The sequence below is a fragment of the Magnolia sinica genome, chromosome 6, assembly GCF_029962835.1.
Source record: "Magnolia sinica isolate HGM2019 chromosome 6, MsV1, whole genome shotgun sequence".
Classification (NCBI taxonomy): domain Eukaryota; kingdom Viridiplantae; phylum Streptophyta; class Magnoliopsida; order Magnoliales; family Magnoliaceae; genus Magnolia; species Magnolia sinica.
In genome coordinates, this window is record NC_080578.1 from 41,884,804 (window position 1) to 41,956,892 (window position 72,089).

Here is a 72,089-nt window from a genome sequence, read left to right on the forward strand (position 1 = left end):
ATCCATTGTATGTGTCCCACCATGATGTGTGGATTTGATCCACACCGTCCATCAGTGTGGACTCCACCGTGATGCATTTATTATCTACATCGTCCATATGGACGGTGGGACCCACCATTGATGTATTTATTCTATATCCACGCTATCTACCAGGTAGACCACTGCAGAAAACAGTGGAGGTTTGAACGTCTACCATTGAAACCCTTTTTGGGTGCAGAGAAGTTTGGATCAATATGATATTTGTTTTCCCTCTTAATCCAGGTCTTTGTGACCTTATGATCAGATTAGATGGAGAATATCCATTATGGTGGGCCCTACCCTAATGTATTTATGGCCCATTCATGGGACCCACTCGGATGTATATTGGTCCATTGATACGGCCCACTTGTAGATGGTTGGGCCCATTGGTGCAGTCCATAAATGCGGCCCACCTTGACGTATTGGTGGCCCATCCGTTAAGGCCCACCTGGAAGCAATTGCGACCCATTTGATGAGGCTCGATGTGACATATTAGGCCCATGCCATGCTGCCCATTGTGATGTATATTAGGCCTTTGTGTGAGGCCATGAGCCCACTATATGTTTGGCCCTATGTAGGTCACTCCTTGGGAGCAATGTTGGTTAGATGTCCACATTGATGGGCAATGATGATTGGATGTCCACATTGTGACCTTCCCTTAGGCCTTGTTAGGCTCATTCTCATTATTCTCTTGTAGGTTAACCAAAATAAGTGGGCCTTATTCACCATAGACGGATGACTCCGTGCTATCGAATTTGATATAACCATTATCGAGTGCCGATCTTTATATTATGGATGATCGGCTGATCATCTATGGACCCTACCTTGTTTATATGCTGATTATCGGTGTCGATTATCGATCGATTCTGATTATCGTGGCCGATTGACTGATTAGTGTCGAGACGGAGTATCTGGGCCAATTCCGATTATCGAGGCCAAGTATCGAGGCCGATTCCGAATTGTCGAGACCAATCGTATAGGCCGATTTCGATTGTCGAGGCCGAGTATTGAGGCCGATTCCGATTATCTAGCCCGATTGTATAGGCCAATTCTAATTGTCGAGGCCGAGTATCGAAGCCGATTCTGAATTGGTGAGGCCGATCGTATAGGGCGATTCCGATTGTCGAGCTCGATTGTCAAGGCCGATTGTCGAGGCCGATTTCAATTGTCGAGCTCGATTGTATAGGTCGATTTTAATTGTTGAGGTCAAGTATTGAGGCCCATTCCGATTATCATGGCTGATTCTGATTGTCGAGGCCGATCGTATAGGCCGATTTCGATTATCGAGGCCGAGTATTGAGGCCGATTCCGATTGTCGAGTCAATTGTATAGGCCGATTTCGATTGTCGAGGCCGATTCCATGTGTCGATTTCGATTGTTGAGGCCGATTCTGATTGTCGAGGCTGATTCCGATTGTCGAGGCCAAGTATCGAGACCGATTTCGTGTGTCAATTCCGATTGTTGAGGCCGATTTCAATTGCCAAGGCCGATTTTGATTGCCAAGGCTGATTGTCGAGACCTATATGATGTATATGCGACCCATAGTTGAGGCCCATTGTGATGTGTATTCAGCCTGTGTGATGTATATGCGGCCCGTGTTTGAGGCCCAATGTGATGTATATACGGCCCATATTTGAGGCCCATTGTGATGTACATTCAGCCCATGTTTAAGGCCTAATGTGATGAATATGAGGTCATGTGATGAGGCCCATTGTGATGCATTTGAGGGGCGGGCGATGGAGTCCATTGTGATGTATATTAGACCCATGTGAGAGGCACACCGTGATGTATATTAAGCTCTTGAGTGAGGCCCATGGTGTTATATATTAGGTCCTTGTGTGAGGCCATGGGTCCACTATATGTTAGGCCCTATGTGGGCCATCCCTTGGGGGCAATGTTGGTTAAATGTCCACATTGTTGAGGCCGATTGTTGATGCCGGTTATTGATACCGATTATGAGTATGTAACAGCATAGCAGCATAATACATACCCATACGCATCATCTGCATGTTTGTTATGAGATGTGATTGACCATTGCATATGTCATTAGGCAGGTTGCTATGAGACTCTTTGATAGGCGGAGATTATCTCACATAAGCACACGGTATGCGTAGGATGGATGCATGACTGAATTGTATGACTCATGATCTTGTATTGCATGTTGTGAGCATTGTATGCCCTAGCAACATCAAGGTCTTGGCCTCCACAGGCATATCGTGAATGGCCAAATGAGACACCGAAAATGTTTGGTTCTAACATACGGGCACTATAGATGTCTCTGGGTGAAAATTCTTAAACCTCCGTGGCTAGGAGATACTCCAACTAGAGGCCGAGTGGATATATATGAGCGTATGAGGGCCGTATACCAGTAGGCCGCATCTCCTACTGTGTCGTGGTCGGTTGGGAGGGGGTATGACCTTACCCGCTTGAGTGAGGGGACAATATCTAGGTTAAGTCTGACCAACTTGAGGAATGGGTCCGCTATCAACGAGCTGGGTGCGATATTGGCAGGTGGATAGTGAGGTCTCTTCCACTTACCCAGTTGTGCGCTCGGATAGGGGCGATAAGCTGGCGTAGAGTGTAATAGACCCCGGTGATGATCCCATAGAGGAACTGTACTGATATATGGACTTATTGAGGAGTTGCATACTCATTCATTTATTCATTCACTATCCACTTGAGCTGGTAGTGCGTAACTATTTGTTACATGTACCTTTGCAATAGCCAGGATTTTGGTTAGGGCACGCAACTAACCTGAGATCAGGAGTTTATCACATTGTGTCTGACTATCCAAATTTAGATATGAGACTGGTTTGGATAGAAGTCCCTTGTGGTGGACCCCGTAGCCTGCGATGCTACATACTATCATCCCGACTTTACACTCCAGCTTAGTCATTTCATTCGCATCACATATTGCATTACATCCGCAGGCATATGACATTTGGGTTACTATGTTTCTGCACTTATATGTCCTAGACGGACTTGACAGGATTTACATATTGCATTGTATCCTCAACATCTGATATTCGGCTCTCTATGACTCCTCATTTGCATAGCTGATTTGTATTGCGTACTCTGATATTGTATGATTTATAGACTTGCAGTATTTTCGCTTACTCTGATATCGTATGATTCATGATCTTGCCAGAATTCCGATATTGTATGATTATGGCATTGTATTGAATACTTGACACTTACTTTGCGCACACACTTACACCACCCTCTAAGCTTTCTATAAGTTTATGCACGATAGATGCGTGCAGGTGGCTTAGGGTTGCAGTAGCGTTGAGCTTGGAGCGTGCAGCCGTCTTCTGGAGCTTTGATTTTTGATATATGTATTTCCCTTTCAGCACTGTATTCAAATGTTTATATTAGTGGATATGTAATGATGATGTTGCCTTTATGATTTGGGTATACTTGTGGTTATGCTTCTTACGAGAAAAATGTATGTTGGAAAATCCTCCTTATAGGGTCTCAAGATCGGAATCTGGCATATAGACGCTGGGAGCTGAGAATGGGGTACTACGGAGGCTGTCGGCACCGGATTCAGCGATCGAGATTCCTGTAAATCCGATCTTCGGGTTTGGGGCGTGACATTAATCTATATTTTTAAGCATGTATTCATCTTTAAATCCAAAATCTCCTTGCATGTAGAAAACTTATATTATTAGATCGATTAAGTACTTAAGTAATAGGAAAGCTAAAGTGATTGAAAGGATAGATATGCAATATTTAGAGTTATCACAAATACTCATGTATGAATGACGGGAGGTAATCATACTCGTTCTAGAAAGAAGCCACAAGATCTTAGCGATTAATGACACGTAGCCTGCTAAAAGCAAACTACTCAGAGTCGTGCGCATGTCTATGACCAAAAAGGTAGATATCATTCTAAGGCATTGACCGACACATGCATGAAATGCATAACCTTGGCATGTGCAAGAAGTTTCCAAATACCTACTGATGGTGGATTACTCGCAATCCATTTTTCGCACGATAAGGCCATCCCAAATAAAAAAATGGATCCATAGAAAGGGAAACTTTCTAGAACGATTGGTACTTTTCAGAGGTAGCTAAAGATTAGAGCAATTAACAAAAAGTACATCTACAATTATAATCAAATTGAATCCCATTGGCATCCTACAACAAAGAGTCCAAATCCTGTCAGGACATGGCCGATGCACAATCAGAAATTCAAAAGAAATTTACTCATGGCCACCACCTCTCAAAAGCCTATAACAGTAGCACTTAAAAAAGAGCTTTGGGCCTTTGTTACACATAATCACTCTCTATAGCGCAATGCTGCTTCTCCTTAGTTTAACTTTTTAACTTATATATTCTACTTATGTATAGCCTTGTTATAGTAAGTCTGAAAACCTTAGGTTAGATTCACTATTGTCTAGTACTATCGTTCTAGTATGCCCTATGAGTAGGTTAAATATTCATAACTATCGTAACTGAGTCCTTGATCCCAAAGTCCTTATTTGACAAATCACCAATCACATCCTTCGGCATTATACTGTGTTATCGTAGGGGCTCTTTCGATAATGATGGCCATCAGTCAGTGCATGGCCTCAGTTTGGTTAGCCATCTATCGGTTCTTAGTCTCAGTTTGAATACGGAATTGCTTAGCTTAAACATATACCAACTCTGCCTGAGTTCTCCCATATTCCCGAACATGCTAAATTCTCATTTGCTCATCTTAGAGTCTGATTGTTATCTCTTCAGGAGATGCAGTCCGAAAGGTTGATACCCCCCTCTTAGTTCGCGAGACAAAGTGTTTGGCTATTGTTTATATTCAATTATTCGAGGGCCGCTTGAACCAATACTTCTGTAAGACCCAACTCGAGTGTATATGTGTGTGTGTGTGCATTTCGTTTCTCTTGGTCCCGCGGTCCTACCAGTCGAATCCCGGCCACGCAACCCTCGGATAGTGTTTGCAGTCATCCTTAAGTCCGGTCACGTTGACCCGACCCGGATCGACCAGAAACCTATGCCATCTTGTCCGTATCGTCGTTGCGGTTCCGATGACCCATCCCGTGCGTCCATTCGATATGTAGATCATAAGATGTAGGCATTTTATTTTTAGCCCTTTGATCATGATCATGTGGCCCCACCTAGAGAGATATGCACATTTTCCCAAGATGGCTTACCCATTTGCTTAATTTCCAACACACACTACACACACTACCTAGAGTTCCATCTCCCACACTACCTACATCCTTAACACTACCCATCCCTAGTCTATAGCCACCATTTAGACCTCCTTTTTGCTAGCCCATGATTTGTTTCTCTACCCCATACACCTCTTTCCTAGAGAAAAATCATGGCTTTCCTCTTCCCAAGCCACCTAGCAATGATGGTTTTCCTACACCTCTCCCCTCTCTCTTCTCTCCCTCTTATTTCTCCCTTCTCACTTCCATTTCTCCCTAGCAAGAGAGGGTGGGACGTCCCCACTAGCCCCTTCCATTCCAGCCCCCTTCTCCCATATTTCCTCCCCATCCATCCATTGAAAACCCATCTCAACCATTACTCTTGCCTGCTTGGATCCTTAGAAGCTTAAAATTGGAGTTTTGGTAGAGATCCAAGGTGGGTGCTCCTCTAGATGTGTAATTTCATTTCTCTAGTATAGATATTCTTATTCTTTTCATTTGGAAAGTGTAGGACCCACCAATCAATGGTAAAGATCCTACACAATCCCTTGGATGTGGCCAAATGGCCTATCTTATGCATGCATGTCCCATGCATGGGGTCCTCCCTTTATGGGCCCCATCATGGAGGTTTTCTTTGGATTTCATAGCATAAAAGGTCATCTAGACCTTAGAATCATGGTTGGGATGGCATCCCAATCAATCATCTTGATTATAGGACATGCATAATGTAGATCTATGTTGTAATCCTATATCAATGAAGATGTGTGGTGTGATTGTTCTTGGGAGGGCTCATTAGTGGCAGAGCCCTTTCCCTATCGCCGGAATGTTCTTCTTCTCTCTCTTTTTCTCTTATTTTTTATAATGATATGTGTGGCCCACTTGGTGGGCCTGGGACGTCCAGAAAATCCAGCAATGGTGGGATGCCCCTATCACCCATTTCTTGATTTGGGGTGTCCTACTTGCTGCATATTTGATGCATGCAAAGTGTTTTGGCTTGAGGCCTTGATCTGGACATTAGTAGGGCCCACTAAGGAAGGCCACACCACCCTTGATTTGATGCATATGTCCAGATATGGGCTGATATGTCCAGCCATATATGGCTGCCCAGAATTTTGGACAGTTTTATTGGACTATTATAGCTGATTTTTGGGATGGAGTTTGCTCATGTTTGTGGGTTCTTTTCTCCCTGATGTGTGGTATCCTTTGGAGCAGTGGACCCCACTTTGAAGTACCCTAAACCCCTCCTCCATTTGTCCATCCAAAGGCACCCAAAAATGTAGGCCCATAAGGGTGGACGGTCCACCGTGTGGGACCGTCCAACCCTATAGAATGAAGGGAAAACACATATTTCAATTTGGATTTTGAGGGGTGGGCCACCTTTTGTGGACCCCACCTTACTATACCTTCCAGCAAAAATATTAACCACTCATCCCTCCCCTTTTGGACAAGATTGAGCCCACCTTATTGGGTGTACATTGTATAGACAACAACATTTTTTTTTATGCAGCAGATTTTCTGTTTAGACCTTGCTGTCCATGTGGTTGCTTCATGTTTTGCTTGGGCTTAAGGCTTCCTAATTGGCCCATCTTGTGGCCCAGCATGTTAGGATCCATCTTGGGGGTGTGGGCCACCATTTTTCTACCCAACATAGGAGGTTTTGCTACTGAACTAGCAGCCATAGCTTGACGTTCCAGTTGGGCTGGCGTCCAGCCATGGCTGGCCATCCACCCTCCAAACGGCCCACCTTGATGTGGTGTGTTATCCACATCGTCCCTCCATTATTTGGTCCACATGGGATGTGGCCCACCTCCCTTGTGGGACATCCACATATGGGGCCCACCTTGATGCCCATTGGGCAGCCACCCTAGGTCCCCCATGACCGTCCACCAAGGACGCCCAACCTATGGGCTGCTGCTGGACTTGTAGTCCAGCAGTTGGCCCGCTTGATGTTTGTGTTGTATCCACTCCTCTTATTTGGTGGGACCCACAATGATATGTGTGGGTTACCAGGGAACAAAATATTTATATAAGTTGATTATTTCTGGACTCCAGCAGGCCCAGAGAATGGGTGGGCTAGAATTTCAGCAATAGGCCCAAAGTTGCTTCCCATAATTGTATGTTTTGGGACAGCGTGGCCCACCAAATCTGGGGATGTTTGTACACACATCTTGCCCCTTTTTCCTATCATACTTTGGGCTTAATTAATGCATATTTGAGGCTCACCCCAGTTGGGTTTTATTGGGTCCATGTATATAGCTAGTTGGTGGATTCTTTAGGTCCAGTTGGGCTGGAACTTTCTAGATAGGTCCATTGGACCCTTTGGCTTATATTTTAGTACATATTGTGATGGGTTTATGGGCCAAAATTTCACAACTAGTTGGGCCTTTAGATTGCCCACCAAAATAACCTTATACTTGGGCCAAATTGTAAGGCCCAATTCACTTGAATTAAACATAAGAATTGCCCATATAGTTGAAATAACGAGCTCCCATTAGGCCCACCGCAATATGTGGGTTTATGACCCTTATGTTTAGGCCCAAACCTTACTTATGGGCTCACAATATTGCTTATAAGTTGGGCTTTGTATAATTGCCCACTAGGCCCATGTATTGGTATAGGCCTTATGCCTTAATTCGCATTTGATTTTAGGTGGGCTACCTCTTGGGAATCAGTTAAGGTTAGATGTCCTCCTTGGTGATCCTAAGGTAGGCCCATGGGTTTTCTATAGGTAGTTAAAAGCCCACCATAGACCCTTTTTAGGACCGCTTACCTTTCTCAGCTTATATATTGTATTCGTTAGCCTTATGGGTTACTATTGGCCCCCCACTAGAGGATTGCTCCTTAAAGTATCTATCTAAGTGCCTAGACTTGATCCCTCATTGGGAAGAAGGAGTATATTCCATGTCATCATCGTCGTATGGCGCACCTATTTTACCCTCATGACCTATGTGCATCAATGCGTGGTTGGATTGCATTAGTGTGGAGTCATTAGTTGGTATGATAGAGGGATGGAGTTTTCCCCTCTTGTGCACATTGAGCGCTTAGAGCTGGTGCATGATTGGTATGCGTGATTCATGCATCTGGCATTGCATCGAATGGATATTATCGCCCTTGCTTCACCAGGGCCTTGCCTCTACAGGTATATTAGTGGATGGCTGTATGTGGACATCGGAAATATATTATTTGAGCATTTGGGTTGCATAGGATATCCTTGGTGAAAGCCCCTAAACCTTCAAGGTACCTACAAGATACCTCAACACCGTGACCGAGTGAAAATTATGAGCGCCCGAGTGCCTTACACCATTAGGCCGCGTCTCCCACTATCGTGTAGTCGGTTGAGATGGGATGTGGCCTTATCCGCCTGAGTAAGTGGGCGTTACTAGGTTGAGTCTGACCAGCTCGTGAGTGGGTCCGCTACCGTCAAGCCTCGCTGGTGATTGGCTATCCACAGGCGGGTAATGAGGTCTCCTACGCTCATTTGACTATGCGGGTCTGTCAGTCGTCCTACAGTGTATTTGACCCCGGTGGATTTCTTATGATGGAACTGTACTTGATATGTGGATTAGATATGAGAACTGACATCACTTCGCATTGCATTTGCATCGACTGTGTAGGCCTTATATTACATCGCCTTGGCATGACACCTAGTATTTATTGCATTGAATAACATTGGTATGGCTTCTTGCATTCATGACAGCCTTAGTAAGGCCTGTGATACTGGCATTGATCATAATTCCCATCTGCATCCTCATTATTCTTTTGAGCATCATTGCCACACACTTTCATCGCCCTCTAAGCTTTCTATAAGCTTATGCATGATTGATGCGTGTAGGAGATCCTAGGCCAGCGTAGTAGCAGAGGAGCTGTGGATTTGGATTGACACGAGCTGAGGACCTGTTGCATACCTTTCCTTCCCTCTTTCTACATTATGTATTTTCTTTTGAACCTTGTACCTGTAAAGTTTAAATTCTTAGTGGATTTTGTAGTGTGTTCCTTAGTTTATTTCTGAGATTTACTTGGTATGATCTTGGGTATACTCTATTGGATTGGAATTGTGATATGGAAATCCTCCTTGTAGGATCCCTGGATCAGAATCCTGTCTCAGGAGCCGAGAATGGGATGCTATGGAGGCTATTGCGGCCGGAACCGGTTATTGGGTTCCTTGTGAGTCCGATCACCGAGTCTGTGGCGTGACAACTTCCCTGGTCAGAGGTGGTGTGGTTGGTCTTGAGGGTTCAATCCTGACAATTCAATTGCTTCTTCTGCTCATATTTTCGATTGGTTGATTAGCAATGTCGCACCGATAATTAAACTAAAGCGAGGGTCCCACCGGGTGTGCCAAACTTGTGTTGTGGTTCAATTTTAAAATTGGTCATATGATTAATTTGGGCATGCCAGAATTGAATGTGTGGCTCAATTCCAATCGAACAACTGTGACCAAAAGCACCAAGATGACAGATATGTCAGAAATTGACCATATATAAGCGAGTCCTAATAAGATTAGTCACCTATTCAGCCACTTACATGGTGTTACTTTAGATGATAAAGTGATAGTCAAAGGGTGGGGTTCATCATCTGAAAATGGGTTAAACCTATGCTTTCCGTACAAAAGGACTTTTTCTCTTTAATACAAATAAAACAAAAAAAAAATTCTTACAGTTGGTCACAGCTACAAAATGCCTCTTTGGATTGAGAACTTTGCTTGATATTCGAACTAAATCCAGCATATCAGCGTATACTCGAATTACAACTAAAGTTAAAGTATGTTTAATTACTTCTACAAATTATACTAAGAAATGTAAATAGCATGTAAGTGTAAAGATTACACTAAGGAATGTAAATTACTGATGAAGATAAAAAGATTACATTAAAGAATGTAAATGAATGATAATTGAAAGACAGATTTGGTTTGGTTGGTATGAGACGGTGTCTTCTGCTGAATTCATTTGCTATTTACAGCCTTAACCTGACCATGTGAATGCTTTCCACATTCTGACGAATGCTATAACCATTTTAGCACTACTTGCTTCCCTTGCTTTTAAACCTACAATCTGTTCCGATAACTACTTCAGCGCAACCACATTCTAGCGTGGTGCTGCTCGATAAACACCAATTGTATTGCTGCAAAATTCTCTTTGCACACCACTAAAGATCTTCAAATACACCACGCAACTCACTAATGGTTAAATGCAACATTCCTTGTTTGGTAGTTATATGAATCGTCAGAAATAGGGACGAACAATAAGAATTCAATCACCACTTTTTCCTATAGTGTGGTTCACATGAGATTTGGATATGCCTCATTCAGTTTTTGTCTGGTGCCCTAAAATGGGTTGGCAAAGTGGACGGACGACTTGGTTAAAACACATACGCTATAGTAGCTCATAGAGCTTTGACACCAGTTAGCTGGCTGGTGCTAGTTCACTGGACAAATTGCCATCGGGGAAAACATCAACCGCCTAGCTAGTGTCAAAGCTATGTGGCCCACCATGATGTATTTGTTTTATCCACCTCATCCATCCATTTTCTAGCTTATTTTTGGGCACGAGACAAAAACTGAGGCAAAGTTATATCTCAGGTGGACCACACCACCATAAATAATGGTGATTGAACTCCCACTGTTCAATGCTTTCTAGGGCTTACTAATATTTATTTTCTATCAACTTGTGGATTTGGTCAATTAATCCTTGATTAAAGAAAATAAATAAATATCAACTTGATTCAAACTTTTGTAGTTTTAATAAGTTTTCAAGAGTAGGAGTTCAAGCAGCAGTCCACATTAGATTTGAATTTGGTTTATTATTATTATTTACTCCAATGCTCTAAAATGAGCTGGCAAAATGGATGAATGGTGTGGATAAAACACATACATTGCCACCTAGCTTTGGCACCAACTAGTAAGTTGGACGTGAATTTCTTGTGTTGGAAACCAAGGTGGGGCCCACCATAATGTTTGTGAGAAATTCACCCCGTCCATCTGTTTTGTAAGCTCATTTTAGTACATGGGACAAAAAATGAACCAGATTCAATACTGAAGTGAGTCGAAAATGTGAGGATTGAATGTCCATAGTTAAAATATTTGTGGGGCTACATAAGTTTTGAATCAGGGTAATACTTGTGCTCCCAGTTCATCTGAGTAGTAATGTCGCGCTATGGATAGCATTTTAGGGCCTGTTTGGCTGAACGGATCCCTTGGGATTAGGAGGGATGGGATGGATTTTAAGGTAATAATGGTGGTGTCAGTGGATTGGTTTAAGATCCCTGGGATTGCTATATCCCGGGACAAGTTCGCCAAGTCTGTTTGGCACGCCCGGCATATCACGGGATCTTACCTTCCAATCCCTTCCAATCCGTCCAACCAAACATGCCCCAGGCACGATTGAACGGGATTAGGAGGGATGTGATCAATTTTAAGGTAATGATGGTGATGTTAGTGGATTAGTTTAAGATCCATAGGTTTGCTATATCCAGGGACAAGTTCATCGGATCTGTTTGGCTCGTTTAGCATATCCTAGGATTTTACCATCCCATCCCTCCCAATCCCATGGGATCCATCCCACCAAACACACCCTAAGCATCACCGCCAACCCATGGAGGTTTCCATGATAGAGATTTCTCTACCTGCCTTTTCCTTTAGCTCGGCTCACTTAGTTTTGCCTCACGCTCACTTTTGGTATCAAGCCATAAAATGATGGAAAAAACGGATCGACAGGGTAGATTTCTCACAAACATCACCCTGCCCCACTTAGGTTTGGAGCGCATGAACTTGAAATCACGTGTCCTAACTAGCTGGCTGCTTCATCGGCCAAGGAAGTGGATTAGCTGGCTGGTGTTGGCGTCATCGGCCGATCAAATGGATTGGCTGTTGTAACACACACCACCGACCACGAGTGCTGACGTTCCTTTGTACAAATGGTTCAAAGGATATCAAAATTACATTGGGTTACAATGATGTATTATTATACCAACACCGTTCATCCATTTTACGAAATTATTTTAGACCCCATCTAAAAAATAAGTCATGTACAAAACTCAAGTAAGACACGCCACAAATAGCATGGGACAATGATCTTCACCGATTAAAATATTTATAAGGCCCACCGTGACGTTTACTTTCTATCCAATCTATTAATAAGATCACATAAACCTGAATGGATAAAGAGAAATACCATTTATCATATTAATCCACTTAAAACTTATATGACCCCAAAAGGGTTTCAATGGTAGACGTCAAATCCCATGCTGCTTTTTGCAGTGTAGTCCTCTTAATTTTTGGATATGTCTTGTTTATTTGCTAGCCTTACAACGAGCTCGCAGAATCGATGGGCGGTTTGGATATAACACATACCTCATGATGGGACCTACAGAACATGGTGACGACAGCACACCAGCTAGTTGTGTGGTACACCAGTCAATCCGCGTCCGCCAGCGAAACTGCTTCCGCACCACATACGCCACGTGGCAACATCCCCATGTGGGTCCGCGGAGACAGCGGAAGACGCTTTTGCGCGTTCGTGTCCTGAGACATCTCCTGCCCCTCTTGTGGATGAGAAAAGCCCTCTCTCTCTCCTCTCGTGCAAAAAGCGCACGGTCAGATTACCAGCCCCCAAAATCCACCACTACGGTGCTGACACTTGTCACTATCCCGTGCTTTCTTTTCCATCGATGCTCCTTTTTCTTCCCGTCCGCACCTTTCTTCTAGCCTCCCATTTTCTAGAAAATCCACTAGGAAAAAAAAAAAAAAAACTAGTGGCTGAGATTTCATTTCCTCTCCCTGAGAGAACGGCTCTGGTTTTAGGTAATCGAAGAGCGCACAACTCGTCTTCTCTCTGCTTCTTTCATCTGCTTCTTTTTCAAGAACTAGGGCAGAATCAAACCGTTATTGCTGGAATATCAACGGTCAAGATCTCCTATGGCGATCAATGAAGGTAGGTTCTAGTTTCTAGGGTCTATGGATTGGTAGTTCTGATGGATTGCTTTTGATTACTGATTCGTGTTCTTTTACGTTCTATAAAGGTGTTGGCATCCGGTTCGTTTTGGTGAGGATTCTGAAAAAATGGATTTTCGTCGTAGCCGATTTTTCTTTCTTTCGTTGCTGTTGTTTCGGATTTCTGGACACGGAGAAAGGCTACACTGTTGTGGTTTTTTTGCTGTTGTTGTTTTCGTTGCAGTGGATTTAAGTGATGCGGTTTTGTTTCGGGTAGCAAGATCAGATCAAAATTTCGAGCAGGGAGATGGATGGAGGAGGATGCATTGTGAGCGCCGGCGGACTGTGATTTTCGGGATTCGGCGATGGGAACGTGTGCTTCTGGAGAAGACTTGATTGTAAAGGTGAATGGTAGATGGATTTCAACTCTGTTGTGGGGCCCAGAGTGAATTTTTATGGGACGCACATCTGGCATGTGAGGATGTAGTTGTCCATGTGAGATCTGAGCCTTTCATCCAGTGGGGCCGACTGTGTTGATGACTAGGCCCAAAAATCAGGACTGTTTAGCTCATCAGGTGGGGCAGATGTGTACAGAAGAAATGGACGGTTGGAATGAATTGACTGTTGGTCACCATTCAATGCACATTTGTAGCCCACTAGATGATCTGATCGCCTGATTGGGTCAGGGCATCTGTGTGGATGGTCCTGCATGATGAGCAGCTTGGGATTTTGTGTGCATATGCCAGGTTGACACATGCTGGCCATGAATCTAAAAAAATTGTATTTGCATGTTTCTTTTGTATTTCTCACTGGAATTTGTCATGTTATCATGCAGTCTTTGGTGGCTGTTTGATAAAACTTATTTTCAGCACTTATCATTGAAATTTGATATTTTTGGTGATTTTCACTAATTCAAATTGTTTGGGAAATCCAACTTATTAAGCGCTTAAATTAATTTTGACTGAAAATATGGGTCTTTTTTTTTTTTTTTTTTCAGCTTCCTTCCATTCACTTAATGCTGAATGCTGAAAATGGTGGTGCATTAAAATTTCTTTTCACTTTTGACTAAAATATCCCTAAAATTATTTCAAAATTACAATTCAGCACTTAAATTAATTTTCAGTTTATCAAATAGCACCTTAGTCTTAAGCATGAAATAGAGTGTTTATCAAATACTTGTTGATATGTTTTTGGCAGGCAAGGAAGCCATACACGATCACAAAGCCACGAGAAAGGTGGACAGAGGACGAGCACAACAGGTTTCTAGAAGCTTTGAAACTGTATGGGCGAACTTGGCAGCGCATAGAAGGTGATATTTTGATTGTGATTTTTGTGGTGTTTGAGACACAATTGGTCCTTTGTTTTATGGATGAATTGGGATTTGATGTTTATGTATGTCTTTTCTTACGAGATAGTCCCTTTTTGCTCCTCTCACTTTTTGGTGCACAGAGCATATTGGTACAAAGACCGCGGTGCAGATTAGAAGTCATGCACAGAAGTTCTTCTCAAAGGTCTCTCACTACCATCTTACCATTTGCTTATATCAGAATTATTTCTTCTTTTCTAGTTGATTGTCTTGCACTAAAAATGCGAAAAGAAAAGGTTTGAATTTACGGTGAGGATTTCCTTCGTCATTTTACAGAGTTGTCATATTGCTCAGGCAATGGCAGCAGCCCTATCCATGCGCGTAAGTGCCAATACAATTGATTGAGACACAAAACTAGGTGAAAAATGTTTTGTAATTGTGTTTGTTTGTATATGCATAGATATAATATTCATGGAGAAAGAAAGAGCCAGTTCATATACACATGTATATTGCATGCTTGCTGATTTCAGCGCTTGAGGGCATGTAATTGCATGGATGCTATTAAAGAAAAATCTAACGTAAACATGACAAAGCAAAGGAATATATATTGTCAGGAATTGTTAGGCTACAATTGCCCAGGGATGAAGAGCATGCAAAATGTTTTATATATCTCTGTGTTCTATACATAAATAAACATACATGTACATATAATTTGGGGTATTTGGAAGGAATGTAAAAGAAGAATTTTTGAAGGTGATATTATCCGAGAGAGCGGCTTTCTGAGACAATAAAATCCTTTCATTGGCACTGTGGCTAAAGAAGGTGTTTCGCCTGTGGAGTTATCAGGAAGTGGCTGGAGACTATCAATGGTGCTAATGAGAGGCCTAAGGTTAGGACCATGCGGCACCACTGCCAATCTGTTGGAAGCTAAATACTGATGGGTCAGTAGCCCTGGGCAGTCTGGTGTAGGCGGGGATGCTCAGGATGAATTTGACTAGATCAAAGTGGCTTGCTCAGGCCCAATTTGCTTTGGAGACTTGAACCGTGCCAAACTGTTGCAATCTTGGTGTGTATTGAGCTGGTTGGGATCTGTTTTTGGTGCATCTTCTTGTCGAAGGGGACTCTAGCTCTCTCCTGGGCCTCCACTTCATGCAAGGCCTCTTGGAATAGGCACTTTACCTTTACAGAGACTATTTCAAAGGTAGGTGTTGGTCCCTCCTGTTCCAGGTTATCCCGAGAGCAGCAAAAGGCATCGCTGACAGCTTTGCCATAGGTGTATACAGATCCTCTCTTGTGATCACTAGTTGTTAGCCACTGCCTTATTGGATTTCTAGTCTCTCAGTTGTTCCTTTTTCTCTAATAAAATTCAACATTCTATAAAGGAAAAAACATGTACAAATATAAGACGGACAGAATATGTGTGTGTGTGTGTGTGTGTAGGTATGTGTGTGTGTGTGTGTGTGTGTGTGTGTGTGTGTGTGTGTGTGTGTCTATATATATATATATATATATATATATATATATATAGTCATGCTCACCTACGCACGTGCACACCTTTGCACATGTGTCATGGGTGTCTAATTTGAACGGTCCATGTGATGCGGAATCCCATGAAACCACAAGGGACAAATTTTCACTCTGATCTAAAATTCTGGTGGGCCATAGCAAAGAGAAATGCAAATCAAGGGAGGAAACTGTTTTCATTTTTCATGGCCCAACAAAGTTTTGGATCAAAGTAAAACTTGGGCCCGGGAGGTTTCATGAGGTGCTGCTTCACATGGACGGTTCAGATTTTGGATCCACATCACGTATGATGGGTTCTCAAAAAAGTTCGCACCAGTTCCGTGCGAACTGGTGCGCAGGTGAGCATTTCCCTATATATACACACACATACAAAGAGAGAGAGAGAGAGAGAGAGAGAGAGAGAGAGAGAGAGAGAGAGAGAGAGAGAGAGAGGTCAAAGAAATAATTTTAACCTCACTGATATTGGGAAGTGTTTGGATGTAGTGCGGCATGCAAGGAATGACGCAATTGCTTCACTCTGATTATGTTTATATGAGAGGGAGATGAGTCCAACTCTTGATTTTGTAGGTAGCATCATTGGATGGGTCATGGAAGTTGGAACCAAATGTTACGTACCACTCATGATGTAATCCATTGATAGATTGACATCCCATGACCAATCATTCTACCCCTATAGGCATTGTGGTGCCCATCGATGCATGATCCATAACTTGGTATGGCTTGGTGGGGGAAGATAATGTAGGCCCATTTGTTGAAACGGACAGTTGCAGCAAGTACGTAGTGGAAACGTCAATCAAAATCAATGTAAAAATATATAGGCTTTGACATCTCGTAAGCAAATCAGCCATGGGTTGACGAAAACCCTATTACTAGAGATCCACAAGTGGCTCAGTAGGATTAGGCAGCAAAGCTGGCAAACCCTTGTCAGAAGTTTAGGAAGAAAACTAAGTCTTTCCTTTATGAAATCAAAATAAGTAATTTTTAAAACTAAAATTCAGATATTACATGCATATAGGTAGATTTTTAGTTGCTTGGTTCTCAAGGTAACGAAGCACGACTCTTGCTCATTAGATGAGCTGGAGGAGACAACGTAGTGTGTGTGAGTGATCAAGGGTTCAATCCTTGGTAGTGTTGTCTTCACACACACACGCAAAAAGAAGAAGAAGGTAATGAAGCCTAAACTAACTCTTAGCTCTGTAAGTTGGAATCTTGATACAACTACACATATCCTTAAATAATCATCCATAACTTACTCAAATGGTATCAAAATTGTATGATCTCCACCTTGTTGGAAAGCTAACTCAATAAGCTTTTAAAGGAGACCAATTTCACACCATTTTGACATCGTTTTCTATGCTAAACGTGGGCTGCATGATAAGTGACAAAAATTGTTTTTGACCTTAACTCTATCTAGATAACTAAGAAGTATGAGAAAATCTCTCTAAAAGAAAGTAGGCCAAGTTAGATGTCAATCAACTAGAGGACTTTTCATGTGGGGCTCATAACGTTGGCTCACTTTCATGAAGTGACCATGATCACGATCCTCCAGGGTCAAATGTGACAATCCACACACAATGTGCTGAAAGTCTGGGCCTTTGAGTGTCATTATCATGAGCTATTAGTAGAAAGTTTGGGGAATGGAGAAAGTGAGGAGGAAGAAAGGGAGATAGAGAAAGGAAGAAAGAGAAGGAAAAAATAGGAGAGGGAAAAGTTAGGGGAATCTTTCTCTTGTGTGTTTGGTGCTAGGGCTAACCTACCTCTTATAAATTAAATAAAAATGGGATTATGATGCTCCACATCATTATGAGGGAATGTACACATGAAAAAAGAAAACCTAAAGAAGACATTCCTCACATATCTCACTACACTACTCAATGATCAATAGTGGAGAACAATCTGCCTTCTATGCGAGTTGTGCATCAAACTCCCCTGGTAAAAAATACTCATTGTTGTGTTTTGTTCCGAGGAAAGCCTCGAAATGAAATATACAACAAACGATCTTAGCGGTGCATAGTTGCAATCATGTTGGATATTTCTTTTCATGACTTGAACTTCTCTGATCGCCATTAGGGCAACATTTATATCCTCTGATGGATGAAGTGTGACGTTCATCGCTAGGACCCTCTTGGACATGACTAGGGTTATACATCGAGCCAAGTCGAGTCGAGGTGGGCCAAGCTTGGCTTGACTTGTCCGTGCTCTCCTTGAGCTTGCCATTGGAGCTTGGCTTGACTCGTTCGTGCTCCCCTTGGGCTCGAGCTCGCCCTCGAGCTTACCACTCGAGCTCCCAACCCCAACCGCAACCCCAACCCTCAAACCTTTCAATTTGCAAATCGTAGATTCAAAACCTTAAATCTCAATTTTGGGATTTGGGGTTTTCCTATTTTCAAACAATTATATAAAAAAACATCACAAATTAGATTTAGAGGTACCTTGCTGTTGAGAGAGAGAGAGAGAGAGAGAGAGAGAGAGAGAGAGAGAGAGGGGAGCTCGGGCAGGCGCGACAGGTTGAGTTTGTAAAGGGAAATGTAAAGTAAGGGACGAGTAAGGTAGGCAGGGCCTTTAGGATTCTCTCTCTCTCTCTCTCTATATATATATATATATATATATATATATATATATAAAATATTCGAGCTGAGCCAAGCTCGAGCTAACCAAGCTTGGAATCGAGCTTTGAGCCGAGTCAAGCTTCACTTTGCTCGACCTCGGCTCATTTTCAAACGAGTTGGGTCATATGAAGCTTGGCTCGCCTTGAGTCGTCGTTCAAGCCGATTCAAACCGAGCTAGATCGAGCCAAGCCGAGCGAGCTTTTTGAGCTAGCTTGGCTCGTGTACAACACTGGACATGACCTTGTGATATCTTCAAGCACAAATCTAGGTGTAAGGAAGTGACTACTTCATGACAAACTCGAATGTGTTGATGTTGATTTCTCATCAACACTGTTGTCGATGGTTGCACCAATTTCTTCAGGTTCTTTAACAAAAGTTAGGCCCTTGTTGATTTTGTTCTCCTCAAGGATATGGCCTTTGTTGAGATCAAGAATTTTAACATACTCAAGAGATTCTTCTTTGTTGTATATTAGATCTCCATTGAGGTCAATTCTTAACGGGTTGTCTTTATTGAAGATTGGCTCATTGTCAATGTTTTGGTGTTTAAAATAGGTTGGTCCTCTATCAGGTTGTGGTCATTATCTTCTAGTGACGAAATCACATATTGTGCATTGTGTCTTTTAAAGTCTCAACTCACTTTCATAGGACTCAAATGTCTATGCTTTGAGTCAAAGACGCAACTTGCTTTCTTTGATTTTGTATCCATCGCATCCTTTTTCGTCCACGGTTAATTCAGTGAACACATCGTTGTCAACACCTAGTCCATGTCCTCGAACATGCAAAGTCATGTAAGTATGTAATTGGGTGGTGATGGGCTAATGTTCATAAGAAGAAGAAAAGCTGAAATAGAAGAGATGAGGAATGGTACCTAGATGGTCATGTTGGGCATGATTGTCATGCCTCAAACTCGGGGACCGGGCTCACTAAATTCCCGACTGTCGAATTCAGTGCCGAAAGCCTCCGTAGCACCCCATTCTCGGCTCCTGGCTCCCAACTCCCACACGTTAGGTTCCGATCTTGGGATCCCACGAGGAGGGTTTTCAGGTTTTTTTTTTTTTAATTATTATTATTATTATTATTTATTTACAGGAGCATAACTACAAGTGTACTCAAGTGACAAAACATCATCACCATATATCCACTAATATAATCTTTAAGTACAGTGTTGAAAAAGGAAATGCAAGATATAATAAAAAACTCAAAAGAACATGGTTATGCTCTGGCCTTAATGTTGCTGATACGCCCTAGCATCACTTGTAGCGTAAACAAATGCGCATAAGCCTCATACGAAGCTCAGTAGAGTGCGTGTGTGCATGCACAATGCATATGACAATAATACATATATTAGAGTATGTGGAAGATGATAGAGGGCTAAGCTGCCAAGTCTATGAATGCTAGGGATGCAACGCAAACATGCTAATCCTCAACTAGTCCATATATCAGAACAATTTGTCACTGGAAACATCACTGGGGTCTAGTACACTCCAACACTGGTTGCTGCCCCACTTGGGCGCTTATGTTATCCACTCGGTCTCGACGTTGAAGTATCCTATTGGTACCACAAGGGTTTAGGGACTTTCACCCATGGACATCTATAGTGCCCAAGTGCCAGAACAGATATTTCCGATATCCAATCCGGCCATCCACGGTATGCCTGTGGAGGCCACAACCCCGATGTCGCTAAGGTGTAAGAGTGCTCGTGACATACATGATGCAAAATGCATTAGTCATACTATCCAAGTCATGCACTAAACCTGTACGTACTGCGCGATCATGTGGGGCGACCCTATCTCATATAGAGTCCCCCAAGTGTCTCAAGTCGAAGGTCATATGCTATGAACAATCATCATTCACAACATGCATACAAATGATGTGTATGGGCATATAACTGGGCATGATATCCATTACACTAAGTATGTTATCAGTGTGTCCTATTAGGCCAAGCACACTAGCTTATCATCAGACATATAATGATATAATTGGCTCTAATTGACACATCATACATTGAGAGTAGGAACCGAATGATAGGCCCCACTAGAAATATAGAGGTCTATGTGGTGTGGCTCACGTTAGACTAACATTGGCTCCTCATGTAGCTTGTACATAAAAATCTAGTAACTGGGTCCAAGGCATGGATAAGGTACATATGCCAAGGTGTGGTCTACTGGGAATGATCCGGATGGAAACCCACATGTGCAACATGTGTGCCACTAAGCTATCAATCTATTGGGCGCATGGCCCATTGATGATATCCCAAAACGATCATATTTTCATTGGCATTACTATAATTACCCCAATAGGATGATCTGCACCATTTGAACATTGCCGATGTAATCGTTGGTTAGTCACTAGGATGTGATCCTGTGCTTGTGGCCCATCTGAGTCTTGAGATTTCATCATTTCAGGCAAAGTACATGCCTCAACGGATTTATTACAACCATAGTGTCAACATTACATATGTACACTAATTAGGGATTTTAAAATTAATTTAATAATTAATATCAAATCCTTGCAAATACACCTTGCATTTTAAATTAGGATTATAGGGATTTTGAATCCATGGTGCCAAACATAGCCAAGGGATTCCAGAAATCCAGGAATCCCAAGTCCAAGAGAGCCCCAAATCCAAGGGATCCTATATTTAGGGATTCCCAAGTCCATGGGATTCCAAATCCAGGAATTCCAATTCCAAGGGGTTTCCAACCCCCATACTTCCCTTCGGTGTGGCCCACCTAAGATCTGGATCGGCCTGAACCTTGGGCCCATGGCCTAACACAGCTTGAAGAAAAGGATGAATGGTGTGGATGGCACATAAACATCAAGGTGGGTCCCACGAGTGGGCCCCATTTGCTGTAAAAAAGGGGTAGCGCTCCCTGCCTACTTTTCCCTTCAGTGCGGCGCCCTTAAGAATCAGATCGGCCTGATCTTTGGGCCCCTGGCCCAAAACTATCTGGCAAAATGAATGAGCGGAGTGGATAAGGCACATACATCATGAATTGTCCCACGAGTGGGCCCCACTCCATGCCCCAAGCTGGGTGACTGCCCGCCCATGGGTGCTGGCAGCAGGGCTAGCTGCTGGCGCCTATTTTATTTATTTATTTATTATTATTATTGGATACAATATCAAAGCGGGTAACACGTGGGCCCTGACATGGACTAGTTTGGATGAACATGGACCTCACAGCGGGCCTTGGAAGGTTTCAACAGCAGAAACTTGTTTCTATCGGTGACGCCCACTCAAAACCTGAATCTGCCTCATTTTTTGGCCAATGGCTTGAAATGATTTGGAGAAACAGGTGGACAAAATGGATTTAACATATTCATCATGGTGGGGTCCATGAGTGGGGACACCCCCACCCCACGTTTGCATGGTTGACGTGAGGGGGTGCTCCCAACCCCATCGTTGCCTGTGGTGTGGTCCATTTGATGGTTGGATTAGCTTGGTTTTTGGGCTCTAAGGCTAATATGAGTCAGGAAATAGATGTACGGTGTGGATCTAAGAAAGACATCAAGGTGGGTCCCATGAATGGTAACCCACTCCATAGCTTCCCCATGCAAAGCGTCTTTGAAGCTGGGGCTTCCAGCCCATTGCAGTTCATTGTGTGGCCCACCAGAGATATGAATTGGCTTCATTTTTAGGCTCAACGACCAAAATGAGGTGGAAAAATGGATGGACAACATGGATGAAACATATACATCGTGGTCGGATCCACGAGTGGAGGCCCCATCCTTCCCCTATGCGTTGGTGGCATCTGGACGCTGGACAGTTCTAGTGTTTGACGTTGACAACGTCCAGCGTCTGGACGTCATTCTATTATCATTTTTTGAAAATGGCCAATAGGTGGGGTCGACGTGAGTGATCTACACCGTCCCTCAAGTGAGCCAACTCATGGCGTGCCCAAAGGTCCTCGAACCAAGTCGAAATTCGTGTTTTTCCTTCATCAATATGAGATGTGGATCTAGAGTCGATTACCTTGCAGGGAGAGGACACATGGAGTGTAGTACTTGACTGGGCTAAGCTAGCACTGGAAAAAGAGATCGGGTCACGAGAATGGTGGCACATCAATGCATCACATGCTTCTCGAGAGATGGTAACCAAGTCATCCGGAGCAATCATCCCATGGGTTAATGTTGAAAGTCCTTGATGATTCTTCTCAGAATCAAATGATCTGACACTGGCCTTATAAACTCCAGCCTACGAAGGACGCCCAACGATGTCACAACATCGATCAACCGTATGATTAGTGCCATTGCGATGAGTACGAGTATGAGGAGATCCATCATGACTACGTCCACGTCCACTGAAAACATGGTCACCACGACTGCCTCTATCAAGAGCTTGACTCCTGGCTCGACTGCCATAACTAGGAGCATGACCAGTACTTGGGGCACTCCAACTTAAAGCCCGAGAACTAAAACCAGAAGAAGGATGATCATCAGCTATGAATGCAGATCTATTAGCAGCAGCAGGCATAACCAAAGATGGGACAACAACTTTTTAAACAAGAGCATATAGAATTGGTAGAGAAGGAAAGGGCTCTATAACTATGATCTGATCACTAGTACTTTGATATTCAAAATTGAGTCCAGAAAGAAATTGCATGATTTGAGTCTTGTCACGTTGTTGGCGGTTGAGTTCATGATCTTGAGTACAATGAGATGGGAGAGGATGATATATATCCAGTTCATCCCACATACCACGAAGGATAATGAGATACTTCTTCAAGCTTCTATATTCTTGTTGAAACTTACATTTGGTCGAAATCAACTTGTATACCTTGGATATTTTGTGATCTTTAGAATACATGTCTCAGACAGTATCGCATATCTTCTTAGCAGACGTTAAAAACCTAACATAATTGCTAATGGTACCCTCCATACTATTTAGAAGCCAAGCCATAACTTGGTAAATTTCTTTTAGTTCAGGTTTTATATCATTCATTTGTCAAATTTGGAGGATCATCCAAGATATAAGAAAGTCGCTCCCTCCCAAAAAGAGCTTGACGGATTGGGCTCATTGCAAGTAATTGTTCCCATTCAACATGACAATTGTAATTAACAAGGTGTGAGAATCGGAAGGTCCCATAAGATCTTTAGTAGTGAGCTTGTCTTCCATAATATGTTGCAAGAGAAGGTAGAGAATGACTATATATATATATATATATATATATATATATATATATATATATATATATATATATATATAAACACAACAATTATCCAAACCACACCAAAATGACAGATAAACCCAACTTTCAGTGTATAGCCGAAGGCCCACACAATTCAAAAATCAGAAACTCCACATAACAAACCCAAAAAGCCTCAGGGGAAGTGTTAGAAATGTGCCGAAAAGGGTTCTGGACAACAACCCTCCATGAAAGCAGCTATGTTAAAAAAAAAAAAAAAAAAAAAGGAAAAATGATTGAACCACACCACTAATCTCAAAAATAAAAAATTCCAATTTTTATGTAAAAAACTCCTAGGGGTAGTCTAATGCAGGGACATTTTCACACTGGGCCCGAGTGGGGTTGCCTGTGGGATGCAGGGGCACACTTGGGGTGGGTGACCCATGTGATTTGGGGCCCACGGGGGAGGTCTCGTGTTCGAGACTCCTTACTAGGGGTGAGTAATGCGCATTTCACACCGGGCTCGAGTGGGGTAGCTCGTGGGATGCGGGGACACACTCGGGGTGGGCAACCCATGTGATTTGGGGCCCACGAAGGGGGTTCGGCCGAGGTCTTAACCCATGAGATGTGGGGCCTGAGTTATGAGATAAATGGATCAATTCGCCATACTCTAACAGTTCGAGCTTTTAGAGCAAGTGGTTAATTGTCCTGCATCAAATTGGTATCAGAGCGGGAGGTCTCGTGTTTGAGACTCCTCACCGGGGGTGATTAATGCAGGGGCATTTTCACACTGGGCTCGAGTGGGGTCGCCTGTGGGATGCAGGGGCACACTCGGGGTGGGTGACCCATGCGATTTGGGGCCCACGTGGGAGGTCTCGTGTTCAAGACTCCTTACCAGGGTTGAGTAATGCACATTTCACACCGAGCTCGAGTAGGGTAGCCCGTGGGATGCAGGGACACACTTGGGGTGGGCAGCCCATGTGATTTGGGGCCCACGAAGGGGGTTCGGCCGAGGTCTTAACCCATGAGATGTGGAGCCTGGGCTATGAGATAAATGGATTAATTCACCACTCTAACAGTTTGAGCTTTTAAAGCAAGTGGTTAATTGTCCTGCATCAAGTCAATAATGGTCAAACCGACCAACCCTATGCTGGTCTTAGAAAAATCCATCCGATTGGAAGAAAAACTCGAAATGACCATTTTCGAAAAATACCTTGGGGGCCTCGAAACTCACCTTAAAGTCGTTACAAAAAATCCACAAAAATCACCATAAACCTTGTAAAGTCAATATCTATTAAACCACACCCTTCATTAGTTGCATGATCGTATGGATAATTAGAGCTGGGCATCGGACCGAGTCGGCTCGGATTTGGCCCAACTCGACTAGGTTCGGATTTTACATGGCCCAACCCGAATTTGGACCGAATCGAGACTGAGTCTGAGTCAGCTGACTTGGTCCGACCCGAACATGTACTGATCTGAACCGATCCGAGTCCGACTCGGTCAGGAAAACCGAGTCGGATCGGATTGTGCAAGGTTGGGCATCCTACTTTCATGGTGGAAAACATACACAAACTCAAAACTCATCGCTCATTCGGAAGAAAGTAATAACAATAATACTTATAAACAAAAAGAGAGAACCTACGTCCATTCTTTTGATAGATACACCCATTTTCTACATCTGAAAATTCAATTACTGAAGTCGGTGACACTGTCTTGCCGAATATAGAAAAGGGTGCATATATCAAAAGGAAGGGTGTAAATATTTTAAAAAATAAAATAAAATAAAAGATCTCTCTCTTTATCGATCAAATGGTGGTGACTCATCCTCCCTCACATGGCACTGATTTACGGCTATCAGACCATCCAAATTGTGGGTCTCATTTTGGATAGGGCATATTTCAAATTGATGGTTAAAAGTGAATAGTGAGTGGTCCATATCGAACGAAGATATTAGACGGTCGATACTACTTTCACAGTTGAATTTTTCGGTTATGCTCCATCCACAACTGGGTCAGCAATTTGGATGGTCTGGATTGACGTAAAGACATGGAAAAATAACATAGTAGAAAAGGGGGGAAAAGGGATGAAGAAGAACCTGAAACAGAGTCGACGAATTCTCCATTGATGAAGAGCTTGGTGAACTTGATTTCTAGAAGTTTGAATCCATTTTCTCCTTCTCTGCATTTGGTCGTCACTCTCTCTCTCTCTCTCTCTCTCTCTCTCTCTCTCTCTCTCGGTCGAGAGAGTTTTGGGGAAAAAAACGAGCTAGGGTAAAAAGAGGGTTAGGTTGGGTGAAAAATGGTATTTATAGTATACCCGATGTAGCTCCGGGTTAGGTCTGTTCGGGTCGGTTCGGACCCATTTGGTCTGGGTATTCGGACCGGATCTGTCCGGATACAGTACTATCCAAACCCGACTCGAAATAAGATCGGATCTGGACGATCAGAATCGATCAGGCCCGATCTAGACCGTCAGTTCTGTTCGGAACGGTACCGAGTCGGGTTTGGTCAGGTCGGATCCACCGGATCGGGCCAAGTTGCCCACCTCTATGGATAATACAAATGCTGACGTCAGATGTACGGTAATGCGGACTGTTAACAAAATAGTAAGATGAATCCTCGCTCTGATACCAAGTTGACTTAGATTTGAGAAGAAATCAGTAAAGGAAGTAGAAGAGAGAGTGTAGAAAGAGAAGGAATAAGGTGGCCAGGGCAATGGTTGTGTTATCTTACTACATAACCCTCATAACATTAATATATTAACACATATGGTGCTGCACTAGAGTATACAAAGTATACACACACACACGCCTAAAAGATTACATAATATTCTCAATACTGGAGAGGTGGGGAAATGTCTAGAGTTGGAGTAATGACAGACCGACGGGACGAACCTTTTACCGGCGAGAGTTGGAAGACAGCATGGGTTTAACCCTTCGGAGGAACATTGGTTCTTTTTGGTGCGATCTGGAGCTATCTCAATGGCTTAAATGAAGTAAGGTGGGGAGAGGGAGAGTGTAGTGAGGTCACACGTAGAGACCGGTGTGGCTGAAGCATGGTGCGAAGGTAGTCTCGCTTTGAACCTACAACGGGGCTTTAGTTCGGAGCCTGAGCCTGGGAGTTGGGGGACACGTACCCCTAAAGTTGGTTACTTTGCGGAGGCTTGGAGCTTGGTGTAAGTGGCGTGGTAGCAGGAAATGATAGAGAGGGTCATCTTGGCTAAAAAAGCTGGCATGTGTATTAATGACAATGGTGGGGAAGGCACTAGTGGTGACACACGGCAGGGTGAGTCCCAAGAGGAGATTGAGGTGGTGACGCATAGGGGTGATGGGGCCCACTTTACGCCTGCACTGGTTGCGTCTCTCACACATGAGATTGAAGATGCAATGTCGGTTCATGTGCTTAAGCCACACACGTGCAACTACTCTATTCCCTTTTTATATCAGAGGCCTATTGAAATGAGAAGGTGGTTGGATTTTGAGGAGCTTGCGACTCAAGGAGTGGAGACGGAGGAGGATCTTTGTCTAGGAAGCTGCCTGCATCTTCTTTCGGCGTGCAATGCTGGTATTTTGATGGAGATTGGGAGCGAGGAGGAAGACTTTGGCTCTTGTTAATCAGAGGAAAGGATTGCCTACGAGGAAGCTCTTGAAAGGGTAGTGATTTCGGCTCATCGGGAGGCATTCAGGATAGTGGAAAGGCTTGGGCTGGAGCTGGGAAGTCAGATTTTGATAAGCAACTTGATGGAAGAGGCACTGATCATTACCCCTCTAGGTCTACTCAGAGAGACGACGTTGGCATGGTATGTCAGGCCAACTCTTGGATGGCAATAGAGTTCCATGTTGTTATAGAAGGGGGTAACAACATATCAAAGGATCATCTTCAGTGGTCTAAGGAAGTGTTGAAAAGGGCAGGCAGTTGGTCGGGATATCTTTTGGGGCTCGAGATGAGGACGCTTACTCATTCTTTCAGTTTGTGCAAGGCAGAGGAGAGTAGAGGCAACATGATATCCAAGCGCTAAGATCTAAACAATCTCTAAGGGGCTGGCAAGAATTGCTAAGTCTGGAATGCCCTATTAACTACGATTCAACCAATAAGTCCAGTGAGGGCAAGAGTGTTAGAGGGTAAGCAAGTTAATCAATGTTAATTTTATCTTGGAATACAAGGGGCTTGGGCTGTAAGGTTAAGCGAGCCTAGGTTAGGAAGACGTGCAAAATGGTAAAGGCAGATGTAATTACATTGTAAGAGATGAAGATCTAGTCTATGGACAAAAGCATTTTGGATCCTTTTTTTTATTTTTTTGGGGGGGGGGGGGATGATTAGGAGTGGCTTGCTGTTAGAGTTGCGGGAGGCATATTGATGCAGGACAATTAACCACTTGCTTTAAAAGCTCGAACTGTTAGAGTATGATGAATTAATCCCTTTATCTCATAGCCGAGGCCCCACATCTCATGGGTTTAGGACCTCGGCCGAACCCCCTTCGTGGGCCCCAAATCAAATGGGCCGCTCACCCTGAGTGTGTCCCCGCATCCCACGGGCTACCCCACTCAAGCCCGATGTGAAATGCGCATTAATCACCCCTGGTGAGGAGTCTCGAACACGAGACCTCCCCCGTGGGCCCTAAATCACATGGGTCACCCACCTCGAGTGTGCCCTTACATCCCACAGGTGACCCCACTCGAGCCTAGTGTGAAAATGCCCCTGCATTACATATTCATAGCTTGGAATACAAATGTTTGGTAGAAAGTGGATGGTATTGCTAGCTCCTTCTCTCTTTCTGTTGTGCTACAAGAGGCAAATTATGGGTGGTAATGGGTTTTTTCTACAGTCTACGACACTCGTGTTTCTGGGCAGTGGGACCAATTTTGGTTTGAATTGAACAATATGAGGCAATGGTAGAATCTCCCTTGGTGTGTTGGTGGGGATTTCATTATGGTTTAGTTCTCTTATGAAAAATCTAATGGGGCCGTATAACTAGTAGCATGAAAAAAAAAAATCCGAGTGGGTGGATTGGCATGAATTGGTGGATTGACCATTGGGTGGCGCTAAGTTCATGTGTTCAAATGGGCCGAATAATCCAATTTTATCACGGTTAGACAAATTTTTGGTTTCATTGGATTGGGTACAATGTTCCTGCTCCGCAGGTCAATGGGATCTACCGAAGCCCATTTTAGATCATTGCCCCATTGTCTTAGAGGTTTTGGAGGAAGACTGGGGCCCGAAGTCTTTCAGATTTGAGCTAGCATGGATGGAGATTGATGACTTTGATCAGTTGATAAAGGATAGGTGGGATCATTTTTGGTTGATGGTTATGTTGGTGTTTGGTTTTCACAAAGACTTAAGTCTTCTGAAGAAAAGCTAAAAGTCTTGAAAAGAGAGGTTCTGGGTGCTAGAGAGGGGGAGTTTGACTCTATGCTAAAAGAGATTCATGAGCTAGATATTAAAGAGGAGACCTACCAGCTAAGTGATGAAGATTGAAGAAAGAGCAATGTTAGCCCTGAAATATGCAAGTCGAATCAAAGAAGAGGAAATCAAAAAGAGGCGAAGATCTCGACGCTAATGGCCTAAAGATGGGGATAAGAATTACGTGATACTTCCATAATATAGCTAGTGCAAAAGGCTTGGGGAAATAGAATTAGCACTTTAGTTGCTGATGATACTTGGACATCAGATAAGGGGCATATCTACGATGTGGTATTACTATTCTATAAAAATCTTTTGACTTCGGATCAGTGGAAGTGGCTGCGGTTGGATAATTGAGAGTGTCCTTAATTTTCGAGCAAGGCGGTGAATTCCCTTGAAACTCCTATCGCCACGGAAGATGTTAAAACAACCTTGGACTCAATGTGTGGAATTTGATTAAGAGGGATGTGATGGGCTTTGTTTTTGAATTCTATGAGTGTGACTGTCTCTCAAATAATCTAAGGGCAACCTCCATTGCTCTCATTCCTAAATTAGAAGGGGTGTATTCGATAAGAGGCTTTAGGCCCATAAGTTTGATTTGGGGCCTGTATAAAATTGTTGCTAAAGTTTTGGCCCGTTGTTTTTGGGGTGTGCTTTCGAAGATAATATTTGAGAATCAATGGCTTTCGTGATGGGGAGACATTATGGATAGTGCTCTAATATCTCATGAATGTATAGATTCTAGGAATAGAGAAAATAAATATGGGGTAGTTTACAAGCTTGACACTGAAAAAGCTTACGATCATGTTGATTGGGAGTTCCTCGACTACATATGCTCGGGAGGTTGGGTTGCGTCAAAGATGGAGAGGGTGAATGCAAGCTTGTGTTTAATCATCTACTTTATCCATTTTGGTTAATGGGTCGCCGATAGGGTACTTCAAAGCTTCAAGGGATACCTGTCAAGGTGATTCTCCATCTCCCTACATGTTTGTTGTAGTTGAGGAGGCATTGAGTAAGATGCTTCATAAAGGGGAGGAGTTTGGTTTAATTAGAGGTTTTGAGGTCGCAATCGGGGGTGGTTCAAATTAGTCACCTTCAATATACATATGACACGTTTTTGTTTTGTGATGCGGATGTGGGTTTAGTGGATAACCTTCGAAAAATCGTCGTGAGTTTTGAAGTGGTTTCTAGGTTAAGTAGCAATGTCTTAAGAATTGAAATGCTTGGAATTCAGGTGGATAGTGAAGAGCATTTTGATCTCGCTACGATTTTCGGTTGCAAAAAAGGGCATTTCCTTCGATTTATTTAGGCTTGTGTCTTTGCATTAAGAAGTCGGCTTGGCACCTTTGGGTAAGGTGATCGAGAGGTTTGAAAGGAAGCTTTGGGTAAGGTGATCGAGAGGTTTGAAAGGAAGCTTTGGGTAAGGTGATCAAGAGGTTTAAAAGGAGGATTTCGAGTTGGAAGCATTAGTATTTATCGTTGGGAGGCTGATTAACTCTTATCAGAGTGGCCTTTTCAAACATGTTAGTTTATGTTATATCCTTATTCTAATGCCCTAAGAAAGGTATTCCGTAACGGTAACAATGTCCATATCGGCTACCACCGTTACCTTTATAATATGGGTCGTAATGGTTGTTATGGCCTCCGTAATGGCCGTTAAAAAAAAAAAACTAAAAAAAACTACACTTGCCTTGTACCATTGAAAAAAATCTAAAAAACTTGTATCTGTCCCATAACAGACTATTACAGGATTGTTACGACCTTTACACGGGGCGTAACGGGCCATTAACGATGGTAATGGGTCATGTTTCCCATAATGGCTGTTATGACCCCGTAATGTGTAATGGTTGCCACCGTTTACCTTACAGCCCTGTAACAGCCTTTACGGCACATCATGGCCCTAAATCAGTTCTAGATAGGCTAGAAAAGCTGAGAAGAGATTTTCTGTGGCAAGAGATTTCGAGTCCCCTCCCCATGGATTACTCGATGCATGTGGTTGGTGGGTGATTGCGTGCATCCGTAGGGAATAATCTCTCCTTGGAAGGGCGGGGACACCTTGTCGTCATAAAAAAAACAAAAAAAAAAAACAAAAACAAAAAGAAGTTTTAACCCCTTAAGTAGGAAGATGTTTGCGCGTCGATTTTCAAAGGTAGAGCGAGTATAAGGGACCTGGACTCGTATGAATATGGCTCTTCTCGGGAAATGGTTATGGAGGTTCAAGTTTGAGGAGGGAAGACTTTTAAGGGAGATCGTTGCCAGTAAATATGGGTTTCAGAAAGGCGGATGGGGGTGAAAAACATTTTTCTCTTTATTGTACGCCTAATCTGTGGAAAGCAGTGACTTCATTGAGCATTTGTATGGTAAAGGCATTTCTTTCACTTTGGGGGCTAGAGGTCAGGTTCGTTTTTGGGTAGACGTTTGGTGTGGAGATTGGGCGCTCTTAAGAAAATTTTCTTCTTTGTTGCTTGCATTGCTTCGGATAGATCTATTTCAATGAAGGAATGCTATACGATATGTGGTAGATATGTTGTGTGCTCTCCCCCTTGTCATAGGAATACGATAGAGGAGGATATAGCGGAGCTAGCAGAGCTTCTTGGTCTTTTAAAGAATGTGGTTCTTGTGGTCTAAGAAGATGATTCAATGATCTGGCATGTTCATAGTTTGTGTTGTTTTTCGGTTCGATCTTTCTTTCTTTTTGAAGGATTATAGTAATTGTTTTTATTAAAAGGCTGTAAAGACAAGCATCAAAGCACAAAAGAACACAAACTAGGGCAACAACCCAAAATATAACCTTGAATCACAACCCAAGCATAGACGAAATTTCATTTACATTTACATCCTTTACCCCTGAAACTCTACATACCCAATCTACTAAATCTCTCTTGGAATGCCATGCAACCTCTTCCCACGATTCTTGTTTGTTACAACAACATCAATTGTTACACTCTTGCCAAGTATTCTACAAAATTGCTCGCAATATGAGGCACGATGTCAGTAACGAAGACTGAGGAATAGGGCTTCCATCCATATGCCCAAACCAACTCATCAACCGATTGTGGCATAACCTACTAAACCCTAAAAACTGCTAGGAACATCATCCAAATTCGTTGCACGATAGAGCAATGGATAAAAAGGTGATCTATTAATTCTGCATCGCTCATACATAATAGATAGATATTAGGAAGGATCATAGACTTATTCTAAAGATTGTCTGTTGTTAAGATTTGTTTCCGCCCTACCAACCTTATGAACAGGGCCACCTTAGGGGGTGCCTTGTAGAACCAAGAGGAATGAAAGAATTCCTTTCTTCTCGTGGTCAATGATTCTCTAAGCAACTTGTAGGAGTTGATTGAGAATTTCCCGATAGGAGACACCTTCCATACCAAATGATTCTCGAAAGTTGAAGAAGGATGAATATTATGAAGCTGCTCCAACAATTGTGCTAAATTTGATGCCTCCTCTTCTGGTAAAGCTCTTTAACATGGGGTACAACACACCACCCACACCAATGTGGGAGAAACATTCGGCCATTGATATATTCTTAATGGAGGCCAAGGTATTTTGTATTGGTAATGGTCACTACCATTATCGATATGGGTCGTAACGACCATTATGACCTCCGTAACGGTTGAAAAAAATTTTGACTGGAAATTTCTGAAAAAATATCTAGAAAATCCATAATAATATAAATATTTCAAATATGCATTCACTTTTGCTTTTGTTTTGAACATGTTTATTGTAGTGTAATGGTCCACTCTTTGGTGAGAGTGTTGTATTGGGTTGTCTGGTGAATTTGTGAAGATGGTTATATGTTTCTAATGTTTATACCTCACAATCAAGCATTAGAACTAGAAATCAAGAAAAAGGGCGTAAATACTATATATTTTTTTTTTTTGAAAAAAATGGCCCTCAAAACTTCTGTTCGCCCAAACGCTTCAATCTACGGTTTTACTAATCCTAAAAGCTATAGTAAGAGTGGTCGAAATCTGACGTAGAATGATCTATAAGAGAGTTTTTGGAATGTGAAAAGTGAAAAAAATGAGGAGAAAATTTGATTTAAATATAAAAAAAAGTGATCGCTTTCCAACCATTACGGTGGTAACAGTTGTTATGCTCGTAAAGGCTGATACAATCCCAAGAAACCAACTACCCTATTTCACCCCCGTATTGCATAACGGCCATGGCTGTTACCTATAGTATCAACCTTTGCGGCCTTATCGTAATGGATATGGAACACCTTGATGGAGGCTAAACTTGCCAAGGATGAAAAATCCATCTCCAAGGGCCTTGCTCCACATGAAGAGTCCTCTCATAACCGAATGCGAGATCCATTCTCGAGAGAAAAAGCCATGCTAGACTTAGACAATGGTGTTACTGAATTAATAGCTCTTCAAATCCCTAAAGCTCAATAATGTGAGGATTTCTTGACCTCCCAACCCTCCTCTTGGACTCATATTCGGAGACAATAACTTATCTCCATAACTTGCCAACTTCAGACCCAAATCTCCATTGCCATTTTCCTAGAAGTGACACACTCATAGATTCGCTCTAATTCCTACACCTCCTTCAAATAATGGTTTAGATACATCTTCCCATTTAAGCAAGTGGAATTTAAGCTTTTCCTTTGCCTCTTGCCATAGAAAGTCACACCTAAACTTTTTTTAGTCTGTCCAGGACTGTCCTCAGGCATTTAAATAAAGACATGAAGTAGACAGGTAGATTAAAAAGCGCCGCTTTCATAAGAGCGATAGGACCTCCTAGTGATAAATGTCAACCCTCATTTTTTTTAATAACTTTCTTTTGAATCTTTCTATCACCTTGCTCCACAAATGTTTTGCCGGTTTCCTTATGCATAACGGAAGCCTCAGATAAGATGATGGAAAAGACCCGACTTCACACCCAAATAAACCTGCGAAGGTGGATGCTTCCTTTTTGTACAACCCAATGCTAGCATCTCGCTTTTTCTCACATTAATCTTTAAGCTTGACACCCCTTCATAGCACCCCAGTATTTTCCTTAGGTTATCCAACATTGATATCTCAGCATCACATAAGTGAATCGTATCGTCCGCAAATTATAAGTGAGGAATCCCACCCTTGACTTGTGCTCCTTTAAAGCCAAACATAAGACCCACTTCTTGACCTTTCGCTAGCATTTTACTCAAAAGCTTTTGCTACTACAACGAACAAAAAAGGAGAAAGCGGGTCCCCCTACCTTAATCCCCTCAAAGCACTAAAAAAATCTTTTGGAGAGCCATTATCCAAAACTGAGAAATAAGCTGAAGAGAAACATCCATGCATCCAAAGAATCCACCTATTTTCACATACTATTCTTTTCGACATATACTCAAGAAACCCCCAATCCACGTGGTCATGGGCCTTCTCTATATCTAACACACCTTTTTCCCTTGTATCTTGAGTTTATGCATTCATAGGTGAGTAAAGCGCTATCTAAGTTATGCTTATCTACCACAATAGCGCCTTGATTCTCCGAGATGACTAAAGCTAGCATCAATCTGAATCTGGATGTGAAGATTTTACCTAAGCTCTTGTAAGGACTTTCGATTAAACTAATCGGCGATAATCTTTAAGAATCTCAGCTCCTTTCTTGGGAATGATGGCTATAAAAGAAGCCGCCATCCCCTTTGCAAGCCAACCCAATTCACATATTTCTTTTAGAAAATCCACCACATCCCTCTTAAGCACTTCCCAAGAAACTCGATAAAAAGCCATAGGGAAACCATTGGGGACCAGGGTTTTATCTTTCCCCAAGGAATCAATAGCACCTTTGATTTCTTCTTTTGGAACTGGCTTCTTGAGAGAGTCCCACTCCATGGGTGATAAACATTCGAACGGAAGATTATACAACAAAGGTCTTCTTTGCTCCTCGCTAGATACAAGCTTTGAATAAAAGCGCACAATGGCCGAATAAACTTGGTCCTTCTCTTCAATTCTATGACCATCTACTATCAAATTGCTTATCCGATTGTTGCGTGCCCCAACACTAGCAATACTATGGAAAAAGCATGTATTTTTATCACTTTCTTTTAGCCATAGAGCCCTCAATCTTTGTCGCCAACTTCCTTCAAATACTTGGAGTAAACTATCTGTAAAGTGGTGCGCCTATGACGATCTTCTCAGTTGGTTCTCCCCCCTTCTTCCTTGATATCAAGCTTGTGTATTTCGCTCAATGCGCATTCTGCATCATCATTCCTTTTGCTCAGAAACTCCTTCCATTCATTCAATTTGCCCGTAAGTAGCTTGAGTTTTTGAGATAGTTGAAATCCAGCCGCACTTGTAATATTAAAAGATTGCCACCAATTTTTTGACGAGATCAACAAAACCTTCCACTTTTTATCACATAAGTTTGAAATGGAAGGGCTTAGGCCCCCAACTATCTTCCACCACCTCCAACAAAATAGGACAATAATTGGAAATGGATCTAGGTAGACCCCACGACGAAACCAGAGGGAACTTGTTGATCCAGTCGACGGACAACATAAATATGTCCAATATGGACATGATCGGTTTGGCCCTCCCATTGGTCCAAGAAACTTAGCCCCACCCATCGGATTGTTGACCATTTCATTTTTGACTCGCCCACTCAAAACCTTTTATATTATTTGTGACTCTGCTCCGATTTGACTTCTCATGAGTAAATCTGATGACATTGAAATCACCCTTAATGTAACATGGGTGGATGAACTTGGATTTGTGCACTTGGAGATTAGGGAGGTTAGTTTTGTGCACTTACACACATTCATGTATACTATCTAGCTTTCTCGAATTTTGCATTAGAGATTAAGGGAATGTTTCTGTTGGGAGTCGCCACTTTGGCACCGCTTGATGATGTCAATGAGCCTTTCAACGTTGTCCGCTCTCGTGTATCGGCAGTGTCAAAGAATGTCAATAAAGAAGGGGTTGCCTGAAACCCTAGCACTACACGGACTAGTAGAGCCAAAGATTTTGGGTTCAATCCCTAGTGGAGTTGCCACTTTGTTGACCAGTATTGAACTCCCATAGACATTCACAAGCATTGCTAAATGCACACAAGAAAGACAATAGTGCATATAGTTGGAAGGCTTTTATTATTATACTTGGGTTCTTAGTACATTTCGGGCTATAGTCTGGCATAAGCACTTAATTATATTCCAGGGGAAATACCCTTGATAATAAGGCAAAGTGGAAGAGAGCTATAAATGAAATGTGCATGCTACAAATGATGCATATTATACAAATAAGCTCATGTTGTTAAGAGGGTTACTTTAACTTAGCTTCATGTCTCCCAGTTGGCTAGAATATAGTCACCACTTGGGCAAGGGACATCGGGTGTTACCCAGAAGACTGGTGATCACTTTATAGGATATCAAGGAGTCCGTGTATAACTTCTCTCATAATTGACTACCATGAGGCAGTACTGAGCTTAGCTTAGGTGATATTTACACGGGGCACGTATCACGATAGTAATGGAGAAGGTTAGTACATGACTGTGTCAACTCAAAAGATAGGGAGCGTGTAGTTGTATTCTCCTGAACAACATGGGGTTGTGCGACAAGCAGTAACGGCACCTGGCCGTCCAAGCTTGTAGCTTTTTAAGTACCAGACCTCACGAGATTTTATGAGATGGAGAGAGTATAAATTAACATAGAGAGATAGACATATGGTTATTTTGTGAGTGAATACCAACATCTATGATCATGTACCACTTGTTGAGTGGTAAGCATATAGTGCCTGGCTAGGGCAACATGATTCGGCCATTCAACATAACTGTAAAGTAGCTGAGTTAATTGAGTATCCCCGGGAATAAGATATATTGTGTGGGCTCCTTGGCAGGTGGGAAACTCATGTCATGAGACCAACTCGGATAGCCGCCATGGTCATCTAGCCGAGACATTAAATGTGGAATGCTGAATCTTCATAATTCTTGATCAGATGCAAATCATTATTTGTATAGTAAAGGATGTCGACTACTCTTTAGCAGTCATGTGACAGGGCTATCGGCTCTTTAAAGCATGCATGTAGTTATAAAATGTTGCATCTCAGGCTTAATAGAGGATACTGGAAGGGGGCTTCCCCTCATTAAGGCTGGAATAGGCGATCCTAGTATTAGAACCAGTGCCCCCTTTACGGAGTCTTTGCCTATTACACTATGTGGCTTTATAAAAATGCCAATGACTCCCTCGTTCGAACTCCATTTTAGGTGAATCAATGCTTGTTGGAAAGGAAATTAGCTCAACTTTCTAAAGAGGTATGATACATGGCCATCGGAGATCATTTTCCAAGAGCACGAACATGCTCAAGGTTAGGCACAGACGCGTCACTGCTCTGCACGACCCCTCGAGAATGACTGTAACTCCTTGGAACTCTGTTCGAGGTGATTCAAAGCTCGTTGGAAAGGAAATTGACTTTCCAACGAGGTATGATATGTTGGCATTACTGTGTGGACCTGCTGGAAGGATGCGCAAGATGCAAGATTGTGCTCAAGCGCAGACGTGTTGCCAGCATTGTGTGGCTTCACGAGAACGGCCATAACTTCTTCACTGGAACTCCGTTTGAGGTGATTCAAAGCAAGTTGGAAAGGAAATTGGCTCAACTTTGCAATAAGTTATGATATATTGCCATTACTATGCGGATGTGTTTGAAGGTGTGGAAGCTCGGGTTGGGCTTGAGTGCAGACGTGTTGCTAGCCATATGTGGCTTCATGAAAATGACCACAACTCCTTCCTCAAAACTCCATTTGAGGTGATTCAAAGCTCATTGGAAAGGAAATTAGATGAGCTTTCCAATAAGGTATGGCGTGGCCCAATTGGAGATCATTTCCCTCGAGCGCGGTGGTCTAGCGCATACATGTTGCTGCTTTGTGAGATCTCACAATAACGACCATAAATCCTTCCTCGAAACTTTGTTCGGAGTGATTTAAGTCTCTTTGGAAAGGAATTCAACTCAACTTTCCAATGAGGTATGACATGCTGCCATCAGCGCACAGACGCGCTCAAAGTGGGCACACTAGAAGCAGGGATTGGCTTAGGCCGGGACGTGTTGCCAACACTACACGGCTTCACGAAAATGGCCATAACTTCTTTATTTGAACTCTGTTTAAGGTGATTCAAAGCTCACTGGAAAGGAAATTGGCTCAACTTTCTAACGAGGTATAATATACTTCCATCAGTGCACGAATGCGATTGAAGGACGAGCTGGAAGCAGGGTTGGCCACCTTCGAAGGGTGCTGGCCGCACTCAAAGCTGGGTTAGCCGTGCTTGAAGCAATGTTGTCTGCACTTAAGGGTCATTGGAAGCTCGTTTTTCGACTTCTCTGATGCGATTTTTCTTCCTCTTCCCACTTCAAATGACTAGCTAGGGGCAATGTTTGAAATATCGGTATCGCGTTACGTATCTCACCCTTGGGATATGGATATGTATCGATTATCGCATGGGATATATCAGTTGTATCGCGTAATGTATCGCTGTTGTTGGAAACATGGGGAAACATTGGGAAATTGGTCGAATTTTTCAATGAAACTTTAGTGATTTTTAAAAAAGACATCACTACATACTTACAAAGCAAAACATTACAAAAAACAAGTGCACATAATAGATTTTCTTTGTATGGGGTCCTAATCTATGCCCTGCCTAACTAAATTAATGCAAGTACATTCAAAGTCTATTCATATAATTTATAAATATAAGAAGACGTGTCGAAACACAAGCAATACATTCAAAAGCAAAAGAAGAATCACTAGATTAGATTACATGTTTGATTTTATGTTTGGACGCAAAGATTGTAGCTAATTTGTGAGAAATTGGGAAATTTTGATTTTTTATTTCAATTATCTGCAACTCAGCGCATCTCCTCCAAATCTCGAAATCGAAGCTCCCAATCCATGATTTTTCATGCAAAACATGAAATATCATGGATTTGTAACAATTTGATTACCAAAAAAAAAAAAAAAAGGGATCGAAAATCGAAAATGCTCATTGGATTGAACATGCTGGATATATCCCACTACTTGTGTTACATATCGCACAAGTGGGATACAAGATATATGGTGGGATATATCGGCCGATATTGTTGATACTTAAAAACACTGGTTACACAAATCCTCTTATCCCATTCCACTCTATTAAGGACCACATTCCCAATTAAACCATAGATCATCAAAATTTTGCTTACTACCTCCACCCACTTCTTTTTGGGCCTTCTCCTTGCCCTTTTAGAGCTTTCAACTTGAACCACCTCACTCCTAACCCGGTGCAGTTCTTGAACCAACTGCTGGTAGGAGTTTTGCACTCTCACTATAGATCCCAAGCCCAAATAGAGGGTTGTATCAGATTATTAGTTAGTGTTAAACTTTGGCTGCATCATTTTTTATGAATTTTACAAACTCGTGATTAAATCCAAAGTTTGTAAAGTAATTAAATTGTTGCAATGCAAATCTGACATGCCAAAAAGACTAACGCCTCAAGGGTGAATCAACCCATTAGTATTTAATGATTTTGCTCAGATATGATGGGTGGCGCCACTCAAATACCCAATCAAGGCTTCAAATTAGCGAAAGAGCGAGGAGCAATTGGTTGCACAGCAGGATTATCGGAGACCTATTGGACATTCAGTTAACTGTTGTTGGCCTATGGGCAATGTTCAAAGTTTCAGTATTGTTAGAAGCATGTATTGTTATCATTGATATTATTGACAATATTTTGAAAAATATCATTGATTGAGGGAAATTTTTGGGAAACATTGGGAAAAAGGTGGTTCTTTCAATGAAATCTTCACAGAGATGTTAAAAGACACCTGTTTATGCATTTAGGAATCAAAATATTTCAAAATTCAACTATACGTGATAAGTTTTCATTTTATAGAGGCCTAAACCATGTGTTGTTGGGAAAAAAACAATACAATTATATCCGAAATGAGCTGATATCAGTCAAATTCCATATAATGTAAGTAATAAAACATAATGAATGCATCTAGAAAGTAGTCACCTTTGTGCATTATGTAAATACATACATCCATCCATCCAACCACGCATGCATACATATATACATACATCCGTCCATCTATGCATGCATACATAAATACATACATGCATAATCCATGCATGCATGCATACATACATACATACATCATCCATGCATGCAGTCATGCACACATACACAATACATCCATCCATCCATGCACACACACATGTATACATCATCCATCCATCCATGCATACATACATAGGTAGATACATCATCCATCGATGCACACATACAAACATCATCCATCCATGCATCCCCCCATCCATACATCCATACATATGTCATCCATCCATGAATCCATACATCAACCATCCATGCATCCATCTGTACATCCATCCAATGCATCCATCCGTACATCCATCCATGCATACATCATACATCCATAGGTCCATCTCTCCATCCATCCATATGCACATGATACCTACATACAAACATACATATATAGATGTATACACACATGATATATACATACAAACATGCATATATAGATGTATATATGGATACACATACACACTACATAGTAAGTTTTCATTTTATAGAGGCCTAAACCATATGTTGTCGGAGAAAAAGCAATACAATTGTATCCAATGAGCTCATATAATTCAAATACCGTACAATATTAGTAATAAAACATAATCAATAAACTAAATAGAACCCAAATAATACTTTTGCCTCAAACCCACATGCGGTTATGAGGTACCTCGAAGTAGTCATCTCTGTGCATTATATAAATACATCCATCCATCCAGCCATCCATCCAACCACCCATGCATACATGCACACATGTATATATCATCCATCCATGCACGCATACATACATCATCCGTCCAAGTATATGTACATGCAAACACCCATCTAACCTTGCATACATATATCATCCATCCATGCATCCATTCGTCCTTGCATACGTACAAACGTCATCCATCCATCCATACATGCATCATTCATCCATCCATCCATGCATACATCGTCATCCATCATACATCCATACATCCATCCATGCATATATTCATTCATACATACATCATAAATCCATATGTCCATTCATCCATCCATACACACATGATGCATACATACAAACATGCACATATGGATGTATATGTACATCAATGATTCATCCATCCATACACATACACACATACATATGTACATGCATACATATACGATACACACATACATTAATCATACATGATATACATTAATGAAATATCCCTAGTATTGGTAAGATTATCTCTGGTATCGGCGATATTATCGATAGTATTGCCACTACCAAGGAACTTTCTAAAGGAGCTTGCCCAAAATATTGCCAAGTCGATACTATTGCTAAATATCACTGATAATATAAAAAATGCTGGTGATATTGAAAATTTTCAGAATATTTGCAATAATTATATCATAGACTTGGCGATACAGATGATATCGCTATATTATTGATAATATCATTGATGTTTGGAACACTACTGGCCATGGTAGTCCAACTTGCCTACTGGAGGTCCGGATTGGTTGCCGGTGGCCTATGAGTGGTTCAGATGGATTCATGAGAGGCCTATTTGAAGTCCAAGTGGACTGCCAGTGGTTTATGAGTGGTATAGATGGAATGTGAGAGGCCTATTGCAAGTTCAATTGGACTGCCGGTAGCCTATTGTTAAGGAGATAATTTTCCTTTGATCCAAGAAAACGAAATTGAGTTTTTATTATAATAGATTTGCTTAAATGAATTTTCAGATGCTTTCTTATTTGTCTTAAACCAAATAAATAAAAATTACAGGTCATGTTGAAACTCCTCTCTCCATGCACATTGTTTATATGTTACTTCAATTAAATTAGAAACTAACACATCATGTCATTGTCATCATCGTCGTTGTTGTCTGTCACCTCAATTATTTAATCTTGTTTTGGCAATTATTCCTAAGGTCCTATTCTTATGACAACTATCTATCATAATGCTTTCCATCACATTGGTCCAAGTCCCTTCAACCCTAGTCAAGGGTCCCTCCTTACTTGAGCTCCTCCGGTCTTTGTTGCACATGCATGTAACATTTCAAATAACTTGCTAGTAAGAGCAGTTGCACCAAAGATTGTGAGGATCCATTCTATGTAGCACTAGATTCAAGGTATTCCGTATTAATAACGGTGGTCGTAACGGTCACCACCATGACCGATACGGGGGCGTAACGACCATTACGATCCCCGTAATGGTTGAAAATTTGCTTTTGCCTGAAAAATTCTGAAAAAATATCTAGAAAATCCAGAATAATGTAAATATTCCAAATGTGTATTCATTTTTTGTTTTGAACATGTTTATAGTAATGTAATGATCCACTCATTGGTGAGAGTGTTGTATCGGGCTGTCTAGTGAATTTGTGAACATGATTATGTCTCTAATGTTTACACATTACAATCAAGCATTAGAACTAGAAATAAAAAAGGCATAAATACTGCTTTTTAATTTTTTTAATTTTAATTTAATTTAATTTAATTTATTATTATTATTATTATTATTTTGAAAAAAAGGCCCTTGGAGCTTCTATTCACTCAAATCACTTCAATCTACGGTTTTAATCTTAAAAATATAGCAAGAGTGGTCGAAATCTGTTGTAAAATGATCTAGGAGAGTTTTTAGAACGAGAAAAGTGAAAAAATGAGGAGAAAATGGATTTAAATAGAAAAAAGTTGTCATTTTTTGATCATTACGGGGGAAATGATCGTTATGCCCTGTAACGGCTTTTACGACCACCGTAACGGCTGACACAGTCCCAAAAACCCAACTACCCCGTTTCACCCTTGTATTGCATAACGGTCATGGTTGTCCTATACGTATCGGCCTTTACAGGTGTATTGTAACGGATACGGAACACCTTGACTAGATTTGAAAACCAAAGTGTGGAGTATCTTTGGGGTTGCTTCCAACAAATCTCTTTATTGGGCTTTGATTTAATGGCAGAGAAGAGTGTGCCATTGAGTTGGAATTCTTTCCCATTCCATCATCATATGATTGTGTTTTGGAATATTGTTGTGATCTTGTGTAATGTAGAAAAGTGTTGAAGGTTCCAAAAGTGGATATATAAGTCTAGACAAATCTAGAGAACCTTGAATATTTTAAAAGAATCTAGGGGTCTAGTAGAGTGTAGAAAAAATCTCGATGACTATTGAATAATGTAAAGTTTTCTTCTCTTCTTTGATAAACAAAAGGGGCTGGTTTGGCATAGCAGTAAGCCAGTAACACGTCACTGCTAAGCCAAATCAGCTCCCTTTTTCTGTTTTCTTTGCAAAACAAGCAAAGGCACGAAAAAGTAGGGTCTATTAAGTTAGATGTAACGTGGTATACCTTTTTCTTCTCTTCTAGCAGCTCAGTTGCACACCCATCCAATCTTGACGACTCTTGGAACGACTCTTGGAAGGGTTGGATCAAAATTGAGCAAGATGTTAATTCTTGATCTGTTCATATCTTTCTATCTTAACTTTTATTGACTTAAACCGTTGATCTCTACTATGATCAATCTCATCCACTAGGTTTGCAATCAGATCAATTTGGTCTCTAGATCTTCAATCATGATCGATCCACATCACATGATTTGATTAGCCCGAGCTATCAATTCTCAATACGAGCAATTTGAACTTCCAAACTATACTCTTGTATATCGTGTATGTTTTTGGTGTATAGGAAGTTGAAGAGCCAATATCTAACAAGTGGGAGAATGAGAGCTTTTGGAAAGGTTTAAGGAATGCCTTATATAGTTCAAAATTGTCTTCCACTTCCAGTAGGGGATTACTACGTCAGGACATGGATGCAACTTCAGAATTTATTGACAATTTTGATGTTGCACCACTATTTCGGTCATAACTTGATCTTTCAAGTTTATTTTCCATGAATCAAGTTCATGGAAGTTGGGTTTCCTATGATTAGGAAGATGCCATGGGCAACTATCCTTGAGCTTTGCCCGTCAGCAAAACACTTGGTGTTATGAAATCCATTTGATTTAGAAAGTTTTTAACAAAAGACATGTAAGGTGTTATAATTTTGAAAATCACTAGCAGAGCTCAGAGGATCAATGTCTTCGAAAATGCATGCTAATTTGGGTATGCAAAACCTTAAGTAGTACTTAAGGCCAACCTTTCTATGTCTCTTTGAAATAGTACTTGATTACCTCTTTGGCATTTGGTTGGCCTCTCATGAAGCAAGAAATCAGAGGGTCCTCTTTTTAAGTCGCTATAGAGGGAATCGAGAATATTGTTTTTGGATGATTCGTGCTCAGGGGTGCTTGGTTATTTGGGGTCTTTGAAAATGCGTGCTAATTTGGGTATGCAAAACCTTTAGTTCTTAAGGCCAACCTTTCTATCTCTCTTGGAAATAGTACTTGATTACCTCTTTGGCATTTGGTTGGGCTCTCATGAAGCAAGAAATCAGAGGGTCCTCTTTTTAAGTTGCTATAGAGGGAATCGAGAATATTGTTTTTGGATGATTCGTGCTCAGGGGTGCTTGGTTGTTTGGGGTCTTGCCCCAGTTTACTATTTTTTTTTTTTTTTTTTTCTTTTGTTTGTTGTTGCTTTGGGACCACAAAGTGGTTATAGGGTCAACTTCTTCTTGTTTGGCTGCCCTCTTTGTTTCTTTGGCTACTGGCTTTTTTAATGAATTAGCCATCTTCTTAAAACGAAAAAAGAAGTAAAACATGGCAATACTAAAAAATAGGGCCCTTGACCTGTTTTTCACAATAGATAAAAGAGATTTAACTACGAACTCAGTAAAGACTCTAATTAAGCATGTAGCATTTAAGCCATAAGATGGAGATACATACATTAATAGTGAGACTAAGTGATCTATTATAATTAGACAACAATGAAACTACATATGAAGATTTGCACGACTTACTAATCAGAAAGGTACAAAACAGAGACAGAAAAAACGGAAAGGATTGAATCCCATTTCCTAAATGGAAACTCCTAGAATTGAAATCTAGAAGTATACCATCAAGGGACTTTTGACCTCGGAACAACTTGACTATGAAAACCAAGGTATTAGCGAAGCAAGAACTAAATATCGAAGGACATACAACTATTTTACTGTTAGACTCTAACCTTGTAAAACAAATAGAAGACACCAACTATTTCCATGTAGAACTAGGAGAAGTGGGAATCCCTTGTTAGACTGGATTTTTGTGCTTTGTAAAGTAGGCACCTTAACTTTTAAGATGCACTATTATGATCATTGAGTGTATTTTAGATATTTTTCATAGTACTTTTATTTTCCTAAAAGAAATGAATCCCGTTGAAGTTCTATGCCTTTAAATTCGCATCCAAGGTTTTCAGATGCTTCTGGAAAATAGTAAATGCTCTTGTAGATTAATATAGAAGAGAAAAGAAAAAAAAAAAAAGAGAGGAAGAAAATGTGTTGTAGAGAAGATAATATGAATAGTAGAGACTAGGGTAAAAATGTCCCCCCTTTGTCTAATATTTAAGTGATGTAAAAAAATTAGTACCCAAGGTACTCTAAACATTAAGAAATAGGACTAAACACATAAATAAGGCCAAATATTGGGACTAGGTGGACCGTACAATTGTACAACCCATATCTGGATGGTGGATATGGGTCTAGCCCTTAAGTTGGAGTATATATGTCATTGATTCCATTCCAATCTTGAAACAGATGTGAGTAAATTGACTATGATTGAGAGCTGCGGTGAACACATTGACAAGTTGATCTTAAGACTGAATATATGATGTATGGATTTCTCACTGGAGACCTTAGATATAAAGTGATAGTCGACTTTAATATTCTTTGTTCTTTTATGATAAATTGGATTGTTTGCAATATGGAAAGCCGGTTGATTATCAGAAATAACTGCATTGTTAGGTTAATTGAAAAACCCATTTCCTACAACAATTTCTTGATCAACACAAGCTCATACGTGGTATTAACGATCACCATATATTATGCTTCAACGCTTGATCGAGCTATAACACTTTTTTTTTTTTTTCTTTTCCATGTAAGTAAATTTTCTCCCACAAATGTGTAGTTCCTAGTAGTGGATCACTTATCAATTAGTGAGCCTGCCCAATCTGCATCAGAATACCTTATGATTTGAAGATGATTTTTTACTTGTGTACAAAATTTCCTGGCCAGAGCTCCTTTGAAATATTACAGAATCTGAACAACTACATCTATTGAAGCACTCTTGGATAGTTCATAAACTGGCTCACCATTCTTATAGCATATGATATATCTGGCATGGTGATAGTCAAATAGATAAGCTCTCTAACCAATCTTCCATACCTTCATGGGTCTTCAGCCACATCTCCTTGATCACCAGCTAGTTTATGATTCAACTCCATTGATATATCAACTAGCTTAGCACCAAGAATGTCCGTCCTTGTGAGCAAAACCAAAACACATTTTCATTGAGGCAAATTAATTCCTTCCTTTGATCTGACAACTTTTACTACGAAAGTATCAAAGGTTGTCCAGATCTTTCATTATAAAGTGACTTTGAAGATACTTCTTAAGTTCCTTAATCCCCCTCCCGTCACTCCCTGTAACCATAATATCATCAACATATACAACTAACATAATCTGATCTGAGGCGCCTCTTCGCACGAAAACAGAATGATCAGCATAACTTTGGACAAAACCATATACAACCTTACTAAATCTATCAAACCATCCACATAGTGACTGCTTCAACCCATGAATTGCCTTTCTCAATTTACACATCTTATCTGACTACCCCTGACCAACGAACCCAAGTGGTTGCTCCATATAAACATCATCTATAAGATCGCCATGAAGAAACACACTTTTAATGTCAAGCTGGAAGCAGGGTCAACATTCTTGAAATCCACCAAAAGAATAACATGAATAAAATTCAGCTAGCAAACTGGAGAGAAAATTTCAATATAATCAATCAACTTCAAGTGTCTAAGTGTATCCCTTTGTGACCAAGCGTGCCTTCAATCGTTCAATTGTACCATTAGGCTGAAATTTAATTGCATACACTCACCAGCAATGAACGGTATGTTTACCAGCGGGAAGACTAGTTAGCTTCCAAGTATTATTCCGATAAAGTGCATCCATTTCGTCTTCCATTGCCTGCTTCCACCCCTTATGTAACAAGGCTTCCTGGTATAACTTAGAAACATAATGAGATGACAAAGATAGGGCAGTGGAAAGTGGAAGTTAGTACATGCATGCCTACCTTTCCCGAAAGTAATAGGATCATCAAATGGATCAAGAGATGTAGGAGGAGGCACTAGATCAATTGGGTCAAAAGAAGGTGTTGTGAAAGGCACATCATGTTTGGTCGTACCGTTTTCCCGTATCGTGAGTAGACTTTAAGAGGAGGCACAACAGGAAGTGAGAATTAGCGTTAGGAGGCAGTTGGATAGTTTCTTCTCCAAGAGGAACATGCACAGGCACTGATGGTGAGGCTTCCAAGTTGAGGGATTTATATGCTTTTGAGAAGAATGGAGTGGATTAAGAAAAGGTCACATACTCACATCTGCACACACAAATTGTTTTTGAAGTGAAGGACTATAACATCTGTAACCCTTTATGTTCTGAACTATCCAATAAAAATGTATTTAATTGCTCTAGGATCTAATTTATTATGGCCCGACTCCAATTGATGAACAAAGCATACACAACCCAAAACCTTAGGAGAAAGAAAACAGTGGAATATCTGAAAATAAAACTGCATGAGGCAATTGACCCATTAAACTTTTGAGGACATTCAAGTTATTAAAAAGCATGCTATTAAAATTGCATTACTCCAAAAACTTTTGGAAACAAAACAGTGGAATATCTGATAATAAAACTGCATGAGGCAGTTGACCCATTAAACTTTTGAGGACATTCTAGTTATTAAAAATCATGCTGTTAGAATTGCATTACTCCAAAAACTTTTGGAAACATTCATATGAATCAATAAAGCACGTGTCACCTCAGGCAAGTATTGATTTATTTTTTTTTCATTTTGCAACACCATTCTATTGTGAAGTGTGCACCTGATGTTTAATGTAAGATATCGTTCTTAGATAAATATATGCTAAAAGACTTGGACATGTACTCCTTAGCATTATCTGAACAAAACACAAACACTTTGAAATTAAACTGATTTTGTACTTCCATATGAAAGGTCTTAAAAATATAGAACAAATTAGATTGTCTTTCGTTAAATAAAGCCAAGTCATTCTTGAACAATCATCAACAAAAGTAAGAAAATACTTATACATTGACTCACTAGAGAGTCTAACCGGTTCTCAAACATCTGAATCGACCAAAGAAAAAGGAACTAATGTACACTTTAACACACATGGTGGAAAAGTAACTTGATGATGCTTACTCAACTCATACTCTTCACACACTAAAACCAATATGACGACAAGGAAAGAATGACACTTTTGAGAGTCTTTAGGGATGGTGACCGAAATGGAAGTGCTATTGGTAAGGATAGATGTTCTTCTATGCTATTGCACCAACTACTTCACAGTCAAGATAGTACAACTCATCATGTTCATGTCCTCTACTAATCCTCTTCATCTTTAGATCATGAAAAATAGTGTGAATGATAGAAGATCATAGAGCAGTTAAGAGATTTGATGAATTTATTGACAAACATAAGGTTTAAAGGAAATTTACGGACAAAGAACAAATGACAATAAAAGAGAACTTAAGATCATAGAGCAGTTAAGAGATTTGATGAATTTATTAACAAAAGGTTTAAAGGAAATTTAGGGACAGAACAAATGACAATAAAAGAAAAGAACTTAGATTAACAATAAACATTCCACACATTTTAGACTAGGCACCATCTATCAAAGTGACATATGAACTTTTCAAACACAGTATCAATAGTGGAAAAAACATTAGACTCACTTGTATGGTTAGATGCCCTAAACTAACCCATGAAGCAGTGGACTTGGACCCAACACATGTAATACTTGAGTTTACGACTGTGGTTGTAGGAGTGGGAGTAACAGTAGATATAGGTTGGTTTTTCAATATCTTGGAATATTTATCTGTAACTATAGGAGTGGGAGTCAATGACCCTGTACTTGGACCTAAAACATGTAATGCCTGAGTTTACGAATGCGGTTGTAGGAGTGGGAATAACAATAGATATAGGTTGGTTTTTTAATATTTTGGAATATTTATCTTGGATAAGCGTAATCATCTCTCCAGACATATGTGATTGTTGAGTTGTAGAGGTAGAACTCACAAAATGAGGTCCATTGCTCTCTCCAATATAAGATGTCTAATTGGCCTAGGCTAGCTTCCCATGGAAATGCCGCCGCTTCTCAACGGAGCGATTTGTAAGCCCACAGTGGGTGTACTTCCTAGGTTGATGACCTCTACAATGATCTCCTCCCGCCTTACCATGACCACCTTGATTACCTCTACCATCAATCTCGATCACCATCTTTGCCTTGTCTAATAAATGACGCCAAAGTAGAGCTATTATTGACTCCACTCATAGAGCGAAGAGATACACGTTGGAGGCGAACATACACTTCATGCAGAGATGATACATGCTTGCCACCCAAGATTTGTGCACATATTGGCTCACATTCAAGTTTTAAACTAGATAGGAACTTAGTCATTCAGAAGTCCTCACGTTATGTATATTGTTTTTTTAGATCACTAATGAGAGGATGATACATATTCAGTTCCTCCTATGTTCCTTTAAGTTTTGAATAATATTCACCAAGAGACTTATCTCCTTGTTGGAATGAGAAAATCTCTTTCAAAAATTCATACATACGAGAAGTTTTTTTGACAAACGAATACATCTCTCGTAATGCATCATCCAAAACCTCATTTGCAGTATCCAAAAATATTTCATTAGAACTTCCAAATGTTTCCATAGTATTCCACAACCATGTCATAATCTGAGCATTTTCCTAAATCCATTGATCATACATGCCATCACTCTCGTTTGGCTTTTCCATGGTCAAATATTTCAATTTGCCTTTGGCCGTTAAAACACTTCAATAGATTTTGTGATGTAGGACATGAAAATTAAATATGATATGCAAGATCTCAGGCTTTAGATCATACTAATTCAAAACAATCACATAATAATTTCACATCCTACACAAAACCTCAAGCATTCAAACAAGGGGAATCTGCACGGGTCCAGGCCTACACAGGCTAGGTCTGGATCTGTAAAAAATTATAAACCAAACGATGCTCAAAGATAAGTAACAATCATCCACGCATACACAACAACCAGTCCCTAATCCAAGGGATTCACCAATTTCAATTTAAGGAACCCTAGGGTGAGAAAATGGGCAAATAAATTAAGGATAATGCAATCTAGGGTTAGGGTTTATGAAAAACAGGTATGAGAGGGTAAAATAAGAAGAAAACCTGAATCGGAAGACAGTTCTCGTGTGCGGACAGCGGGTCAGGCTTGACGCACGTGCGAGGGGGTCCCACACCTGGAAACCGACTCCTTGGCTCTGGTCGGCCAGGGGTGGGCTCCAAACCCCTCAAGTTTTGGGTTGATCCGAGCTACGGGCTGTGCGTGGTGCTTCGTCGAAGTTTCAGCCCTCCTGTACGACCACATTCTAGAAACTGGCTGTAGGGAAAAGATCTGCTACAAAAAATTGATGGATTCGAGGCGAGGATGACTGTAGAATGTGAGAAGTATGGATGATAGGCGATAGGGGCAGATTGGGATAGATGCGGCTTCGCACCACGGTAGCTAGTCCTTCGATGAAGGGAGGACTTCACACCTAATTGGATTTTTCCACAACTCAGGAACTCAGAGGAGTAGAAAAAAACATAAGATTTTTTTTATATTAATATTCAATGAATAAAAAAGCTACAGGGGGTGCCTATTTATAAGAAAAAAAACCTATACCCCAAACTTGTGCCATGTGCGCAACCTATTACTTGGCGATGAAGTAAACCAAAATAAAAACTAATTAAAGAAATCTAATCCGTCCATGATATTCTAAATAACATTATTAAGTAAAACATAAAATATGAGATCGATCAGACTATTGGGCCACTATCATGAGAACCCATGATGGACTTTACTTGACTATTGGGCCCACTCTAACGAACCAAAACTCCTTCTAACCAGGAGGCCCTCCTTGGACATCGTCATCGAGCTAGATCGACGATGGAACCCTCCCTCTCCTTGCGTATGTGCGTAGGGGCGGCGTGTGTGCACGTGATGTCCCCATCAATTCTCCCCGGCTGCGAAGATTTCGCAATTGGCGAAATAAAACTCCTGAACAGCTCTAGGATGTCAGGATCAAGTCTCTGAAGCTCCTCCTTAGTGAGCCACGTGCTGTCTGAAGCTGGGCGTGATTTTCATTTAACCAGGTAGTTCTGAAACCCGCCGTCTGACGTTGAAACTATTTGATGGTCCAGGATATCCTCTATTTCCTCTCTGGGGGTGTAAAAGTTAGGTATGGAAGGTAGAGGCTGAGAAGAAAGGTCGAGAAGAGTAGGTATGGGAGGTAGAGGTTGTGAAAATGAGCCAAGACAGGTAGGTATGAGACGTAGAGGCTGGGAAGATGAGTCGGGAGGGGGCCATGGATCAAGGGAAAGGTCTGGGGAATCAGGATGGTTAGGCGAAAGGCTGGACAATGCATCAATGGCCCTTTGAAATGCAACTAGATCCTCCACATTGAATGTGAAACTAATTCCCATGGAGGTTGGAAGATTTGCCATATACGCATTGACACCGTTTCGTTTTATAATTTTGAAGAGTCCAGCGCTATGCGCGTATAACTTATGAACGGCCCCCGGAGGATACCGCTTGGGCCTGATGCGGACCATCACAATCCCTTACATTGAATTCCTTAAAACATTTATGTTGGTCTGTGGAAAATCTGTAATGGTCATTACTAGTAGTGATCTTTTGCCTGATTTCTTGATGTCATAAATGAATGTGATGCGCAAAAGACTCTGCAGACTTTGAGGGCCTATGGGAGAGCGACATAGGGACAAGATCAATAGGTTTCCTAGGTTTATAACCAGTAACGACTTCACAAGGACTTAGATCTGCGGACCTATCGACAGAACTATTAAACGCATACTCGGCTATAGGTAGTATGGTGTCCCATGTTCTGGTGTGCCCTATATCCATCATAGGGGGAAACTCATCCGATAGATCATCAGGAAAGACATCACGAAACTCATCCACTACCAGAATGACCTCAGTGAGTAACTCTACACTAGCCTCTGGTGTACTCTTCCCAATGATGGGGTTTGTCCAAGCGGATGTCTCTAGTTGGGTAATGCACATATCAAATTGCTCAAAGCATTGGTCTATATGTTGTTCCCAACGCTTACCCAAAGACTTAAACTGCTGGGACAGCTTGTTTAGTGACTATTGCAATTGTTCCATGTTTAGTGTAGGGTGCAAACCAAAACCACGACCCGTACGCGTGGGCATGCAACTACTAACTCAACCTAAGTACCTTCTACTACGACTATATGCAACTAGACGAGACTAAATGATCCTATGAGACTCTATATGAGAACAACTACGCAGTGCTACTAAAATTTAGCAATATAGTTGTCAAAATATAAGAAAGTTTTTATTTATTTATTTAAGAAACAACCAAGTTTCTAAAAACAAAAAAGGAAAGTTGCTAAAAACAAATTAGGAAAGTTTTTTAAAAAAACAAATTAGGAAAGTTTCTAAAAAAAAGCAACCTAGTTTCTAAAAACGAAAAAGGAAAGTTTCTATAAACAAATTAGGAAAGTTTCTAAAAAAGCAAATTAGGAAAGTTACTTTAAAAAAACAACCTAGTTTCTAAAAATGAAAAAGGAAAGGAAATTAGTTTCTAAAAACAGACTAAGCAAGTTTCTAAAAAATTGGTTTCTCAAACAGAGAAGGAAAGTTTCTAAACCTAGAAATAGAAAGCTAAGTTAATTTCTAAAATAATTCAAATAAGGGGATAACAGAAAATTTCAGCAGCTTATGTCAGGGTTTATGGACTTCTAAACAGCCATATATGATGAGAATTGATATGTAATGGACATAAAAAACTAAACCCTAAACATGTAATGCATTCCCCTATAAGAACCCTAAGCTCTGATACCAAATTTGATGCAGGACATGAAATTCAAATATGATGTGCGAGATTTCAGGCTTAAGATCACCTTAGTTCAGAAACAATTACACAAATTGCATATCCTACATGAAAGGCCAAACATTCAAACAAGGGGAATTTGCACGGGTCCAAGCCTACACAGGCTAGGGCTGGATCTGTAAAAACTTATAAACCAAACGATGCTAAAAAATAAGTAATAATCATCCACACATGCACAACAATCAGTCCCTAATCCAAGGGATTCACCAATTTTAATTCAAGTAACCCTAGGGTGAGAAAATGGGCAAATAAATTAAGGATAATGCAATCTAGGGTTAGGGTTTATGAAAAACAGGTATGAGAGGGTAAAATAAGAAGAAAACTTGAACCGGAAGACAGTTCCCGCGTGTGGACAACTGGCCAGGCCTAACGCACTTGCGCAGGGGCTCGGCCGCACGTGCGAGGGGGTCCCACACCTGGAAACCAACTCCTTGGCTCTGATCGGCCAGGGGTGGGTTCCAAACCCGCCAAGTTTCGGGTCGATCTGAGCTATGGGTTGTGCGTGGTGATCTGCCTAAGTTTCAGCCCTCCTGCGGGGCCAAATTCTGGAAACTGGCTGTAGGGAGAAGATTTGCTGCAAAAAACTGATGGATTCGAGACGATGATGGCTGTAGAAGGTGAGAAGTATGGAGGATAGGCGATAGGGGCGGATTAGGATAGATGTGGCTTCGCACCACAGTAGTTAGCCCTTCGATGAAGGGAGGACTTCGCGCCCAATTGGATTTTTCCACAACTCAGGAACTCAGATGAGTAGAAAAAAATGCAGGAATTTTTTTTTATATTAATCTTCAATGAATAAAAAAGCTACAAGGGTGCCTATTTATAAGAAAAAAACTTATACCCTAAACTCGCGCCATGTGCGCAACCTATTACTTGGCGATGAAGTAAACTAAAATAAAAACTAATTAAAGAAATCGAATCTGTCCATGATATTTTAAATAACATTATTAAGCAAAACATAAAATATGAGATCAATTAGACTAGTGGGCCACAATCATGAGATCCCATGATGGGCTTTACTTGATTATCGGGCTCACTTCAACGAACCAAAATTCCGTCTTCTAACTAGGAGGCCCTCCCTGGACGTCGTCATCGAACCAGATTGACGGTGGGGCCCTCCCTCTCCTTGCGTACGTGTGTAGGGGCAGCGCGTGATGTCCCTATCATTTTGACCATTGGAGATAATTTGCTCCATTTAATTTTATAGTGGTTATTTGGACCTATAAAATCTGATGGATTTATAAATCCTAAATCCAGATTTTGGATCACTCTTCATCTCCCTTAGAATGAAGGGTTAAGATGAATACTACAATTCTTACATGAAAACGGGTTGACCTTTCATGATAGGAGAACATCTCATTTGCACACTTCACACGATGTGCACACTACACTTGACAAGAACTGTCCAACCCACATGTCCACACATTTTGACTGAACATGAGAGGTGGTGATCACGAACACAACATTTGACCAGAACAATTAACCCACACGTCTACACGTTCCAACCAAACACGAGAGGTGATGATCACAGACACGACATTGCACCTCTCACACATGGACCATTACATAGGCCCGGCATACAAAAAGAAGGAAAAAAAAAAAGAAACTCTAGGTTCCTTAAAGTACTTTCAGCACAAGAGAGATAGGAAGGACAAAGAAGAAAAGAAAGATGAGAGTTTGTAATAGAAGAGCAGAGGATGGATTAGATCATATGTAAATATGCTATCATGCCATGTAGACTAATATAGAATACAAAATAAGAAAAGAAGGGGAAAAAAAGTTGCAGAGAAGAGAATGAGAAGTGTAGAGAATAGGGTTAAAAATGCATGCATAAACATTAAGAAATAAGACTAAAGAAAAATACCTTAAGTGCACATAAACATTAAGAAATAAGACTAAATGATAAAAACAAAAATATTCGAAGTACGCATAAACATTAAGAAATAAGACTAAACACATAAATAAGACCAGACACCAAGACTAGGTGGCCGTACAACATTCGTGTGTGTTAACAGCCCGTTCTAGTATAGACTTGACTCTTCTAACATGATTGTGCTTCCTCAACAGATCTTCTGGAATAAATGTTATGATACCTCACTCATGGACTCTTTATCTTACATGGAAAGCCAGGTGCACAAGAGAAAAACAACTAATTGACTGGAATTCTAGACAAGTCCATTGAAATTCAGTTTTATACACCAAAACAAGCCATACTAGACTCTTTGTCATGTGCATATTAGAGGGGTGGTGGTGGTGGAGGGTGTAGCTTCATGGTTTCAGTGACTAGTTCAATATATCAGCTTCTTATGTATGCATCTTCAACATGCATACTGAATGATTGTGCCATTAACAAATGGCTTTTTTCCTTGCTTTCAGTTGGAAAAAGAAGCTCTTGTAACAGGTGTGCCACTAGGACAAGCACATGACATAGACATCCCTCCTCCGCGTCCTAAAAGGAAACCGACCAACCCATATCCTCGAAAGACCAGCCTAGGTTTTCCCATCTCTCCTTCAGTGGGATCCAAAGATGCGAAATTGGTAACATCAGTTTCTTCACTCAATTTGCAAAATGAACTGCCTCTTGATGTATGCATCTCTTTCTTTCATTCTTTCCATTGAAGTAAATTTATTTATTTTTTTTCCGCTTTCTTTTCTAAAATGTTTTGATCAGGAACCTCAAGAAACAGCAAATTTCCAAAATCCAAAAGAGGACAAGGGTAATTGCTCAGAAGTCCTGAACCTTTTCCAAGATGCTCCCAGTTCTCCCTTCTCCTCAGTGAGCAAAACATCTGTGTCAACACTGACGGCACTCACAAATCCATGTACATTCAGAGAATTTATGCCCCCATCAACAGATACAAATGATCGCACTGCAAATGACGAATCCTTTCTGACTGTGGAATTGAAGGGGAACCATGAGCTTCATGAAGCCCCAAATTCACAGGCAAAAGTAGTTCCAGGAGAGGGTACGGCAAATGAAGTAAAGCACTCAGAAAAACTAGGACTATTATCGTCAAATGAAACACAAGCTACTCATAGCTACCCCAGGCATGTTCCCGTGCATGTTGTGGATGGAAGCCCTGAAAAATGCATGCAAACTCCATCTGCTGACATGACCGTCCTGACATCCATTGTCCACCAATTGGGAGCCCATGAAAATCTAAACTTCTTTGCAAATCCAGCAGCCTCTGGAACTATCGAACAGCAGGCCGATTCAGCAAGGCCGTACAGTCACCAGCCATTCCCTGTTTTCCATCCCCCATTTACCCCATTCAGTGACAACCACGATGCCTATAGATCTTTCCTCAACATCCCGGCTACTCTCTCGAGTCTTATCATATCTACTCTGCTACAAAATCCGGCGGCCCATGCAGCCGCAAGGCTGGCAGCCTCCTTCTGGCCCTGCGTGGATGATTCTTCGACAGACACCTTCGTGGGAGGATTTCCAGCGAGACACATGAACCAATCTCCAAGTTTGGCTGTTGTTGCCGCTGCTACTGTGGCAGCTGCATCTTCCTGGTGGGCCTCTCAAGGCCTGCTTCCTTTCTGTCCTCCCAACCTCCCCGGGTTCACATTTACTCCGTCCATGACCTCAATTCCAACGATGACTACCCAAGCCCGAGAAGATACAAAAGAGAGTATAGAAGATGCTCGAAATCCTGCTTGGCTAGATTTGCAACTAATGGATCCAGAGCATTCTACAGCTCTGGAAACACAGAATCCAGCTTCTAAATTGCCAGCATCATTGTCATCCGACTCAGAGGAGAGCGGAGGTGCAAGGTCACTCATCACTGATCAAAAAGCTGCAGGACATGAGAAGAAGCCAGAATCGTGCACTGGACCCCACGATCCCAGCAAAGGTAAGACGAGAAAGCAGCTGGATCGTTCTTCATGTGGCTCCAATACACCTTCTGGCAGTGAAGCAGAAATGGACATGCTAGAGAAGCATGTGAAAGGCAAGGACGAGTCCAAAGAAGCTGAATTAAGCCATCCAACTGTCGACCCTGTCAACCGTCGCTGTAGAAGCTCCTGGAACATTAATGATTCTTGGAAGGAGGTCTCCGATGAGGTGTTTTCATTTATCATTCTGAATGAAGAAATGTGAGGATTTTTTCCAGAAAGATGAACAAGAATCCTCTTTGCGGCAGTTGATCTGGCTTCCTTATCAGTGAACATGCAATGTCCTGAAAATTCGGGCAAGCCACATTCATCAGATTGGCCCCAAGACATGGACATTGGTCCACTTGTCTTTACCATCCATTTCTATCAAATATACTAAAGCCCATAAGGTGAGACTGATTGGCTACTTTTGGACCAGGGCATGTCCACTGTGGGGCCCACCTGCTGTGAAGGGTTTTTCAATCTTCTTGGTGTGAAATATCCTTATGTTCTGCTTGAGAATGACAGGTAAACATTCATCACTTCTCATATTCTGTGAATCTTCATCATCAGGGACGGCTGGCCTTTCAAGCATTGTTTTCCAGAGAGACATTACCACAGAGCTTCTCACCTCCTGATTCAAAGACCAAGGCGAATCCGAAGAACAGTATCGAAGAAGGGAAGCAGTTAACCACGATAGACAGGGATGCAGCATTGGAGTTGGACCTCAGCAGCAAGGCATGCTCAACTTCTCTAGAGCATCCTCAATGCATCAACACAGAAGGCTCATTGAGAAGTGACAATACCCTGAATGGGCTTCTGACAAATAGGCTTGTCGGACATGGCAAACTGAAGGCTTGCCGGACGGGATTCAAACCATACAAGAGGTGCGCCGTCGAGGCCAAGGAGGGAAGGGTGGTGAACTGCAGTGACCAAAGCAAAGAAAACAGCTCAAAGAGGATACGCCTTGAAGGCGAAGCTTCAACATGATCATGCAGACGGAAGTTATGCAGAGAGAATCTTTGCTTGTAGCATGTGCTTTTTTCCCCTCCTATTTTGCAGCCTAAAGGCGATGGAACTTGCATGTATCTGTACAATATGTTAATTACATTTTCTTTTTTCCTTTATAATTCAAGGAACTATTTTAAACTGCACGGAGTACGGAAGAGCTCTAGTAGCAGTAGCTTGAGATCTCATCTAATTTCCAGATTTTGGTGTTCGTGTTTACTCTGGGATTATGATCAGCACATGGCAGGGCTTCCCAAGCATTCTTATTACTGCATTTCATGCATGAAGCATGGCAAAAGAAACCCAATCTGCATTGACCATGCTAGCATTTTCTTGCTTTTCCTGCCTCAAATCATGGTTGAGATGAATAGGAAGTTCCCTGGCACTTTATATAAAACAGCAGTTTGATGGTTTGATGATATAGCGCATCATCAAACTCGGGAAACTGCAAACGCCCAACTTTTCACTCAGTTTTCAGATTCTTGTTTCCCCGATTTCAACCTTAGCTTCCCATTGTTGAGTGTTAACACTGACTGTAACTCTCTTATCCTTAGCCCACTGTCAACGATGCGAGTCTCAAGCCATTGACTCCACAGCTGCGCAAGCATCATCAGTGTGCATCATGCATCATCTTTGCTGCATTTACCATATCCATGCATGGCTTGTGCTGTCATTGAGCCCATGGTGCCATGACCTTGGTCATTTGTAACTTCGCCATGACCTTAATCATTTGTAACTTCAAAGCTTCGATTTTTCATGGTTAGTTGGAACAGGTCTGATTTTCTGTGAGTTTGGGCTTTAACAGCAGCTTACCTGCCAAATAAAGATGAATTGCAGTTGTTGTTTTATTTATTTATTTAATTTAATAAAAAGAAACATTAGAGTACTGCATTAGTACGGATTGCAAAAGCTTGTGGCGTTCTGTTTATGTTTGAACTTCATGAATTAAAATGAAAAATACAGTAATATAGGGGTATTTTGAAATGCAGTAATATTCTTCAAGACAATGAAAATACAGTAATATAGGGGTCTGGATTGGCCAAAATTCATCAGCCATCTTGCATCTCCGCTAGTGATTCCTTTTCTTTCTTAATGCATCCATCTTCCATCTCTACTACAACTGTTTCTTTCTCTTTTTATTTTCTTTTATTGTGGCATTTTTCTACTTGGACTCCAGATGTAATCATTCTAGAGCTTCAATGCTTCATGAATCCCGAAAAATCTAAAATCTGTAGAGATCACACTTTGTACAGGTGGAAAAATGAGTACTTAAGAGTCTTTATCCGTAAATTCATTGCTGGAATCATTTGAGTTGGAAAATCTTTGATTACCGGATCTTTAAGCGATTCTATGATTTCTAGCCGACGTAGATTTTAAGCTTTCATTAGTTGGTGGCAACTCCAAGTCAACTACATCATATCCTAGTCAACACGACACATCAGTTGCATTTAACATGAGAAGAAAGACGAGAGTGTGCGGGGCCTACTCGCATAGAGCTGCTTTCAAAGATTGACGACTTCACCGGGTATTCAACTAACCACTAGCCAAGGCTTGACTCAAAATACGGGATTTTCTATTTTTTATTTTAAGGAATTTGTGTAGTTTTAGGTCTTTTATTTCTGCAATTACTAACAACTACTCTAATAACTTGTTGGTCCTGCACTTACTAATAGCTACTCTACTAACTTGCTGGTCCTGCACTTACTAACAGCTACTCTAATAACTTGCGGGTCTTGCACTTTAAATTCCCGCACTACCTAACAACTACTCTAATAACTTGTTTATCCTGTACTTACCAGCAATTACTCCAGTATCTACTTAGTCCTCTTTACTTTCATGCAATGTACTTCGGTTATTCTAGTCCCCACTAGTCCTATTTACTTTCATGTGGTTTACATTCTTGTAATTTACTGTCTGTACATTTTCCTTTTTTGCCCGAAGCCCTTGCACCACTAGCATCTTAAATCACACACTCTACCTATAGGCTCCCGGTATGTTATAAAGAAAACAAGTAGAAAGAAAGAAAGAAATAACGAAGAAGAAGAAGAGAATAGGAAAAATTAAAAAAAGCAATAAAAAGCTGGGGACACATCTGCCACCGTTGGGCCCAAGAACCATCCCTGGGTCCGCCGCCATCAAGGTCCACTCCCACCTACCACAACGTTATCCATACTCATTCTCAAATCGTCATGTCCATCTAAAAAGACTTGCCCGCTCTTCCATCTCCCCAGGGTTTGCTGAGGCTTCTTATGGGAAAATCCTCGGCTCACACATCTATGTTTGATATGACACTCAACCTGAAAAGGCTAAAGGAGCTCATGAGTCACTTTCTCTAGGGTGGGGCCACCCTGTGCATAAGCCCAACCACCAAGTACCCTAATCAATCGGTCCATTCCAGCAATCAGTTATCAAATTCTAGCGATCAGTCAGTCAATCCCAAACATGAATCAATCAACATTATATCCAGCCAGTTAATTTCAGCTAGCTCCCCCTAACGGGAGCCAATTTCAATATCCCTTCGCAACCAAAAGCCAATTTCATGTGTCCATTCCTATAGGCGAGAACGAGAGCCAAACCTAGCATCCTCCCCCTAATGGGAGCCAATCAAAGACTCAACAATTACATTCTAGCCCGTTCCTTTTCAGTTAATTCCAACAAGCATATCTCAGTCAATTAAATTCCAGCAATCATTTTTAACTTTCTAGTAGTCATTTAAATTCCAACAGCCAATTCTAGCATCTTCCCATAACTGGGGTGTCCCCCATTCACACCCACCCAATTCCACTCCAATAAACTCTCCCCAACAATAACTCAGTCCAACCTCCTTCGTGCGGGAGTCAATAGGGTGCCAATAAGGTCAACCACTATGAGGAGGCGGTAGTTCAAGCACCATAAGGAGCAAACCCCTCTAATCAGGCCCATCTGAAATTGAGCAGCTCCATAAACTTCTTAAGGAGCACATTTGGGTGATGAAAAACAACCTAGAGAAACAACATGGTATAGATCTCTCATCCACCAACTTCAAACATCTCTGTCCCTTTCATTATATAAAAGTACTTCCAAATTTTGTGGTACCAAAATTCAAAAGATACGACAGTACTCGGTGTCTTACAACTCATTTGAAGTATTTTGTTGAGAGTTTAATAACATGACAAGCGATGACAGAATGTTGATCCATTTGTTTCAGAAGTCCTAAGAAAGCAATGCGTTAGATTGGTACACATCACTAAATTATCATTAAATCAAGACTTGGGAACACCTTTCCTAAGCACTTGTAGATTGTTTTGTGTACAATCTTAATATATCACTTGGAAGAGCAGATCTTACTGTCATGAGGTAAAGGAATGATGAGTCATTGTTGACTTATGTTGAATAGTGACGAGTCATGACTGACAGAATGAAGACACCCATTGACGATAAGGATAAGATCTTCATAATCTTCAATTCGGCAAATCTGAGTATATCTAAATACCTTATCTCGTATCCGTATGCAAACTTTACCCAAGTCATCCATGCCGGGGGACAAGTCGAACCTGAAATAAGGATGAAGACAATCTTCCATTGACCTCATCAGGCTGCCTCGATAAAGTGAAAAGTAGGAAGATTTATTGGATACGAGAATGATAAAAAAAAAATGTTCACGTCTCCCGTCTAACAGAATTTGATGACCTTGTCGCCTCTAGCCAAGGTGCACCATTTGCTCCTCAATAGGGACAACAACAATAACAACAACCGAGATGGGATTTGCAGTACTCCAATCAAAATCAGCGGGTGAGAATGGTTTGGGGGCTTAGACGATTCATGCCAATAGGTCAATCTTATAGATGTGTACTAGTTATGCTAGTCCTAGGGCAACTTCTTTCCTCACTATTGTTGGGACCCCTATTGACCCCTCTGCCACCAACCTATAATGGAAACAAATATTATAAGTACCATCAAGCTAGGTATCACACAATGGATTACTATTTCACCTTAAAGCATGTGGTTCAAGACTTGATCGACCAAAAAAAAATTTCAATCATGACCCTGACATGGTTGGAAATAACATACTTCAGAATCCTCTACCATAACATCGAGTGAATCCCACCATATTAGGCATCTTTGCCTTTAGTATCATTCAGAATCCTCTACCATAACATCAAGTGAGTCCCACCATGTTAGGCATCTTTGCCGTTAGTATCATTCAGGGAGAATTTCTTCCTGACCCAGTCCAAATCATCCAGGCCATCAATTCTCATTCGGAATTCAAAACACTCATCTTGGAAGGACACCATCTTAGTTGGTTCTCCCACCAATTTTAGTCCTTCAAGGGAAGGTCCCAAAACCATCCTACAATCTAGCTTTAGTCTTGAGTCAATCACAGGCCAACCAACCATTGGTCCTTCAGGAAAAGGAGCCCAAGCCAATATACTCCCAAGTCCCAAGCTCTCAAATTCAACCAATCATGGTCCAGTTAATTTGTTATTCTTTTGGAAAAGGACACCCAAACCAACCTACATGCCTCATACTTTGGCCAACTCAGGATGTCACACCAGCTAATCTGTCTACTTCCATGATCAGAGTTCATCTCCTTGCTCAGGTCCCTCAGCATACACTGAACCCCTTGTCCTACAAAGAAAGGTCCTTTCCTCGGTCAGTATGTGTCATGCCTTGGCAAAATCAGGGCCCAACCTTCGATCATGTGGCTATAATCTAAGGAGGAAGCCCTACCTCTCAAAGGGATCCACCGAACTCCACTCAACCTTTGATCCTCCAAAGGATGAGTCTGGTCAGCTACTCCGATCCTTCCGCCTCTATTTCCTGTGATGTTCAGCCGCTAGTTTCTCAACACCCACTAGTTATCCAGGGATGAGTGGTTCTCCCGTATAACACCTAAAAACAACTCCTAGGCATTAACGAGAAAACAATTCCCATCTCCACCATTGGTGAGTCACCCTGCTATAATCAGCGGCTTCCAAACTCCGAAGCAATGTTATAAAATGAAAATGGTTGTATTGTTTCATAGCTGTCATTTTTGAACCATGGGCATCCATGGTAGAGTCCTGAAGATGGAAGGTACCGATCTAACCACCATGGTTACCGTGGAAAGATGGCTCCACCTACCGTGCCACCTTACACATGGCCAACTTGTACGGAAATCCAAACCGTCCAAATCGCTGTACCAATCATAGATGGAACTCCAGAAAAGATGATGTGTCCATCTTTAGATGTGGACCACTATCTATTTGATAGCCATCCGTTGGACGGTTAGGATTTCTTGATCAGTTTGAATTGAGAGATATCGTCTATCCAAGGTGTGTATACGACAATTTGGATGGTTTGGATAAATGTACATGTGTGCTCAATGATGAAGATGAGTCACCACCTTGAATCGTATTAATCAGTCTTCACCACGGTACTTGACCTCATGCTCGGTGATCTAAATCACTAATCTGGTGAGTCCGTCGTGTATGGCCCATACAACTACCTATTTAATATTGAATTTATATTCCGGTACTTTTTTTTGTTTTTTTTTTTTCGGTTTTCACAAACCTACCTCATTGATTCAAATTAATTACAATCATTTGGCAACCTTCCATTATTTATTTACTTTTATTGGTATAGACCACCACGTGTGCTGTCCCATTTTAGGCCTAAGGCTAAAAAATCAGCCCCCATCTCTCATTCAGGTGGACTATATTGTTGGAAACAGTGTACAAGGCAACATTCACTCTTTAAATAAATTATCGGTCTATATAAATCAAGGGCTGACGTCTCTCTAAAGTGTTTTGTTTGGTGTGGTCCACATGAATTACAACTCAGCTTAAGATTTTGTCCCTGGGCCTAAACTTAGATCACACATCTAATGGAGGGAATGGATTTGACATTCACATCATGTGGGGCCCCCCTGAAAACAAAGTGGCTGCATCCCTCTCAAACAGTGCAGACAAAGGGGCAGATGCCAACTGCTATATTTTAAAAGAGGTGGTCTCGTGTACAACTAGTTGGAATACATGTTATGGTCTGCCTGGCAGATATTGTTAAGCATGGGTCGTCTAACACGTTTAAAAGATTCGACCACTATAGGGAACATTACATGCAAAACTCAGCCCCATGCACCCTTCGAGTGGACTACACATGTATTTTGCTACTTATCAATGGCTACAATCTGTTTTCTATGGTGTGGCTCACTTGATGACGGGATAGGGCTTTATTATTATTATTATTATTATTATTATTATTATTATTATTTATTTTTATTTTTACTCGAATCAGGTGATCCTCATTGGGGAATAAACTATTAGGAGGATTGGATGTTACAAGAACTTCAAAGCTTGCAAGCTATCCATCAGGTGGGCCTTACACTATGGTCCAATCGTTTGGACTTAAAAAGATCATTAAAATGGATTCTTCTTCTTCTTTTTATTTTATTTTATTTTATTTTCATACATGCACTCACACAACAGTGGAATTTCACCAAATGGACATCTACTCTTACTTTGACAGGCCGCCTTAATGTTAATTTAAATACACTCCAGCAAAGTTAGGGCTAGAAACAAAAAATCAGTATTACTTGTAATTCAGATGGCCCACACCAAAAGAAATAATTAGGCGAGAGATGTCCACCCTTAATTTCTACGGGACCATCGTGATAGTTGGGTGGATTTGACATAAACATCACGGTGCACCCACTCCAACAGCCAACCATTTGCTCACTTACATGACATGGCATTAAAGAAATCCAACCTATGATGATCGGACGATAATACATTTGAAGTAGCCTTTTGAAAGCCTTTAAGAAGTAGGCATTAATTGTTTTTTTATTTTTATTTTTTATTTATTTTATTTTATTTTAATTTTTTTATAAAAAAAATTAGTTGGGGGAGCATATTAGGTGGAGGCCAACATTGACATATGTATTCTATATCCACACTGTCCATCAGTTGTGCCAGATCAAGTGCCAGATCAAAATCTCAGGTGATCGTATCGTGAAAAAACAGTGATGATTGATCATTAACAGCTAAGAAAGCTTTGTATCAAGCTCATATATGCCTTTTCCCTTCATGCTGGTATTCCTGACCTCATCATTGGATGGCAGATAAACATTACGGAAACATTATGGTGACTGTATGAGTTTTTTTTATATATAATAAGGCGTTTACTCACCACTCTTTCCTGTAACAGATTTGGATCATGAGCTAATAAATAATATGAAAAGAACGAATGGATGACATGGATATATAATATATACATTAAGGTGGCCCACAGTAATGGCTGCACTGTCTTGGGTGAGGCTGATCCGCTCCCAAATAGCTCCGGTTATCAAGGGCGGGGCCCACAAGAACTAGTTGTCCTCCAGCTAAAACCTCTCAAACATGCACGCAGAGAGTACGACCTTGGAACATTCAAGCATTGGATTTCTCAAAACTTCGTGCACACGCAACCAATTCCAAAGGCCATTCAAATACACTTCACCACGCCATTCCCATGCACGCCATTCCCATGCAGCTCGCACTCTCACGTGCTACCCGAGGTTGAAATGCCGACTGAACACCTACAGCAGGCTGTATGCTAGCTTGTCATGGGGCCCAACCTTTCCTGCCATCCGGTCCGTGCGAGAAGGTGGTCCCGATCATGAAGATCACATGTCTCGAAATTCATGTCGGTTCCACATATTAGGTGGGCCACACCTGCCTGTTGGGTCGGCCTGTTGGTTGTTCATTGATTCCAACGGTGTGGCCCACCTAATGAGTGGAGCGGCATTGTTTTTGTTATGGGGCCTACCTTTTACATGGCACGGATATATATCCAACACAAGTGCCTTGTAGGGATTAAAAAATGGCCGCGTCGCAAGTTAGCATGCAACCGCGTGTACGAATCACTTCACTTCTCTAGGGCCACTTCACTTGAGTACCGTAGGTGTTTTTGTTTTTATTTTTATTTTGGGAACTACGTACACAGGCGGTCTGCCATATGTACACAGCCCATTTATACCGGAGAAATTTACCACTGTGAACCCCACCTTTTATCCAGCGTTTTTTATGAAGAATATGAAACTTAGCTTACTAACTTAGACTTACATGCAAGGACAGCAAACTTGAGATAGAAAATACCAAAGTAGACAAATAGCCATGAATTATTACCGTAGCCATAGGTACCATAAGCCACTCTAAGACGATTTGGTAGCCCTCTATGGCTACGGATTATAACCGTAGCTATAGGTACCGTGGCCTAGTATGTATATAATGTTTTTCTTTTTTTTCACACACACTCATCCATTTATCTTGATGGCTCATTTTAAGGCATGCTTCAAAAAATGAAGTAGATCCAAACCTTAAGTGGATCACACCACAGGAAACGGTGGTGATTGAATAACCACCTTTAAAAACAACTTGTGGGCCATTGGAATTTTTATTTGCAATTCATCCTGTTGATAAGGTCAGAAAGAAATTGAATAGGGAAAACTAGAAATTGAGAGGGACAAACATGAAATTGAGCGGAGCAAACTAGGAATTGAGGGGCAAACATGAAATTGAGCGGGGCAAACTAGAAATTGAGGGGCAAACATGAAATTGAGCGGGGTAAACTGAAAATTAAGCAGGCAAGTATGAAATTCATTGGGGCAAACTAGAAATTGAGCTGGGCAAACATGAAATTGAGTGGGGGAAACTGAAAATTGAGCAGGGCAAACATGAAATTGAGCAGGGCAAACTAAAAATTGAGCGGGGCAAACATGAAATTGAGCGGGGGAAACTAGAAATTGAGAGGGCTAAATTAGAAATTGAACGCGGCGAACTTGAAATTGAGTGAGAGAAACATGGAATTCAACGAGGCAAACTAAAAATTCAGTGGGTCAAACTGAAATTTGAGCGGGGCAAATATGAAATTCAACAAGGCAAACTAGAAATTTAGCAAGGCAAATATGAAATTGAGCGAGGGAAACTGAAAATTGAGTGGGGCAAACATGAAATTCAGCGGGGCAAACTAGAAATTGAGAGAGGTAAACATGAAATTGAGCGGGGGAAATTGAAACTTGAGAGGGCCAAACTAAAAATTGAACGTGGCCAAACTAGAAATTGAACGGGGTAAACATGAAATACCCCTGCTCTTTAAAACACATGCCTTTCTCAACCCATTTCAAAGAAAAACACTCGTAAGCACATTTTTCTTCCCATTTTCCTTACTAAAATCTCTGTATATGATCTCCATATTATCATTCCACATTTGCCATTTTCCATCTTGGCAGGGTGATGTGAAATCCTCCAAACTAGTTGCAGCTGCAATCTTTGAAAAGGTTCAAAATATTCCCTCACCCCAAAGCACCCTTCCTTAACTTGTATTTGACTGGTACTACTGTTGTTGTAGGTACAGATATTTAAAAATAAGACTAGTGGGGTTTATAGTTACTTCCCTTTGTATTATTGAATGACAATGCAATGAAAATTCATTGTCTACCTATGGAAATTCAGCTAGTCTTAGTCAATTTTATGCGTTGATTGTTCAAATTCATGTGAAACTCACTCAATTCCATTTGAACCTCACTCAATTTCATGTCAGGGCTTACTCAATTTCATGCTAGGATCGCTCAATTTAATGTTTGGCCAGCTTAATTTCATGTTTGCCCATTTCAATTACATGCTAGGATCCCTCTATTTAATGTTTGCCCGCTGAATTTCATGTTAGGCTCGCTCTATTTAATGTTTGCTCAGCTCAATTTCATGATAGGCTTACTCAATTTTTAATTTGCCCCGTTGAACTTCAAGTTTGCACCGCTCAATTTCTAGTTTGCCCCGCTCAATTTTCAGTTTGCCCCACTCAATTTTCAGTTTGCCCCGCTGAATTTCATGTTTGCCCTGCTCAATTTTCAGTTTGTCTCGCTGAATTTCATGTTTACCCCATTGAATTTCATGTTTGTCCTGCTGAATTTTCAGTTTGCCCCGTTCAATTTTCAGTTTCCTTCGTTGAATTTCATGTTTGCCCCGCTCAATTTTCAGTTTGCCTCGCTGAATTTCATGTTTGCCTGGCTCAATTTCATGTTTGCCCTGCTGAATTTCTAGTTTGCCCCGCTCAATTTCATGTTTGCTCTACTGAATTTTCAGTTTGCCCCGCTGAATTTCTAGTTTGCCCTGTTCAATTTCATGTATGACCTGCTAAATTTCTAGTTTGCCCCGCTCAATTTCATGTTTGCCTTGCTCAATTTCATGTTTTCCCCACTCAATTTTATGTTTGCCCCGCTGAATTTCATGTTTGCCCCACTGAATTTCTAGTTTGCCCCACTGAAATTCATGTTTGCCCCGCTCAATTTCTAGGTTGCCTTGCTCATTTTTCCAGTTTACCCCGATCAATGTCATGATAGATAGCCTCGCTTAATTTAATAAAATACCACATGAAATCATTTGCACCTTGAAGGCCTAATCCATATAAGCTCTGATTGTTTACTTGAAATTTTAATGCGTTGCTTACTCTTTATTTCCTTAAGCTTTGTATCATTCTCGTCTATAAGGGAAAAGTTCTTGGTTCTCTATTATTTAATTGATTCTCTTCCATATAAAGTAGCATATCCTACAGAAAATTCACAACCTCTATTAATGCTCCTCAAGAATCACGAATATAGAATGAGTATCTTACCCAAACAATGAGAATATCTCCAGGAATGGCTTAGAAGATGGTGTCCGATGCTCCAAACGGCTTGGAAGAAGGGCTTTGAGTAAGGACTTGAAGAAGGGCTTGAGAGAAGAAGGAATGCAAAGTGGAAATGAAAAGGGAAGCGTATGAACCAAGGAAGTAGAGATGAAAACAGTAAATGCAGAACCCGAAGCGTTTTTTTAAGAAATAGGCCCCGTTCGGTATTATCGACTGAGTCTCGATATATCGAGATTTGAATCTTGATATTATTAAGGCTTAGTCGATATTATCGACAAAATATGGATTTTTTTGTGTTGGCTACTGGACGATTTTGGCTATCACCTTCGATATTATCGATCAATGCTTGATATTATCAAATTATTGTGTTCGATAATATCGATGACTTACGCTCGATAATATCTGCGATAGCTCGATAATATCGACGGCCAAATTTTTTGGTTAGAACTCGATATTATCGAACCAATCTCGATAATATCAAAAATTCATCAATTTTCCAAGTTTTGTTGTGGGACAATTTTGGCATCATCTTCGATATTATCAAACCATGGTCGATAATATTGAGATGTATATTTTGATAATATCGATGTATGGTCGATATATGGCAATATGAGCTTCGAGACCTTGCCTTATTGGAGAAAATGACTTAAATCATCAATAACATCAATGGTAGGTTGATAATATCAAGAACTTATGCCGATATTATCGATGGGTGCTCGATATTATCGAGGAACACTTTTTACTTATTTTTTATTTTTTAGGTTTGTTTGTTTGGTTTTTTTTTTTTGTTACAACTAGTCTCTCCTTTCATGTAGTGGTCTTTCATTATCAGTTAGCTCAATAGGGTGGTACGTTGTGCTAACAAACAATTAGCGTAATAGGATGGTACCTTATACTAATATTGATGGCTTGGAACTATCTGATACATGTGGCTTTTTAGGCCATGCTCCATCCACAATAGGGGCCCTAATTTGAGTGAGCTTATTGGCATGAATGCATACCGTGTTTATGCACATGACTGGCAAGTTGCTAGGGCATACTTGAGTCATGGTAGATGAACATTGTAGCCTGTTTCACAGTTAAACCTTAAGAAAAGTGGGTTCCCTCAATTTCATGTTTGGATGTTACCAACTTCAAACCTTAAAAAAAGCTACTTATAATTGATCTTAAACCGAACTTACTTATCTCGAATAAGTTACTTATCTGCTACTGTAAGTAGACAAAGTAACTTATTTGGTGGTATCCAAACAGGCACTAAAAGCCAAATACCTAACGTTTTTACTTAAATATTGAACTTATAATTGATCTTATACCGAGCTTGTGCAGCCTACTATCCACCTTTCACTGGCATAATGATTTGGGTACCAGCAAGATAACTCAATATAGTTTTAATAAGCCATTTTGCAATCAACTCATCCCTTGGATCTACCCTCTCAAGGCTATCGTGATTAGAGAAAGAACTCAGACTAACATTACAAGAGAATGGACCCGTACTGGCGGCCAGAACCGCCAGTAAAGGCCCCCAAAAACGTCGGCGTATACCTTTACCAGCGTTAGACAAGCGCCGGTAGAAGAGTATGTCGGCAAATGGTTTGCCGGCGCTAATTGCTTTTATCGGTGCTTGTCCGAGCACCGGTAATTGTCAAGTCTTTGTTGGCGAGTTCTGTGGTTTCACCAACACTTTTGTTGGATGTTGGTATTTCTGACATAAGCGCAGGCAAAAGTGCAAAAGCGCCGCCAAAAATCTGTCCGAGCGCCGGTAAAAAGATTCCTGGACACTTTTAAGCACGGGAAAGCGCCGACAAAGGTCTATACAAGCGTCGCTAAAAGTCTTTGTACAGATTTGAGAGGCCCTAGCACAGGCCAGTAGTTTTTTTTAATTATATTGAGAGACCCCAACGCAGCGCAGGCCAGATTTGAGAGGCCCCGACAAGGTCAATTGAAACATGTATTTTTTTAATATTTTGAAACATAAAAAATGTTGCAATAAAATTTAAATTAAATATTAAACAAAATCCATATTACTTCACAATAAAAAAAAAAAATATTTATTACAATAAATTGAAAATGGTCTTAAATAATTAAAAAAGAAAAAATCCTCTATATGGTACTCCCAGCGTGAGTGGTGTCAAAAGGCTGAATTGCTAGTTTGTAGGCCTAAATTTAGGCACAATTGGTTAAAATCCTGCACACAAGGAAAAAATAAAAAATAAAAAAGTAGCATTCAACAAATCAAATAGTCTCAATCAATCTCTAATTTTAATATAATTACATTCATTTAATTCTCTGAGGTTTTCATAAGATATAAGAGAAAATAGATAATTGCCTGAACAAGTAAGTTTCTCCACATGATATTTGTAAAGAGAGCTTTCCTAAGAAGAAAAATAACAAACTATCATTCAACAAAATTATAAAGAGTGAAGAATTAGAATCCCATTAAAAAAATTAGAATTGATAAATATTATCTAAATCCAGTGAAAGAACCACAAGGAAGAGAATTTGGAAGGCAAGATAGGGAAAGTTCTTTATCTTGTTCATTCAGATTCCATTTAAGCAATGCATGTCGCAGATGTTATCATACATCTAGTGAAAAAAGAACAGGGAGCATTCAGACAAGAAAGCAGAACAATGAGAGCACAAGAAGCTTAAGTTACATTTAAACATAAAAAGACTAAGAGAAGGCAGACATGGGGAGATTTGATGAGTTGTAAATTTGCTTCTGACAGCAGCATGGGGGAAAGCCGATTTTGAAATGAATGTTTTGACAAGATGCATAAGAGACTTCAAATGTGAAGACCGAGATTGAAGAGATAATGATGCCCAAGAAGCGAGTCAAGAATCCTGTTATGAAATGAAAACTAGAAAATGGAAAATCTTAATAACATTTATAACCTACAAAGGCATTTTGATGTCTAATAATTGAGTAAAAAGTCCAGTTATGGTAATGATATAATTTAAAAGAAGAACAGAAAACCATACCGAATATACATCCAATAGACCACATGTACACTTCAGTTGAGTAATGGGTAGATCCCAACAACACCTCAGGAGCTTTGTACCAAAGTGTAACAACCTGAAATGGGAAGCAAACATGAAATTGAATGGCAGATTTGCTTCTGACGAGTAATCTAAACCAAATTACATGGGCCGGTTCTCATTCGCCACTACTTATGCATACCCCATAAAATCTGCATAACACTCTTTAAAGCTTCAGAATATACTTTTGCATCCATTGCTCCCCATCTTAAAACATTACATAAGCTGCATAATAAAAGATTGTCCAGATGTTCCGGCACTAACATGATTAAACTAATGCACAAATGCAAAAAACAAAGAAAGAAAATCTAAAATAAAAAATGAAAGTAGAATAAAAAACCATCAAAT

General features: G+C 40.9%; 1 protein-coding gene across 7 annotated transcripts; it reads left to right on the top strand.

Annotated features, from left to right (window-relative positions):
• The first annotated feature begins 12,791 nt into the window (after nt 1-12,791).
• Nucleotides 12,792-58,228, top strand: LOC131248703 (protein LATE ELONGATED HYPOCOTYL-like). 7 transcript variants are annotated; one of them, XM_058249110.1, is made up of 9 exons: nt 12,792-13,099; nt 13,188-13,210; nt 13,343-13,502; nt 14,296-14,407; nt 14,548-14,609; nt 55,263-55,325; nt 55,572-55,733; nt 55,867-57,296; nt 57,648-57,807. In XM_058249110.1, the coding sequence occupies exons 3-9, from the start codon at nt 13,464-13,466 to the stop codon at nt 57,763-57,765; spliced, it is 1,986 nt and encodes a 661-aa protein (XP_058105093.1). In that variant the 5' UTR covers nt 12,792-13,099; nt 13,188-13,210; nt 13,343-13,463; the 3' UTR covers nt 57,766-57,807. The 7 variants fall into 7 exon arrangements, with proteins under 7 accessions (XP_058105093.1, XP_058105089.1, XP_058105086.1 ...); XM_058249103.1 differs by having other exon boundaries at nt 12,836-13,099; nt 55,867-57,264; nt 57,648-58,228; XM_058249104.1 differs by having other exon boundaries at nt 12,836-13,099; nt 13,376-13,502; nt 55,867-57,264; nt 57,648-58,228.
• Nucleotides 58,229-72,089: the final 13,861 nt, after the last annotated feature.

Bases quoted from the DNA above. Each gene is read 5' to 3' on its own strand.
- LOC131248703 (XM_058249106.1), top strand. From the start codon at position 13,464: ATGGGAACGTGTGCTTCTGGAGAAGACTTGATTGTAAAG. The intron at 55,326-55,571 runs GTGCACAAGAGA...CCTTGCTTTCAG, and splicing joins TATCTTACATGGAAAGCCAG to TTGGAAAAAGAAGCTCTTGT. The intron at 55,734-55,866 runs GTAACATCAGTT...TGTTTTGATCAG, and splicing joins GATCCAAAGATGCGAAATTG to GAACCTCAAGAAACAGCAAA.